The sequence below is a fragment of the Bufo gargarizans genome, chromosome 1 (genome assembly GCF_014858855.1).
Source record: "Bufo gargarizans isolate SCDJY-AF-19 chromosome 1, ASM1485885v1, whole genome shotgun sequence".
In the NCBI taxonomy this organism is placed as follows: domain Eukaryota; kingdom Metazoa; phylum Chordata; class Amphibia; order Anura; family Bufonidae; genus Bufo; species Bufo gargarizans.
In genome coordinates, this window is record NC_058080.1 from 456725542 (window position 1) to 456797630 (window position 72089).

The window sequence follows — 72089 nt, forward strand, 5'->3', positions numbered from 1 at the left end:
TGGCGCGTCTCTTCAGCATTGTAAAACATCACTGCTAAAGTAAATGGGATTATTGGATGGATGTTGTGGACTTGATAAATGCTGTGTTCCAAACTAACATAGAGGTTACACCACTAGGGTGTGTTTTAGGATGTGTTAAAGTTCAGCCAGGGATGGCAAAGAAGAAAACGGCCATTATGCGTGTTTTATATCAAGCCAGGAAAAGTATTGCACAACATTGGATAGATCCAAAATCACCTAGAATGAAAGAGCTAGTAGACAGGGTTCATACCTTGGTAAAGTTAGAAAGATATGTCTATCAGAAGAGAGGAACGGTTCTCGTGGTTGAGATATTACAACATTATTTAACAGTATATTGGGTGGAATGTGTCTAAAATATTGTATGCTGGATTATTTTATTTCCTGCCTGTTAGGAAGTATGGTGACCATTTATATGTTGGATGGATGAAAGATGAATATGTGGTCTGATGAGGATAGAGGATGGAATGGCGGTCACGGAAGACATATAAGAGAGAGTATGTTAATGGTGCATGGTATTACAAAGACTATCACAGAGATGATTCCGGACTTTAATTTGTCGCAGGACTGAAAAAGGGATGGGAGGGAAGAGGGGGGAGGGTGGGTGTAAGGGGTTGTTATTGTAATAATATATTGTTTTTATGAAACTCAAATAAAAATTATCTGATTTACAAAAAAAAGTAAATGGGATGCATAAAAAGCTATAACTAAATGCTGTATACATAATAGTGGCTGACCTACTTATATGTTATATTGAACGAGTCCCTCGCTTATAAAACATGTATTCTGCCTTCAAGTTGAGAGCATATGACTGCCATTCCCAACACAATTAAAATTTAACTCTTTCATCCCTCAAATACCGCCGAGTGCACAGAGAGAACATCAAATAAGTACACTTCTCAAAAAAGAATACTTACAGTGTAAATTACGTCACATTTGCTCATTCACACATTGGAGAACCTAGGACAGCTGCTGTAAAGTTGCATGCATGATAGCGCTCTGCATTATAGTTAGTCTGTATTATGTTCTATGTCCTTAAAGGGGTTAACCAACAAATGTAAAACTTTTTTTTACTCACTTCTTATCTGAAGGACTTTCTTCCCTTTCTATGGGTGAGCAGCAGCTCACATAAGACAATGTACCTGAAACTCCCAGGATACACTGCAGTTAGCTGTTCTTAACACCATCCTCCTCTCCATATTCATAAAAGTCCCTCACATGTAGCCCCAGAGATGCATATGGTATGTAATGCCCCCCCAATTTCCTTTTCCACTGTCCAGAGACAGTACATACTTCACTATGAGATTGCTACACCAGCCCTTAAGGAAAGGGAAAGGAGCAGGAATGCTACTGAGCTTTTCAGTCCAAATCTGAATGCAGAAGGTGGACCAGAAGGGTAGACAACATGGCCGCTACCAGAGAAGAAAATGTACATAAAAAAACGAAACATTTTTTATTGCACTTATACTGCAGTAACACAATACTTCATTTGAAGTGCCCTATTCATTGCGTGCTAATAGTTTTCGTGGGATACCCCCTTTAAGGCCCATTTACACTTAGCAATTGGCCAGGCTAAATGGTCAATTATAAAAGATACAACTACTGTTACTCATTAATCAAAAGGTAATCCCGTACTTCTTAACAGTACTGGTCTCGGCTGGATGCTGTGCCGCTACAATTCAAAGTGTGTTCAAAAATTTATGATGTTCATACTGATGGAAGCAGGTCTGGAAAATAAATAGCCAACAGCATACTACTGTGTGCATGTGGCCTTAGAATGGGTTTCTACTGTCAGGTTTTTGAAGCTAAAACCAGGACATGTGTGTGTAAAAAAAAAAAAAAAAAAAAAGACTAAGGCCTGGTTTACATCTGCGTTAAAACAGATCCGGCAGGCTCTTCTGGGAACCGCAGTGGTGACTCTAGGAACAATATATAGGGGGGGCACATAAGATACCACAGTCAAAAATGGGGGGGCACTAATAATTTTCTTCACTTAATCATACTACTGAAAAAACAAAATACAATAAGTATATATAAATAAGATTACAAAATACGAGAGTATTGCGGTATGCAGGGATACCTTTTTATTGTACTAACCTAATACTTAAAAGACAAGCTTTCAAGAGTTTTCCTTTCTTCCTCGGTATTGCTTCAGACCTGAGAAATAGAGAAACACTCTCTAAAGCGTTTTGGTGTCCACCTCCAAAGCGGAATGGAGACGGAACGTAGGCAAACTGATGCATTCTGAGCGGATTCTTTTCCATTCAGAATGCATTAGGGCAAAACTGATCCGTTTTGGACCGCTTGTGAGAGCCCTGAACGGATCTCAGAAACGGAAAGCCAAAACGCCAGTGTGAAAGTAGCCTAATCCCATACGTTAAACATGTCACTAAAGAAGACCAATGAACAGACGCTCACAGGCCTATTCACAGAAGGGTGAAGAGTTTGGAGAAGGGAACAATCTAGGACAACATAACTGAATAGGAACGTGAGCTGAATTGGAGAATTTTTTTCAAATCCGCTATGTTGTCCTATATTGTTCACTTCTCCCGGCTTCTCCAAACTCTTCACCCTTTTGTGAAATAACCCTGTGGGTGTTGTTGGTGTGTGCAAGTAATACTACTTATTCTGCTTGTAACACAGAGTGTGGCAGTCAGGGGTGATTGTAACTCAGGATGCACTGGTCAGGGGTGTGTGTAACGCAAGGTGCGCTGGTCAGGAGCCCATGTAACGCAGGGGGTGCTGGTCAGGGATCCATGTCACGCAGGGGGCGTATGTAACGCAGGGGGCTCTGGTCAGAGGTCCATGTAGAGCAGGGGGCGCGGGTCAGGGGTGCATGTACCGCAGGGGGCGCTGGTCAAGGGTCCATGTAACGCAGGGGGCGCTGGTCAAGGGTCCATGTAACGCAGGGGGCGCTGGTCAAGGGTCCATGTAACGCAGGGGGCGCTGGTCAAGGGTCCATGTAACGCAGGGGGCGCTGGTCAAGGGTCCATGTAACGCAGGGGGCGCTGGTCAAGGGTCCATGTAACGCAGGGGGCGCTGGTCAGGGGTCCATGTAACGCAGGGGGCGCTGGTCAGGGGTGCATGTACCGCAGGGGGCGCTGGTCAGGGGTGCATGTACCGCAGGGGGCGCTGGTCAGGGGTGCATGTAACGCAGGGGGCGCTGGTCAGGGGTGCATGTAACGCAGGGGGCGCTGGTCAGGGGTGCATGTAACGCAGGGGGCGCTGGTCAGGGGTGCATGTAACGCAGGGGGCGCTGGTCAGGGGTGCATGTAACGCAGGGGGCGCTGGTCAGGGGTGCATGTAACGCAGAGGGCGCTGGTCAGGGGTGCATGTAACACAGGGGGCGCTGGTCAGGGGTGCATGTAACGCTGGGGGCGCTGGTCAAGGCCCCTACACACATTAATTTGATCTGGTATATGAAAAAGCACCACATATGTTTTTTTTTTTTATACAGCAAGCCTTTTTATGGCATTTGTTTGTTCCTTTTTTTTTTTTTTTTTTACTATAGAAGAGATGGAAAACCGCCTGAAAAAAAAATCACCATTGCTTTAAAATATTGTTTAACCCCCCACACACACACAAAAAATGTATGCGTCCTGCATGGAAAAGAAACAGGGAGCCAGTGCTTTCCTTTACAGGTCTGGACAAAGGAGGGGTGGCTTTGCCAAAATCACCTCGCCTCTATACAACCTCTTTAAAAAAAAAAGATATACCATCATATACCTGCTTTGCACATGCCCTTACACTCATTTGACATCTATTGGATATATATGACTTAATGGACGCAACAAAACACCAGGAACATCCGCTGCCACACTTGCTGAATGTGCAAACGCATTGTGAACATATCCTAAAACTGTCGATACTTACATGTGCTACACATGACCACTGAGAGCAGTGATGGGCTGCAGTGTTCACATGAATGATGTATGTGACGCCATTGCTACAGCACCTGCAGAGCGGCGGGGAAGTGAATGGATGAATATTACTTTTCTGGGGGGTTTTCACCTTGCCGTCTCTTGATTACATGTTTGAAAATTCTAGACAACCCCTTTAAAAATGATCTACTAAACATTTAGTCAATGAGGATTAAGAAAATGTTTCTTTTCTTCACATGATTCCTGCTGCCAAACACTGAAGTAGGTTAAATCAAACACATTCAAGCATAATAAATATGTATGGTCTATGATATAAAATATATATGTAGCCCTATAAATAGTGCAGACATGTACTGCATGGTAGTAAAATCATGGTGTACCTCCAGGAATACTAATGGCTAAGGGCAGCCTGGTGTAATACAGTTAGTAGTAGCTCGAACTGGCACCAAAACATGGCTAGAACGGAATATTACAAGGGTTTATTACTAAGGATCTATCTTCAGGAGAGGTTGTCAGCATCAGATCAGTGAAGCCCCCAATTAGCTTTTGGAAATGAACGCTGTGGCATCTTCCTAGGCCAGTGAAGTCACGTTCATCGGTCACGTGGCCTAGGCGCAGCTCAGTGCTATTCAAGTGATCAGATACTGGTGACCTATTCTGAGGATAGGTCACCAGTATTAAACACTCAGAAATCTCCTTTAACCCGTACGGTGCTGGGAGGATATTTAAACATGACGCCTGCTCGCACGAGCAGTGGGCGCCATAGGCGGTGGTTCTCTGATGTTTCAGCATGATGTGAACAGCAGAAGCCCACGGCTCATGTCTGCAACCAACAATAATGTTGATCGCGCGACCGTGGCATTTAAATGGTGAAAATAAGCGTGCACTTCCAGGTTACGACCAGCTCCCCCATGTAGAGATTGGGGAAGCCGGTCCTTGGTTCTAACACACAGAGTCTCTCTGAAGAGACCCAGCGTATTACAGCTGCAGTTCCAACATAGCATAACAGCAAATTCAGCTTATACTGTAGTTCTATGGACATATAGTATAAGCTATAATACATCTAACTAGTGAATATTGTAGCCTCCTAGAGGAGATAAAAAAAGTAAAAAAAAAAAAAATATATAAAGTTTAACAATCTAAAAAATATATAAAAATTTTACTACAATAAAAAAAATAATACATAAACAATAAAAAATATAAACATTACGGGCATCGCTGTGTAAAAAAATGCCGTACTATTAAAAATATTTATCCCATATGTTGAATGGCGGAAAAAATATCAAAATGGCTGATTCACCATTTTTTCATCACTTCACTTACCAAAAAAAAAGTACCGTATTTATCGGCGTATAACACGCACTTTTTCCCCCTGAAAATAGGGGGCAAATGATGTATGCGTGTTATACGCCGATTAGGGCTGAAACGTGTCCTCCGGAGGCCAGAGAGGCAGGACTGAGCCGGCCGGCACAGCAGAGGGAGGAGGAGGGAGGAGGAAGGAGGAAGGAGGAGGGAGTCCCTCCCTCCCCACTGTGCGCGGCTGCCGCTGAAGACCAACGAGGACAGAGTAGGAGGAGGAGGGGAGGGACTGTGGCCACTGCGCCACCAATGAATGTGCCGGCCATATCCCACAGTTCCGATCGGAGTCCCAGCAGTGTAATGCTGGGGCTCCGATCGCTTACCATGGCAGCCAGGAGTCACGCTACTGAAGCCCTGGCTGCCATGGTATGTTAGTGAGCAGAGAGCAGCGCATTATACTCACGTGCGCTGTGGCCGCCGGTCGCTCCTTCTTCTGTCTGTGCGGCGGATTGCTAATGCTTACAGCATTAGCAATGCGCCGCACAGACCTATGAGAAGGAGCGACCGGCGGCCACAGCGCACGTGAGTATCATGCGCTGCTCTCTGCTCACTAACATACCATGGCAGCCAGGGCTTCAGTAGCGTGACTCCTGGCTGCCATGGTAAGCGATCGGAGCCCCAGCATTACACTGCTGGGGCTCCGATAGGAACTGACACTGCCACCAATGATGGGGGGGAGGAGGGGGACCCTGTGGCCACTGCCACCAATGATTAATACTGGGGAGGGAGGGGGGGGGTTTGCGTTACCAGAGGGGGCAGATCAGAGGCTTTATTTGAAATTTAATTTTTTTTCCTGAAATTTCCCTCTAAAATGAAGGTGCGTGTTATACGCCCGTGCGTGTTATACGCCGATAAATACGGTAATTAAAATGTGATAAAAAATCACGCACACTCCAAAATGGTATCAATAAAAACTACAGATCTTTCTGCAAAAAATGAGCCCCCATAAAGCTCAGTAGACAAAACTATAAAAAAAAAAAGTTATTACAATTTTAAAAAAAATATATATTTTTTTCAGTTTTAAAACACAAAAAAACCTGACCCAGAGGATGACGGGCACAGATCAGTTTTGCCACATAAGTAACGCCATAGGAACAAAACTCGTCAAACTATGGCAGAATTGCGTTTTTTCTTCCAGTTCCATCCCATTTAGAATTTTTTTCCCTGCTTCCCACTACATTGTATGCCATATTAAATGGTGGCATTAGAAAGTACAACTAGTCCCGCAAAACACGGCTATGTGAATGGAAAAATAAAAAAAGTTATGGCTCCCAGGAAGACAAGGAAGAAAAATGAAAACGCAAAAACTCTGGTATCCAAGGGGTTAACTACAAAATTCCTTTCCAGTCATAGTTATCAGTAGTTCTTAATCTCCAGGGCAATTTCCAGTATTTTTCTACAAACTATTGCGCTTTTTTTCTTTTTCTCACTGCTGTCTAATTATATCCTTCTTTGGCTCTGCTCCTGCTACTCTGTTCTTGATTTTTTTGTGTGAAGATGTCGCAATGGAAATCTGCCACAATTTACAGAACAATGCATGCGGATGGGATTTTAAGTACCGCAATCCACATATACAGGTCCTTCTCAAAAAATTAGCATATTGTGATAAAGTTCATTATTTTCTGTAATGTACTGATAAACATTAGACTTTCATATATTTTAGATTCATTACACACAACTGAAGTAGGTCAAGCCTTTTATTGTTTTAATATTGATGATTTTGGCATACAGCTCATGAAAACCCAAATTTCCTATCTCAAAAAATTAGCATATTTCATCCGACCAATAAAAGAAAAGTGTTTTTAATACAAAAAAAGTCAACCTTCAAATAATTATGTTCAGTTATGCACTCAATACTTGGTCGGGAATCCTTTTGCAGAAATGACTGCTTCAATGCGGCGTGGCATGGAGGCAATCAGCCTGTGGCACTGCTGAGGTGTTATGGAGGCCCAGGATGCTTCGATAGCGGCCTTAAGCTCATCCAGAGTGTTGGGTCTTGCGTCTCTCAACTTTCTCTTCCCAATATCCCACAGATTCTCTATGGGGTCCAGGTCAGGAGAGTTGGCAGGCCAATTGAGCACAGTAATACCATGGTCAGTAAACCATTTACCAATGGTTTTGGCACTGTGAGCAGGTGCCAGGTCGTGCTGAAAAATTAAATCTTCATCTCCATAAAGCTTTTCAGCAGATGGAAGCATGAAGTGCTCCAAAATCTCCTGATGGCTAGCTGCATTGACCCTGCCCTTGATAAAACACAGTGGACCAACACCAGCAGCTGACATGGCACCCCAGACCATCACTGACTGTGGGTACTTGACACTGGACTTCAGGCATTTTGGCATTTCCCTCTCCCCAGTCTTCCTCCAGACTCTGGCACCTTGATTTCCGAATGACATGCAACAGTCCAGTGCTGCTTCTCTGTAGCCCAGGTCAGGCGCTTCTGCCGCTGTTTCTGGTTCAAAAGTGGCTTGACCTGGGGAATGCAGCACCTGTAGCCCATTTCCTGCACACGCCTGTACACGGTGGCTCTGGATGTTTCTACTCCAGACTCAGTCCACTGCTTCCGCAGGTCCCCCAAGGTCTGGAATCGAGCCTTCTCCACAATCTTCCTCAGGGTCCGGTCACCTCTTCTCGTTGTGCAGCGTTTTCTGCCACACTTTTTCCTTCCCACAGACTTCCCATTGAGGTGCCTTGATACAGCACTCTGGGAACAGCCTATTCGTTCAGAAATTTCTTTCTGTGTCTTATCCTCTTGCTTGAGGGTGTCAATGATGGCCTTCTGGACAGCAGTCAGGTCGGCAGTCTTACCCATGATTGCGGTTTTGAGTAATGAACCAGGCTGGGAGTTTTTAAAAGCCTCAGGAATCTTTTGCAGGTGTTTAGAGTTAATTAGTTGATTCAGATAATTAGTTTATTAGCTCGTTTAGAGAACCTTTTCATGATATGCTAATTTTTTGAGATAGGAATTTGGGGTTTTCATGAGCTGTATGCCAAAATCATCAATATTAAAACAATAAAAGGCTTGAACTACTTCAGTTGGTGTGTAATGAATCTAAAATATATGAAGGTCTAATGTTTATCAGTACATTACAGAAAATAATAAACTTTATCACAATATGCTAATTTTTTGAGAAGGACCTGTAGTGGAGGACGCATGCTGGCTATGCTGCCGAGTTTGCTGGGAGATGTGGTGGAAAAAAGTCTTCAGTGCGTAATGCATTTTTCATCGGCATAAGGCCTCATGCACATTCACCCATTCACCTTAATCCGTTGCTCCGCAAAAATATATAACCTGTTCTATTCTTGTCCGTTTTGCAGACAAGAATAGGCAGTTATAATAATGGCTGTCCGTGCCGTTCCGCAAATTGCGTAACGCACACGGACGCCATTCGTGTTTTGCGGATCCGCAGTTTGCGGACCGCAAAACACACAATGGTTGTGTGCATGAGGCCTAAAATAACTATGCCGGGCCCCTGGGTTGTAAAGAAATAAAAAAAGAAACAAATATTCATTTAGCCTCTGTTCCCACGTATGTGGCCTTATCCAGTGGAGGCAGCATGAACGGCGCTATTGTCCCTGACAAGCACTGGTTCTAGGAAAGAAAGGCTGAATGTATAGCAGTTATGGCGCACTGCCATGGAATGGAGGCTTACAGAGGCAGAGGTACAGTAGCATGTCCAAAACATATCATTTGCTCTGATGACTGAACATGCGACGACCCCGATGATGTTATACAGTTACAGAAACGCGGAAGCTCTTTAGCTACTGTATGATGTAGACCCAACTTAGGGGGTTAAAGGGTCTTATACTTTGTTGCTGAATCAAGAGAAAATCCCCAGCAGACATGCGCAGACACTGTGCATTTGACGCATGTTTCACCCTCTGCATTGCAAATGGGGAAACTCACAGCAGATATCCTCAACATAAGCTGACATGTAACACGCAGATATCACTGCGGACATTACATAAACCTCATCCACTTTGCTGCTTACACAATACAGCGGAAAAAGGCCACTGAGGATTTGACTGCCAATCTGCAGCCAAAATTGCAGGAATTACATGTGTTTTTTTTTTTTTTTACAAAGGAAGTGACCTTGGATATCGCCCTCTCTACCGCAAAGAGTGAAATCCCCTCAAAGTAAAGCTGACAGTCTGCAGGTAAAGCACATCGTGTTCGTTTCATTTCAAATCCATTGTGGTGGTGTATAGAGCCAAAAATGGTAGAATTGTGTCCATGTCCCAATATTTATGGACCTGACTATCATCAAAAAAAAACAAACACTGAAATTATTTACATAACTGAACGGAAAATAGTTATGGCTTTTAAAGACGCATTTACTGAAATAAACGGAAAATGTGTCTGGTCAGGAGGCCGGGCTTTTAACAGGTTAAAGGGGTTATTCAAGTTCTATAATGCCCCCCCCCCCCCCCCCCATATGCATGGGCCCCTCACAGAGGATGTACTTACCTCGTTCCTCGGCACCTACGTCACTTCCCAAACAGACATGGCTGCCACTGCATCTCCCTATTGCGCGGGGCGGGGTGCAGCCAATAGGGTAATGAAGAGGAATGGTGAGCGATCCACCATACTGCAGCGTGCACAGGGCGCTCATTGCTACGATTAGTCACCATGTTTTTTTTCTTCTTTAGAAGCAAAGGGTACGAGCACGTGGTCTCATGGTGGGTATTATGTGTGTATTTCCTGCACAGGTTTTCGTACGGTTAATCCACAGTATCACACCCTGCAGATTTTGTTGCAGAATTTTCCACTCACCTGAACGAGGCTTGTAGAAATCCACGTGATTTCCACCCCATTCAAACGAACAGAAAATTCAGCATTAAAATCCGCAGCTTGTGAATGCACCTTAATACAGTAACTGCTAAGTAGATCTGCATAATTCTCCCCTATGTGTGCACCAACCTTAGGCCTCTCACACATCAGCGAATCAAGCACAGCGCGCATACCCATTGACTTTCATGTGCTTATTTACACCATTCATCAGTGGCTATGATGTGGACCACACACTCCCACTGAAGTCTGCGGGGCCATGAAAACCACTGAGAACACGGATGCCATCTGTGTTTGGTCCATGGTTTTCACAAACCATTGGTAGAAAAATCTCTGGAAATCCCTTCTTCAGCCCTCATGGCTTAGCATATGGTATACAGGCGACACATACTGGACACACCAACCAAAAATGGACCCTTCACAGATGAGCCCCGTCCATCTTATCACAGATGTCATCATAGACACAGATGTATATAAGAGGCCTAGGGCCACCAGCACACATTGCTGAACACGTGCGTTTTTTCTGCACTTATTACGAGGAAAAACCACAGCGTAGTACAGTCTGGTGTGTGTGCGGCTCACAGCTTTACCCTGGTTTCACACCTAAGCGTTTTGCAAACGCGCGTTTTTATGCGCGATTTTGTTGCGCGTATTTATGCGCGTTTTTTGTAATAGTAAACGCGCGTTTGGGTGATTGACAGCAGTGTTGTCCAAAGAGTCTATGGCCCAAACGCGCGTCAAACGCGCCAAAAAAAGCTCCTGTACTTGTTTGAGCGTCGGGCGTTTTACAGCGCGTTCAAACGCGCTGTAAAACGCGAAAATGTGAACCAGCCCCATAGGGAAGCATTGGTTTTCATGTGTTGCGCGTTTTACAGCGCGAAACGCGCAAGTGTGAACTTAGGGTTATCCTACCTCACAGTGCATTGGTGATACCACTATGGAGGCATGTGAGAGTCTGGCTGAGTTGCTTCAGACCCTGTTCACACACCACAGGCGGTTTAGTAGTAGGACCCCATGCGTGCTGAGACACCGTGACGTGGTGCATGAGGGGCTCCGATATGTTCCAGTCAGGAACATATTGACAAAGTTCTCCGCTTTTAACATCAGCTTGAGGAATTAGCTAGTACTGTCAGTTGCGTATCATTTTGGTGCATTTTTTGCAGTGATTTTTGTATTTATATATATTTTTTCATCCGCACAATGTATCATTTTGTGCAAGATGTTCTTGTGGTGCATGCGGTCCGCCCCGGCATCCTCCAATGTACGCATTTATTGCTGCGAATTGCTGTTATCTACGGACCGCATGCGGAGGAATATCTCCCCCGGTTATAGACACTCTACAGTGTTGCGTATCATTTTGGTGCATTTTTTGCAGTGATTAGCGTAGTACAGTACCTGCAAAGAGCATGAGACAACACAAATCTTACGTAAATCTACCTCAGCATTCTGCAGTTTTTTCTCCGGACAAAAATCCTGAACACTTGCCGGATCCGGCAATAATTTCCATTGAAATGCATTAATGCCGGATCCGGCCCAAAGTGTTCTGGCCAAACGGATCCATCTCACAAATGCATCCGTTTGCGTTCAGATTGCCGGATCCGGCAGGCATTTCCGAATCCTCTGCCGCAAGTGTGAAAGTACCTTTATCCAATACATTCCAAACCTGCGATTTGTTACGTGGGGCTTCCTAAATATGTCCTCTTTTAAAAAAAAAAAAGCAGTTACAAAAAAACTGGTGCAATTGCAGCTTTATCCACCCAATACCTCAGTGGATAAAGTGTTCTTATATAACAAGTATCCAGAAGGAAATGAGATTGTCAGCTCCAGTGGGGACAGTAGCAGTCGGTGTGAGGGGAAGAGCAGCGGCGGCGGAGCGCTCTCCTCAGAAGTAACTTGTGTCTGATGGCGGGAGGCGGAAACGTGCAGCCCCAGTGTGTGACCGGCAGAACACGCGCGTCCTCCGCCTCCTCCCCGGCTTGTTGTTGTTGCCTGTGTGAGTTTGACTCAGATCATATTACAGCGCTGAGGTGAGCACGTCAGACCTGGCCGGGCGCTGGGCAGGGCAGGTGGGTGGCAGCTCCTCTCAGGAGCACAGTCTATAGGGCAGCAGCAGCAGCGCCGAGCTTCCTTCCCTCCACACCCTGGGCAGTCCTCTCCCTGTACACACAGGTGCCGGACACGGGAGGAGCTGGATCTGATCCCCCGCCTGATTCCCTGCTTCTAAAATGGCTGTCAGAGCTCACTACCAGGTAAGGCGGAATCTGGGTCACCGGTGTGTGGCTCGGTTACTACCTGGCCAGATGGGAGGCTGGGGAACACGCACCTCTACCTCATGTAGTGGAGGGCTCACAGGTGACACGACCACCTCCGGGGGTCCAGCCTGAGCCACAATAGTGTGTTCAGTCTGTAAACTTTTGCTTTCTAGTCACAGCTTATAGACAAAGTATACAGGAAGAAAGGAACTCCGAGCCATAGGGGATCCGTGTACATGTTGCAGGGCTGTTCGGGCGTATTCACACGCTGCAGATTTGTTGCAGAAGTTTCTTAAACCCCATTCAGATGACTGGAACAGGCGCAAGCATTTCCGCTACCCGTCTGCGGCGTCTGAACGTGCCCTTGCGGAGGACGCGGGTTTCGTACCACCCGTGGCAATCTGTTTTTGGTCTTGTGTTTTAATGGAGTATCATGCACTACAAGTCTCAGCACACCCTAAGGGTAGGTCCGCACGGGGAGGTATGTTACAACTTACGACACATTGCAAAGGGTAAAATTTGCGACACCAGTTTACAAACTTGCAGCACAGGTCGCGTTATGTGAGGGCTTCGTTGACAAAATGTAGAGTTTTTTGTTTTTTCCAGATCTCATCCACCGTACGCACTGCGGGTTTTCTGGCCGCAGTTTGCCTTTAGAAAATCTGCCGTGTATCCGCCCTGTGTACCTTACAACAACCGAAGGCTGCATGCACTCAATAGTGAAAAACGGACGTGTGACGGAAGATTTTTTTAATGCCGTTACACGTCCGTTTTAAGAACAATGGTAGTCTATGGGGCTGTTTGCACGGCTGTTTTTTTTTTTTTGTCGACCAGTGAATGACGGACATAAAAAGATAGAACATGTTCTAGCTTCGCACTGACCGACTGTTCCCACACAATTGAAGGGGAACGTTTTTAACGTCCGTTTCTCAGAAAGGCATCAGTGAAAGCAGTCTGTTAGGGCTCATGCACACCATGTTGTTTTGTGGGCAGCAAATTGCGGATCTGCAAAGCACGGATACCGGCCACGTGCATTCCACATTTTGCGGAACGGAATGGCCAGCCTCTAATAGAACAGTCCTATCCTTGTCCGTAATACTATTTTTATGTGGAACGGACATACGGACACAGAATGCACATGGAGTCATTTCCATTTTTATGGTTCTGCATATGGGCTGCAAAAAAACAACAACCTGGAACGGACAGAAAATACGTTTGTGTGCATTAGCCCTTAAAAAGGACAAAACGGTCAGGTTTTTTTTCACGTTGTGGGAATGTAGCCTAATGGTGGCCATACACATGAAGTTGGCTGATGGTTGAACAATACCTCATCTGGTGACTGTTCGTTTCGCAGACACGGCCGTACACGACTATATTGGGATGTTGCAGTTAACGTACACGTTCAGTGACAGCGGATGAGCTTTCTGGGAACAGTCTTTAAAAAAAATATATAGATCTAATGGCCGAAAATTTCCAACATGGCTGACTTCTTTTCAGACGACTAAAATGATCATTCCTTGTTAAATTTTACTCTGCAAATACATTTTGATCAACTTTAGACTGTATATGGCCGTCTTAAGGCCTCATGCACATGACCGTATGAGGTTTGCAATCCGCAAAATATGTATACCGTCCTTGTTGCAGACCCATTGACTTGCGCATTCTGTGGACAAGTATAGGGAATGTTCTATCCCTTTGCGGAAAAAACATACGGCGGCGGAAAGCACAGGGGTCATCTGTGTGCTTTCCACCTCCGTGAATCTGTTCCACAAAAAGACAGATGGGGTCATTTATCAAACTGGTGTAAAGTAGAACTGGCTTAGTTGCCCATAGCAACCAATAAGATTTTACCTTTCCAAAGGAGCTGTGAAAAAAAAAGGTGAGATCTGATTGGTTGCTATGGCCAGTTCTGCTTTACACCAGTTTGATAAAGGACCTCAAGAGTGTGTATGCAAAATGCAGACCATGGACCAATGGAAGTCAGTGAGTTCACAGAACAAATACAGACAACATCAGTATTTTGCATGGTTTGTGTACCGCAGAACGGAAACGCTTGTGTGCATGGGGTCTAAGGCTGTACAGAAATGCACACAGCCGTAGGCACTCCGAACGCCATCATATTATATGGGTATTTTCCCTTAGAAGAGGGAATCTTTGATATGACGTCCAGTGGACCATTCCACAATTATTATTTTTTTTTCTTGATTGCATATTAAGGCCTCTTTCACACTACCGTATGGCTATTTCAGTGTTTTGCAGTCCGTTTTTCACGGATCAGTTGTCCCATTTTTTTCTGTTTCCGTTGTTTTTCTGTTCCGTTTTTTCGTATGGCATGTACAGTATAGAGTAATTACCTAGAAAAAATTGGGCTGGGCATAACATTTTCAATAGATGGTTCCGCAAAAATGGAACGGATACGGAAGACATACGAATGCATTTCCGTATGTGTTCCGTGTTTTTTTTTTTTGCGGACCTATTGACTTGAATGGAGCCACGGAACGTGATTTGCGGGCAATAATAGGACATGTTCTATCTTTCATCGGAACGGAAATACGGAAACAGAATGCATACGGCGTACATTCCGTTTTTTGTGGAACCATTGAAATGAATGGTTCCGTATACGGAACGCAAAAACGTTAGTGTGAAAGAGGCCTTAATCAAATGCTTTAGGCCCATGTGCTTGCGTGGCCGCGCCGTAAGATATAGGACATTTCCTAATTCCTATACTAAGCTGCAACATGCGGACCACGGCTGCATTGAAGTCAGTGTGTCCGCACTGTGATGCGGCGTGCCCACGGCCGGTATCCGTGTTTTGCAGACCCGCAGTTTGTGTGAATGCCCCCTACTCCTGTATATCCCGAATATCCCCCTGTAGAGCATTCCTGACATGCGGAGGGGGGTGGTTGTCCTGCCTCCCCCATCTTTGCTGGTGTCAGCTTTATCTCAGTTGCTGGTGATATCTTCAACCTGGGCACTGACATGAGGTCCTCCTCCAGTTGGAATATATAACCGCAGAGAATGCAGCACCTGTCATCTTCAAAGGGGTCTCTGGGGCTTTATCTAAATTCTGTTTCAGCTTAGCACGGGTTCACGTTTCATGATCCGTCAGAAGAAAAAAACTGATCCTGTATTTTAAGTGTCCATTAAGGCTCATGCACACAACCGTATGCCCTCCAAGACATACGATCCGTGAGCGGGACATATGTCCCAGAGCGGCATACATCTTGCGCACTGGAGCGCATAGCATCATAGGTGCTTGTACTGTAATATTCTGTGATTTGTTTCCGGCCGTGGTCCCATGATGGAAAATGCGCTGCGTATCTGCCAGTAGGTTTCATACTGTAGCTTGACTAGATAATGAGGTTATCGACAAGCTTCAGACTGTCAGGTGTTCTGAGTAACCTTAGGGCACGTTCACACATAACGTTAGTAGTACATTACAAGGTCACACTGCTATGGAACACAGAAAAGTGTGTGACTACAACACATTCAGTAAGGTATAAATAAAAGAAAATCTGTGCGGCTAGCTAAAGGGAAGAGGAACAGCGGAAATTGTAAGTACTCTTCCCTGATATCTGTCCTGTTAGCGTATATTCACACAGTGCTTTTTCTTGCAGTGGAATTTACGCCATAGTTCGAATGGTGTGATTTTAGAATCCATGTTGCAAAATGAAAATTTGTGGCAGACATTTTGCGCCAAAGTTGCTACTAATTCTGATTTAAAAAAAAGTAAGATAAAATACTGGTAAAATAAGTCAAACAATAGTTGGTGTAGAGTTGGGCTCCATTCACACGTCAGCAAATGGGTCCGCATCCGTTCCGCAATTTTGCAAAATGGGTGCGTAACCATTCATTCTTTATGGGGAGAGAAAAGATGGGCCGCAGCTCTGCAAGAAATAGAACATGTCCTATTCTTGTCCGCAATTGCGGACAAGAATAGGCGGTTCTATGGAGGGTGCCTCCCGGGTGTATTGCGTATCCGCAATACACTACGAGCTTGTGAATGGACCCTTAGGCAAAGAGGTCTAGCCCTGCACCACATTTATCATCCAGCCTAAGACACTGAGAAATGTGGTACAGGTCCTGATGGCTAAGCTTACGCCATCTATAAGATTAGTACGTGTGACCCACAGTCACACAAAGCTGCATGTGGTTTTATGGTGATCTGTGTGTGTTAGAGCCCTAAAGGAGTTTTCCCATGAGCAGCCCTTTTCCCTTACAAGATGGGCTCCATTCACCAGTGTGGGACTGGCGAACATAGTTCCAGCTGTGTCTCACAGCAGAGGTAAGGGGCTGTGGTGTGGCTGCTACAAAGGTGAGGGCCACAGCCTCAGGCCAGCCCTACCTTTCCCATGCTTCCTGGACTTCCCCTAGTTATGTGACTAGGTGAGGGGGGAACCATGTGCTGGCTAGTTTCTTAGTGTGACTTATTCGGGAATGGCAGAAAGGTGCATGGTGTCTTCCTGAAATATGTCTAAGGGCTTATACACACGATTGTCCTATTCTTGTCCATAATACGGACAAAGATATTACAGTTCTATAGAGGGCCGGATAATCCGTTCTGCAAAATGCCAAACGCATACGCCCGGTATCCGTGTTTTGCGGTTCTGCAATTTACAGACCACAAAAACATTGCGGAACGGATGCATGTCTTAATCAGTTATGTGCATCTCACACTAGCATGTACAAGGTTTAGACCAGCATATAAAATTTCTAGCTTTACAGGGGTTGTACAACCTCTAACCTCAGCAACCCCCCACCCAAAAAAAAATGTACTGATGGCCAGGAAAGGGCTTAAAATAAAGATACAAGGGCACTTACATATTCAATGCCACTCTGTTCCAGCAGCAAGGTTCCTGTTGTCTCCAGGAAGACCAGAAGCGTGGCACGTGAATCTCGTCGTGAATGCACATGACTATAGATGATGCATCACTTCTTGTCCAATAGTGACTAGAAGGAGCAGGGTTGGCAGGCTTGCCACTGAAATGGATGGCTTGGACCATCATTTCAGGTGCCCTGTTCTGGAAAAAGGAGCCCCATAGAAATAAACAGTGTGGTCCACTCTTTTTCACTTCGTTCTAGAGATCGGCCAAACATTAATGGCATATCCTAGAGACATGCCATAAGTGTACCAGATGGGTATACCCTTTTAAGTCACTTGCAATGCACCTGCGGTTTGGGGGTCTGTATTATGTCTGCATCGCCCCGACCCCTTGTGGCTCTATGACCAGACGTCTGATCACATTCATGTGAAACTAGGCCAAGGCCTCAGGCACTCAACTGTTGTGGCTCTGTACAACCTTTCAGTTCTACAGCCATAATGTGGTGCTCCACTAACTTTCATACGAGGGCCTACAGAGGTTTCTTTCTGATTCCATAGTGTGCATAGTGCTAAACAGTGTACATCTAGAAGTGATGAGAGACCTGTATAGAGAGAAGCTTCCCAGCAAGTTACTTCTTCCTGAGTCTGGACCTTAAGGCTGGGTTCACACCTGAGCGTTTTACGGCGCGTTCCTACACACTGTAAAACGCTCAACAAGCAAAAACCAATGCTTCCCTATCGGCATGGTTCTCACCTGAGCGTTTTACAGCGCGTACGATCGTGCTGTAAAACGCCCGACGCCCCAAGAAGTACAGGAGCTTCTTTGGGGCATATTGTCGTGCGTTCCCGCACATAGACTTCCTGGAACGCGCGACAATGGGCGTTCACTTGTTTCCCGAGCCACGAATGTAAACGCCCGATAAAATCGCGGTACGCTCAGGTGTGAACCCAGCATAAAGGGGTTATCCAACCCCTATAATGTCCCCCCAATGCTGGGGTCCCTCTTACAGACCCTGGCACCAGCGGCGCTCCTGATGCATGGCCGCCACTGCATCTCTCCGTCACACAGATCAAAACATCCGGCGGCAGGGGTGGTCATAGCCAATAGCAGGCCACGACTGTAACAAGCCTCCCTAGCATCACCCACAGTTTACTTGTTTATATTATTATACTGCTAGACGGAGGCTTCCGCCTAGCAGTGTTCCTGGTGACGTCACCGGCACTGATGGGCGGCTTTTGTGCTGCCCTAGCTGTTTTACAGGTGCCGGTGCCGGTGACATCACCGTGCTCACTGCTAGGCGGAAGCCTCCACCTAGCTTTCCTCATAGGGAGCCTGGTACATAACCGGATCTCCGAAAAATGCCTTTGCCCTGCGCGATTCAGCACAGGGCAAAGGAGAGCATTGGAGCATGAAATGCTCCGATGCTGATGCTGGAGGGGTGAAGATGGTGATGTGTCCGGGTTCAGTCAGTTCTAAACTCAGAAAACCCTTTTCAACTAGATGTGATAACTCAGCAAGTGTGACTGTAAATAAAACACTCCCTTTCTGTGGTGATCCCAGTACCTGTGGCACCTCTCCATCCCAGCGCTTCCAGATACTAAATCCAAATGTTTGTTTAAAAAAAAAAAAATTTGATTGTGTCGCCATATTCTGCTGATGGAGCCGTGCAAGGACTAATTTTTGGCAAGGAGATGTGTAGATCTTTGATACCGTTTTAGGATGCATGCCACATTTTGATCATTTTTATATTCAATTTTTGTTGGGAGGCAAGGTGAGCAAAAACTATTTTGGCATTGGGTATTTTTTTTTCTATTTAATAGATAAAAGATTATGGACACGGTGATATCAATTTTCCTTTTTAATAAATAAATAAAAAAAACACATTTAAATGTTGGTTTATTTTAGGCCTCTTTCACACTTGCGTTGTCCGGATCCGGCGTGTACTCCACTTGCCGGAATTACACGCCGGATCCGGAAAAACGCAAGTGTACTGAAAGCATTTGAAGACGGATCCGTCTTCAAAATGCTTTCAGTGTTACTATGGAAGCCAGGACGCTATTAAAGTCCTGGTTGCCATAGTAGGAGCGGGGAGCGCTATACTTACAGTTCGTGCGGCTCCCGGGGCGCTCCAGAGTGACGTCAGAGCGCCCCATGCGCATGGATGACGTGCCATGCGATCACGTGATCCATGCGCTTGGGGCGCCCCGGGAGCCGCATGGACGGTAAGTATGCTGCTCCCCCGCTACACTTTACCATGGCTGCCAGGACTTTAGCGTCCCGGCAGCCATGGTAACCATTCAGAAAAAGCTAAACGTCGGATCCGGCAATGCGCCGAAACGACGTTTAGCTTAAGGCCGGATCCGGATCAATGCCTTTCAATGGGCATTAATTCCGGATCCGGCCTTGCGGAAAGTGTTCAGGATTTTTGGCTGGAGCAAAAAGCGCAGCATGCTGCGGTATTTTCTCCGGCCAAAAAACGTTCCGTTCCGGAACTGAAGACATCCTGATGCATCCTGAACGGATTTCACTCCATTCAGAATGCATTAGGATAAAACTGATCAGGATTCTTCCGGCATAGAGCCCTGACGACGGAACTCTATCCCGGAAGAAAAGAACGCAGGTGTGAAAGAGCCCTTATTATTTTTTTTTAAAGTTCCTTTAGGGAACTTGAAACTATGACCGCTTGTATACTTTGTACAGCCGTATTACAGCCTGTAGGGCTATTACATCCAGCCAGACGCAAGGTGTAACAGAGGCAGGAACATGGCAGGCCTGGGGGCCTCAGGGTTGCCAACCGTCCAAAAATTGCTGGATAGTCTGTAAAAATAAGGCAATTTTGTGTCTGTGACTTATTTTTTATTTGAGGCTGGGGGTACTTGAGCAGATGTCAGTATACTGAGCTGTAGACATGTATTACTTATAATCTTTATCATTCAGTGTTTTTTTCCAATTTGTCTGAAAAAAAAATGTCGGCTGAAACATTCAGGTTGGTACTTGTCACCCCACGATTGCATTTGTAGGGTGCCGGATTGGAGGACAGAGGGAGCACCCTTCCTCTGTCTAACGGTGGCATCTGAATTGCCAGGATCGGAGTTATCGCTAATCCTGGCAATGAAATGAATTGCTCTGTCATACAGTTGGCGCCTGTAGGTAATGGCGCAGGCCCACCTCCTCCTCCATCATTGTGCTGTACTACTACGGCACTGAGCATTACATGCACTCAATGATGTAGTAGTGTACAAGGGGTGAAATCGGGCTGCAGCAGGCTCTCTAAAGCAGGGATGCTCAACCTGCGGCCAGCTGTTGTAAAGCTACAACTCCCAGCGTGCCCTAATAGCTGTAGGCTGTCCAGGTAGTAGTTTTGCAACAGCTGGAGAGCTGCAGGTTGGGCAACCCGGCAAGGGAGCATGTCACCATGAAATGAAGTGCAATCTGCAGAGAGCAGAAGGAACTGAGCAGATTCATGTCTAGCTGTATGGGAAATTGTAATTTTTTTTAAAATCTCTGCTCTTTTCTGAGCTTAGTAGTAAGGGGAAGGCTGTCGGTCACTTATAAGACCGCCCAGTTGACTAAGCTCAGAATGAGCAGAGCTTTAAATGAATAAATTACAATTTCCCATAAGACTACATATCAATCTGCTCAGCTCCTCCTGCTCTATAACATGCTGCCTGCAGACTGCACTGCCTTTTCATGGTGAGAGGTCTTTAAAGAATGGTCAGCACTATTCTCCAGGCATAGGAGTATTAATTATACCGCAGAAATCGGCCACTGCTTCACTTCATCTTTGTCACCACAGCTGCTTTGTTTGAACACAGAAGGCCTGGGAGTTTTACTGAGCAAGAGGGCATGCATCCCAGGAATTTGGAAATGATTAGCATTTTACATTACTCCAGAGAATTGTGGGGTTTTTTTTTTTTGTTTTTTTTCTCAGCAGCTAAGACTTATCTGCGCTTTTTCTGTACTTATCTTGTTTTCCCTGACCTTTGTAGCCTAAACATAAAGAATTTGATCTAAAAGTAAAAATGAAGAATTCATAGTGTAAATTGTGGCTAGTACAAATATATTCAGTGGAGAAGTGTGCAGAGTCTTGGTCAAGTCTAGTGCTTGCGTAAACCTTTATCAGGGGAAGATGTGCTTTCCTTGAAATCAGAAAGCCTGTCAGGGGATATTTCCTGACTTAGGCCTCATGCCCACGACCGTAGCAGGTCTGTGCCCGTATTGCGGCCTGCAAAGATCAAGTCAGCAACGGCCGTGTGTGCACCGTATCACTGATGTTGACCCGTTCACTTGAATGGGTCCGGAGTGCATCAGTGGGTTTTCTGTCCGTGCGTGCACTATTTTGCGGTGTGGCTTGTGAGATGTGGATCGCGGACCCCAGTCAAGTGAATCGGTCCGTAACCAGACAGCGGGCACTTGGTAGACTGCAATTTGCAGTCCACCGCATGTGCATGAGTGGCACACGTGTGTATGAGGCCTTAAAGGGGTTGCCCGATTAAAAAAATAAAATTAAAAATTAAAAAATTCCCCCCTTTACCATATCCTTTTCTCAGATAGGGCAGCATAAATCACCTGAGCAGTCCATTTTAAAGTGGAAAGTGTGGTAATGGTAGATTCCAATTACATTGTGGTGTCTGGATGTCTTATCAAAGTTGCATCAATGGGAATCATGAGTTAGGAAAATAGCTATCCTCCCCTTAGGGCTGTCTTACATTGGCAGATGAGGCTGACGATTGTCGGGAGGGAAGCATTGCTGGCTATCGGAGGAGACGCGGTATGGGGAGGAGTGATCGCTAAGGCCATCGCTCGTCCCCACACAATCATTGTTTCTGGGCAGCAGAGCATGATTAGACGGCACGATCTGCCACCGGCAAACAATTATTTTGAGATAACCCAATAAATGAGCATTTGCCCATTCATCAGGTAATCGGTGGCACCTTTACATCGGCAGATAATCGCTAACTAGCCCTTCCTACGAACGTTTGTTAGCTATGATCTGGCCGACCCTCAGCCAGTGTAATACAGCCCTTAGGTTAAAGGGACACTGACAGGGCCAATAAGCATATTGAGGTATATATATGGCAGTACAGGTCTTATAATGGGTATTACAATCATATAAGTATCCCCCCTGTCCACATTATACATACAGTAAACTTTAAGTTTTATAACCTGCTCCAACGGTCTTCAATCTGCCCAAGGGGCGGCGTTTCACCTCTCTTGCGCCCAGCCAGCCTCCCCCAACTGCCGCTTTGAAGCGCCGCCCAGCTCATGAATATTCAGTTTGCTGGGCGGCTTCTGCGGTCCCCGCTCTGAAGCGCTGCGCTGAACAGTGCCCTGCGCATGCGCCGGATCTTGTGAAGTCGGGGACAGTAAGCGCCGCCCAGCGAAGTGAATATTGATGAGCTGGGCGGCGCTTACTGTACCGGACTTCACAAGATCCAGCGCATGCGCCGGGCACTGTTAAGCGAAGCGCTTCAGAGCGGGGACCGCAGAAGCCGCCCAGCAAACTGAATATTCATGAGCTGGGCGGCGCTTCAAAGCGGCAGTTGGGGAGGCTGGCTGGGCGCAAGAGAGGTGAAACGCCGCCCCTTGGGCAGATTGAAGACCGTTGGAGCAGGTTATAAAACTTAAAGTTTACTGTATGTATAATGTGGACAGGGGGGATACTTATATGATTGTAATACCCATTATAAGACCTGTACTGCCATATATATACCTCAATATGCTTATTGGCCCTGTCAGTGTCCCTTTAAGTTCACATCTCCGGCGCATAATCCAGCAGTCTCTTCTGGCAAAGGAACAGCCTACCTGAGTACACTGTATTCGGCATAGTCTCTGCATATTTTAGCAGCAAATAATACAGTCCTCACAAGGACCATGTGGATGCAGTCTTCCTTGAGTGTAGCGTTAGTGCATTGATCCACGTGTCGGCAATAATGGAAGTAAAGAAACGTGTAATTATGTGCATGTGAAGCTCTGATCTCATCTTGGGTGTATAACATGAATGAGTTAAAGGGAACCTGTCACCAGTTTTATGGTGTCCTAACTAAGGGCAACATAAATAAGTGACTGATTCGCTTAGCAAAATGCTGGGTCACTTTCTTTAATTGACCCAGTCAATCTGCCAACATCTTGTATTGAAAAGCTCCAGCTGATAATGATGAGTCATAAATATTCATGAGCTCCTGACTCTCCCCGCCCACCTGCTGCTGAATGACAGTTTGTTTCCATATGAATCAGCAGCAGGTGGGCAGGGGAGTGGCTATAGCTCTGAATTAAATATACGCTGGACTCAATGACATCACGCTGGACTCGAATCAGCTCATTAGCATGCGGCATCTTTGTGTGTATATTATGAGGTAACAATCTGTCACACCAGTAAGTGAATATATCTAAAGTACTTATTAGTAGTTAATGATTATATATAATTAGCTAGATTATAATCAAATATCTGCATGACAGGTTCCCTTTAACCACTTCAGCCCCGCTAGGTGAAACCCCCTTCATGACCAGGCCACTTTTTACACTTCGGCACTACACTCCTTTCACCGTTTATCGCTCGGTCATGCAACTTACCACCCAAATGAATTTTACCTCCTTTTCTTCTCACTAATGGAGCTTTCATTTGGTGGTATTTTATTGCTGCTGACATTTTTACTTTTTTTGTTATTAATCAAAATATAACGATTTTTTTGCAAAAAAATGACATTTTTCACTTTCAGCTGTGAAATTTTGCAAAAAAAACGACATCCATATATAAATTTTTCGCTAAATTTATAGTTCTACATGTCTTTGATAAAAAAAAAATGTTTGGGCAAAAAAAAAAAATGGTTTGGGTAAAAGTTATAGCATTTACAAACTATGGTACAAAAATGTGAATTTCCGCTTTTTGAAACGGCTCTGATTTTCTGAGCACCTGTCATGTTTCCTGAGGTTCTACAATGCCCAGACAGTAGAAAACCCCCACAAATGACCCCATTTCGGAAAGTAGACACCCTAAGGTATTCGCTGATGGGCATAGTGAGTTCATAGAACTTTTTATTTTTTGTCACAAGTTAGCGGAAAATGATGGTTTGTTTTTTTTTTTTTTTTCTTACAAAGTCTCATTTTCCACTAACTTGCGACAAAAAATAAAAAATTCTAGGAACTCGCCATGCCCCTCACAGAATACCTTGGGGTGTCTTCTTTCCAAAATGGGGTCACTTGTGGGGTAGTTATACTGCCCTGGCAATTTAGGGGCCCAAATGTGTGAGAAGAACTTTGCAATCAAAATGTGTAAAAAATGACCGGTGAAATCCGAAAGGTGCACTTTGGAATATGCGCCCCTTTGCCCACCTTGGCATCAAAAAAGTGTCACACATCTGGTATCGCCGTACTCAGGAGAAGTTGGGGAATGTGTTTTGGGGTGTCATTTTACATATACCCATGCTGGGTGAGAGAAATATCTTGGCAAACGACAACTTTTCCCATTTTTTTATACAAAGTTGGCATTTGACCAAGATATTTTTCTCACCCAGCATGGGTATATGTAAAATGACACCCCAAAACACATTCCCCAACTTCTCCTGAGTACGGCGATACCAGATGTGTCACACTTTTTTGCTGCCAAGGTGGGCAAAGGGGCACATATTCCAAAGTGCACCTTTCGGATTTTGCAGGGCATTTTTTACACATTTTGATTGCAAGGTACTTCTCACACATTTGGGCCCCTAAATTGCCAGGGCAGTATAACTACGCCACAAGTGACCCCATTTTGGAAAGAAGACACCCCAAGGTATTCCGTGAGGGGCATGGCGAGTTCCTAGAATTTTTTATTTTTTGCCGCAAGTTAGTGGAATATGAGACTTTGTAATGAAAAAAGAGAAGAAAAAAAAAATCATCATTTTCCGCTAACTTGTGACAAAAAATAAAAAATTCTAGGAACTCGCCGTGCCCCTCACGGAATACCTTGGGGTGTCTTCTTTCCAAAATGGGGTCACTTGTGGCGTAGTTATACTGCCCTGGCAATTTAGGGGCCCAAATGTGTGAGAAGTACCTTGCAATCAAAATGTGTAAAAAATGCCCTGCAAAATCCGAAAGGTGCACTTTGGAATATGTGCCCCTTTGCCCACCTTGGCAGCAAAAAAGTGTGACACATCTGGTATCGCCGTACTCAGGAGAAGTTGGGGAATGTGTTTTGGGGTGTCATTTTACATATACCCATGCTGGGTGAGAAAAATATCTTGGCAAACGACAACTTTTCCCATTTTTTTATACAAAGTTGGCATTTGACCAAGATATTTTTCTCACCCAGCATGGGTATATGTAAAATGACACCCCAAAACACATTCCCCAACTTCTCCTGAGTACGGCGATACCAGATGTGTCACACTTTTTTGCTGCCTAGATGCGCAAAGGGGCCCAAATTCCTTTTAGGAGGGCATTTTTAGACATTTGGATCCCAGACTTCTTCTCACGCTTTAGGGCCCCTAAAAAGCCAGGGCAGTATAAATACCCCACATGTGACCCCACTTTGGAAAGAAGACACCCCAAGGTATCCAATGAGGGGCCTGGCAAGTTCATAGAATTTTTTTTTTTCGCATAAGTTAGCGGAAATTGATTTTTTTTTGTTTTTTCTCACAAAGTGTCACTTTCCGCTAACTTAGGACAAAAATTTCAATCTTTCATGGACTCAATATGCCCCTCAGCAAATACCTTGGGGTGTCTTCTTTCCAAAATGGGGTCAGTTGTGGGGTGTTTGTACTGCCCTGGCATTTGAGGGTCTCCGCAATCATTACATGTATGGCCAGCATTAGGAGTTTCTGCTATTCTCCTTATATTGAGCATACAGGTAATGAGATTTTTTTTTCCGTTCAGCCTCTGGGCTGAAAGAAAAAAATGAACGGCACAGATTTCTTCATTCGCATTGATCAATGTGGATGAAAAAATCTCTGCCAAAAAAAAAAAATGGAGGGGAAAGGCGTCTGCCAGGACATAGGAGCTCCGCCCTACATCCATACCCACTTAGCTCGTATGCCCTGGCAAACCAGATTTCTCCATTCGCATCAATCGATGTGGATGAATAAATCATTGCCGGGATTTTTTTTTATATATATATATATATATATATATATATATATATATATATATATATATATATATATATATATATATATATAATATATATATATACAAAGTGCTTGCCAAAGCATAGGAACGCCGCCTCCTCCTCAGCTCGTATGCTTCGGCAAACGTATCTGTCACTGCAGAGGAGAAAATCCCGTCTTGCAGCGCCGCATACACCGACTTGCGTGTAATCTGACAGCAGCGCAATGCTTCTGTCAGAATGCACATCGGTGCTGCAGCTAGTTCATCGGTTGGTCCACCTGGAAGGTAAAAAGACAAAAAAAAAAAAAAAGAAAAAACCAGGCCACAACGCAATAATTTTATTAACTTTGGAACAGAACATTTAACTTTAACTTTTGGAACTAAACATTAACCTGTTTGCTTACCTGTTTTTTTTTTTTTGTTTTTTTTTTGTTTTTTTACCTTTATAGAACAAACCTCTCCTCCCCCATGGGTCAATGTGCAAAGCGCAAATCGCCCAAAGATGTGGCGAAGTGCGTTATGCACTTTGTCCCATGTGAAAGGAGACGTTTGCAGCAGCTGTGTGAGTGAATGGGCCCTAATAGCCCTGTGTGCCTATCCTGGTGAGATGATCCCTATGCTAGGTGTACCTGTGTGTGGTACTTTCGGAAACAATCCCCTAAGCATAGGGCAGGGTGGTCGGGACAGTCAGGACAGAAATACCGGGTGTCACGCCTTATTCCACTCCTGCTACAGACACGACATCTTTTTCGGGGTGACGGTTGGGTTGAGGTACCAGCAACGACATTGGGGAAATGTCGCTCGTGTAGACGGCTAACTACACTGGTGGATGGGGGCACGGAACCTTCTGGATACAGGAGGTTCTCAATGATCTCTTCCTGAAATTTGAGGAAGGATCCAGTTCTCCCAGCCTTACTGTAGAGAACAAAACTATTATACAGCGCCAATTGAATCAAATATACAGACACCTTCTTATACCAGCGTCTGGTTCTGCGGGAAACTAAATACGGAGACAACATCTGGTCATTGAAGTCGACCCCTCCCATGTGGAGGTTATAGTCGTGGACTGAGAGGGGCTTTTCAATGACACGGGTTGCTCGCTCAATTTGTATTGTCGTGTCTGCGTGAATGGAGGAGAGCATGTAAACGTCACGCTTGTCTCTCCATTTCACCGCGAGCAGTTCTTCGTTACACAGTGCGGCCCTCTGCCCCCTTGCAAGACGGGTGCTAACGAGCCGTTGGGGGAAGCCCGCGCGACTAGTTCGCGCGGTACCACAGGCGCCAATCCGTTCTAGAAACAAATGCCTAAAGAGGGCCACACTTGTGTAAAAATTGTCCACATAAAGATGGTACCCCTTGCCGAATAAGGGTGACACCAAGTCCCAAACTATCTTCCCACTGCTCCCCAGGTAGTCAGGGCAACCGACCGGCTCCAGGGTCTGATCTTTTCCCTCATAGACACGAAATTTGTGGGTATAGCCTGTGGCCCTTTCACAGAGCTTATACAATTTGACCCCATACCGGGCGCGCTTGCTTGGGATGTATTGCTTGAAGCCAAGGCGCCCGGTAAAATGTATTAGGGACTCGTCTACGCAGATGTTTTGCTCAGGGGTATACAAATCTGCAAATTTCTGGTTGAAATGGTCTATGAGGGGCCGAATTTTGTGGAGCCGGTCAAAAGCAGGGTGGCCTCTGGGACGGGAGGCGGTGTTGTCACTAAAGTGCAAGAAACGCAGGATGGTCTCAAATCGTGTCCTGGACATTGCACCAGAGAACATGGGCATGTGATGAATTGGGTTCGTGGACCAATATGACCGCAATTCATGTTTTTTTGTCAGGCCCATGTTGAGGAGGAGGCCCAGAAAAGTTTTAAATTCGGAAACTTGGACTGGTTTCCACCGGAAAGGCTGGGCATAAAAGCTTCCCGGGTTAGCGGTTATAAATTGTGTGGCATACCGGTTTGTCTCTGCCACGACTAAGTCTAAAAGCTCCGCAGTCAAGAACAGCTCAAAAAATCCCAGGGCCGAACCGATCTGAGCCGTCTCAACCCGAACTCCAGACTGGGCGGTGAAAGGGGGAACTACAGGTGCGGCTGAAGTTGGGGGCTGCCAATCAGGGTTTGCCAGCACCTCTGGGATTCTAGGGGCTCTACGGGCACGTCTTTGCGGTGGCTGCGACGGGGTCACTACTGCTCGTGCCACCGTACCAGCTTCAACTGCCCTTCTGGTGCTCGCTACTTCACCAGGTTGTACGGCAGTGCTGGTACTAGGTCCAGGATGGGCTGGGCTGCTGGTGTATGCCTCACCACGTAATCCGGCAGCACCAGCCCCACTCTGATGCTCTTGAAGCGGATCCTGCGCAACCTGCGGTCTAGCAACACGGGGCCGGGTACGCCTGGTTCTATCAGGGACCTCAGCCTCCTCGTCCGAACTTTGGGTCAGAGAGCCGCTGCTTTCTACAGGTTCGTATTCTGACCCGCTGGATTCATCAGATGAGGGTTCCCACTCCTCATCCGACTGGGTCAGAAGCCTGTAGGCCTCTTCAGAGGAATACCCCCTGTTTGACATGTGGGCAACTAAATTTAGGGGTATTCCCTGAGACTACCCAGGTAAAAAAAGCAAGCCTGTCTTACAAAGGGGAGGCTAGCGAAGTACCGGAGGCCGCTGCGGTTGATAAAAAATATCAAAAGTGATTTTTTTATCGCCGCAGTGCGTGTAAAGTGGATGTGCAGCGATCAAAAAAAAAATTTTTTTTGTCACTGCGGTGGGGCGGGTGTGGGCGAACGCACGTGTGGGCGACCGATCAGGCCTGATCGGGCAAACACTGCGTTTTGGGTGGAGGGCGAACCTAAAGTGACACTAATACAGTTATAGATCTGACCGTGATCAGTTTTGATCACTTCCAGATACTATAAAAGTACAAATGCTGATTAGCGATACGCTAATCAGCGAATAACGGACTGCGGTGCGGTGGGCTGGGCGCTAACTGATCCCTAACTACCTAACCAAGGGACCTAAACTATACCTAAAACCTAACGGTCAATACCAGTGAAAAAAAAAAGTGACAGTTTGCACTGATCACTTTTTTTCCTTTCACTAGTGATTGACAGGGGCTAGAAGGGGTGATCAAAGGGTTAATAGGGGTTCAGGGGGGTGATCTGGGGCTAAGTATGTACTGTTGGTGTACTCACTGTGAAGCCTGCTCCTCTGCTGGATCCAACCGACGAAAAGAACCAGCAGAGGAGCAGGCAGCCATATAACAGATCATATTTACTAATATGATCTGCTATACTGCTCTGTGATTGGCTTTTTTGAAAATCAGCAACCTGCCAGCCAATGATCGCTGGCTGGCAGGTCCTGACGAAATGCTTCTCGAAGAAATGCCGGCCCGCGATGCGCATGTGCGGGCCGGCTGCGGCGAAATCTCGCGTCTCGCGAGATGACGCGCCGATGCGTCCAGGAGGAGAAAAGCAACCACCTTCCGGACGCATCGGCGCGTTAGGCGGTCCGGAGGTGGTTAAAGGGAACCTGTCACCTGGATTTTGGGTATAGAGCTGAGGACATAAGCTGCTAGATTACCGCTAGCACATCTCCAATATCCGGTCCCCATAGCTCTGTGTGGTTTTATTGTGTCAAAAAACGATTTTATATTATATATATATATATATATATATATATATATATATATATATATATATATATATATATATATATATATATATATATATGTAAATGAGGCTACTAATGTTTCCGGAGCCCAGCCACACCCACTGTGAAGGAGCCCAGCACCGCCCCGCATACTCCGAATCTCCTCCTTGCTTCCCGACGTCACAAAGCTAGAGCTCCGTAATCTCGCGATGCGCGAGTTGGCGCATGCACAGTTTGGGCATAGTGTTCCTTCCCTGTGCTGGCGTCAGCCTCAGGGAACGAACTGCGCTAGCTTGCGCATTGCGAGATTACGGCACTCTTGCTTTGTGATGTCGGGGAGCAAGGAGGAGATCCCGACCGATGAGGGAGGAGATGAACGGCCATGTCATGCTCTACTCACTGCTGAGGACGGAATCAAGTCGGTCCCAAAGATTTCTATGGAGCCCATCTCTGCAGCGAGGAAAGAAAGCGCTGTATGCAGGCTGTTCTCCCTTTGTTTTGGGGATCTCGGTGCTTAGACCCAATCTAAACTTTTGACATGTCTCTATGACATATCAAATGTTTTGTGACCCTTTAAAATGTGGTGACTTTGCTCATCGTGTCCTAATCTATACAGCAAAGCTGACAAGTGAACTATAGAAAACAGGAAGCTTAATGCCGTTGCAGTTGCTCTGGTAGACGGTGTAAAAACAGGAATATTTTAAGATTTGTGTGGCTAGTTAAATGTTTATCATAAAAGCCTGATGGAAATAATCTGACATGTCTAGAGGCACAGGACTGTAGTGTCCCTTTTGGCACATTTCTCATCGATTTGCTGTTAACTTAGGCTACTTTCACACTGCCGTTTCTGGGTCCGGTTGTGAGATCCGTTTCAGGGCTCTCACAAGCGGCCCAAAACGGATCAGTTCAGCCTCAATGCATTCTGAATGGATAAGGATCCGCTCAGAATGCATCAGTTTGCCCCCTGTTCAGCCTCCATTCTGCTCTGGACGATGCAGAGCCAAACGGATCCGTCCTGACTTACAATGTAAGTCAATGGGGACGGATCCGTTTTCACCGACACAATATGGTGCAATTGAAAACTGATCCGCCTCCCATTGACTTTCAATGTAAGTCAAAAGGGACCCATTTGCATTATCATAAATTTTTTTTTTTTTTTTGTTCATGGTAATGCAAACGGATCCGTTCTGAACGGATACAAGCATTTGCATTATAGGTGCAAATCAATCTGTGCAGATACCAGACGGATCCGCAGCTAACGCAGGTGTGAAAGTAGCCTCATGTACATGCAGTGTGTCAGTGATTGCTGGGGGCCCCATCATCTCGATCCCATAACACTATCTTCTAATTTGTCTCTTGGAGTGTTCCCAGAGTCTGGCCCACCTATTGAACGTGGCCTTCCGTCACGTAGATTAGAGAGTGATTGGCTTGCTGTAGACATTCCTGATAATGTGTCAGTAGTACAGATGCTCTCCTTCACCAGTGTTACTACAGATACTGTATCCTGCTGAAATGAAAATGAATTAAAGCGACACACCCTAGTGTTAAGAAAGTCTAGTGTGTGGAAATAGAGATCTAGTGGTCTCAGGTCAAGGTACTTTCACACTTGCAGCAGAGGATTCCGGCAGGCAGTTCCGTCGCCGGTACTGCCTGTCGGTTCCGTCCAAACGCATGCAAACTGATGACATTTTGTCAGCCTGAGGCCCCATGCACACTGCCGTGTTTCACGGCCGTGTGCGGACCGTGGAACCGCGGCCTGGATCTCTCCTGAGAGCAGGAGTGCACGGCGTCACTAGTTGCTATGACGCCGTGCGCTCCCTGCTGCCGGCACAGTACAGTAATACACTGGTATAGATCCGTCTGACAAATGCATTGAAATGCCAGATCCGTCTCTCCAGTGTCATCCGGAAAACGGATCCGGCATTTATTTTTTTTCACATTTTTTGCGGTCTGAGCATGCGCAGACCGCAATGTTGGATTTGTTTAGCCGGAACACCCAGCATTAATGCATTTCAATGGGAAGAAATGCAGGATCCGGCATTCCGGCAAGTGTTCCGGAATTTTGAACGGAGATAAAACCGTAGCATGCTGCGGTATTATCTCCACACTGAAAAGGCAAAAAGACTGAACTGAAGACCTGATGCATCCTGAACGGATTGCTCTCCATTCAGATTGCATGGGGATAAAACTGATCAGTTCTTTTCCGGTATTGAGCCCCTAGGACGGAACTCGATGCCGGAAAAGAATAACGCTAGTGTTAAAGTACCCTTAATTATCACAGTGGGTACGTGTTCATGAGGAGGATGTGTGACGTATCTTCTGAACTCTGAATGGTATCCTGCCTTTACCGATATCCAAAAGAATGATCAAAAACATATTGGCAAAATAAACCTGTGGGTGAGATAACCTTTAATACTGTACATGTACTCACGCGGAATTATGTGTTCTAGGGGTATGGAATGGAAGACGCAAATTGGGAACAATACACCGTGACAATACAAAAGGTGAGTCCCCCATATACTGTATTTTACTATCTCTGAACAACGACCTTAATGTGGCGAAGATTCCTGCAAGGATGAGGTTTTAAACTGATGGATGATGAAGGTGCTGGTCTGAGAAGAAAAGTCTGGTTTTAGCCAAGAATGCAGATTACTTTATTATATGCAGTGTAGCAGTATACAAGGCCGCATTGCTGCACTGGAGTGCTTTTATGGAATTTTTCTACATTCACTTTTGGTGGTGTTTTCTTTGTGTGGATCCAGCCAAAGGGATATAATAGGAAAGACAACAAAGGGGCACAAATAAAAATCTCTTGTACGTCACACTAATCTATTTCATGCCTCTGTCTAAAATTGGCCTTGCGTGTAGTAACTGTAACAACTTCCACAAAAAAGTGAAGTACGCTTTGCGTAAATTTGTGACTGCTGCCATTACTTTAAAATCTGCTCCTTTTTTTTATTGTATGTACCTTAGGATCCAAAGAAAGGATTTGGCATTGCTGTTTCAGGAGGAAGAGACAATCCACATTTTAACAATGGTGACAACTCCATCGTGATTTCTGATGTCCTTCAAGGAGGACCTGCAGATGGTCGCTTGCAGTATGTGCATTTATTTTTTTCTTATGAATACATATAGACTATAAGAATTTTTAGCGTGAAGGACCCTTTACACGGCGAGATGGAGCAGGGAATTGTTGGGAAGGTGATCGTTCATTTTATTAATTTGCAGTAATTGTGCTGAACATGAGCCAGCATAAAGAGAACCTTACATTGGTATTTTTATATATATATTTAGTATGGTATGCTTCCTATTTTATTTTATGGATTACACTGCTGGTTTAATCTAGTTTCAGACTGGAGACTGAGTTATTTGTTCATAAATGCTTCCTGTTTATCAGTGTTCAAAGTTATACATTTAAGGCTACGTTCACATGTGTGCAGAAGCTCCATTCAGGTCCTCTGTTATAGGTGTCTTCAAAAATTGCAGAAAGAAAAGTCTTGCGTGCAAAAAACAAACAAACATTCTCCCGAACAGAACTATTATAGTCAATGGGATCTATTAGGCTCTGTTTCTGTGAGTTAAAGTATGTGCCAAATCCGGCACGTATGTTATTTTCGTTCTTCTGCTCCTATGACGGAGCAGAAGAACAGAAATAAATAGCGCTCGTGTGAAAGCGCCCTTTAGTTCTCCAAGAGTCACTTCCCAGAAAACGCCTGACTTGTTCATTTTGTCAAGTCATTAATTTTGTATCTGGAAAGACAAGGCTGCCCCCACACAATCAGGTTTTTAGATGCAGTTTTTGAAGCCAAAATCAGAAATGGATCATAGGAGAAAGTTATATGGACAGATATTCCATCTCCTCCTCTTCTCAGCAGCACACTGGGGTACCGGGGGGGTTCGCCTGTATAGATTCACATCTGATTATTCCTTACAGCTGAATGGTAAGCAGTGTTTTTTGTTTTGTTTTTAAAGAGATTTCCTGTCTCTATATTGTTGATGAAAATAATTTCTAGCAATGGGAGTGAGAAAAATGCAGATTGCACATGGAACTTATCTGCAATACTGACACGGCCGCATGCATGAGCCCTAATGCGAAAATGGAGTGTTTTATTGATTATGGTTTTCTTATGTTTTCTTTAAAGCGAGAATGATCGTGTGGTTATGGTTAATGGAACCCTCCTGGAAAATGTGCCACATTCATTTGCAGTTCAGCAGTTAAGAAAATGTGGGAAAACTGCAGTTCTGGTAAATAGAGCAATTATTTTTCATTTTAAGCCTAATCCTATCCTTGCTAATTTTCAGCCTCATGGATATCAAAATGTTTTTGTCTCATACAGCAGAACCCTTTCCATATGTACTGGAGATCATAACAGTAGAAGGGTCCCCTTTTGTGGACCACCATCACTTAGCAGAGAGGGGCTAGCCCATCCATTTCCCCCATTATGATTAATCATTTAAAGGTCTTCGAAGTGAGAGCAATGGTAACCAGTAATCGTCAGACCGCTTCAAATTAAACCCTTCCTGACCTTTGACATACATTTACATCATATGTGGCGGGTATCTGACACCCGCTCACAGTCATTTAACACCTCAAATTCCCCTGTCCTCTGATCGCCTATCCCCGCAGCAAAATCACGGGGTGTCAATTGGTTGTTGTGGCAGCCACCTACAATAGACTGTAGTGGAACATAATTAGTTTTGCTGCTTCTGAAACTGTCAGAACTATTAAAACAAAAGTATTTACCCTGCACAATGAAAAGAAATTCCAAAATCGCTGTTTTTTGGTCACCTTGCTCCCTGAAAAAAATTGAGTAAAGACATGAGACCTGTGCAGAGATCATTCTGCAGGGTGGGGGAGCTGTGACAGTACTAACAGTATAATCGGGGCCAGACTGGCCATAGACCCTACAGGGAAATTTCCCGGTGGGTCGATGCCCAGAGGGCCACCTAAACCCTCCTCTTGGCCAAAAGCCATGTACAAAAAGATCTGATGCTTCTGTGTTAATTAATTTAGGCAGTATTTTGTGCTGCACTGTGGTATCCGGTTCTGCTTGGGCAGTATTTTGTGCTGCACTGTGGTATCTGGTTTTGCTTGGGCAGTATTTTGTGCTGCACTGTGGTACCTGCGGATTTGCCGCCACTGATCTTAGTGTGGCAGATTTGCAGTGTTGTGTAATACCAAAGTGGATGAAATTTTAAGAACCCCTCTACAAGCTGCATAAGAAAATTGTGTGATAAATTAACCCGCGGGGCAGGTTTGAAATCACAGCATGACAATTTACACTGCGGATTTCGCCCTTTTATTACAATAGATCTATTACATTTATTTTTGCAGTCTTTGTAGTGGAACCTTCAAAAAAAAAAAAAAAAAAGCTGCATCTTTTTCCACTGTGTGGATGTACCCTTAGGCTGGGTTCAAACATTGTGGACAAAACTGCGCCGTTCTACTTGTCGCAGTTCTGAAATTCGTTGCAGTTAAATGCAGATTCATTGTTAGGGGGTTATCCGACCTCTGAAATGCCCCCCACATGCCCGGGCCTCTCACAGACACATTGTACTTACCTCGCTCCCCAAATGTTTCATCCGTGCACGGGGAGAAGCAGCAGCGGTTGTGCAGGCTGAAGAAGCGACGCGGGTGCCCGGTAGCAAGGGAAGTACATTGTGTGTGAGGGGTCTGGGCATATGGGGGGGGGGTGGAGTATCCCTTTAATGGCTATATGGTTATGCAGCTAAATTACATTTTACCGTAAGCCATTAACTGTGATACTGCTCTACAAGTCAGCATGGTTCTGGCCAATTCAGGGGCGCCCCTTGGCCTTGTGTTTGGCACCTATCGTTGGTAATTGCACAAGGTCAATAAATTTATAATTTGCTACACATGGCATTAGGTGTTACGTTTCCTAAGTGAAAACATACTGAAGAATTTTAATTTAGAAATCCTTCTAAATAAAAATACTACCAGGAGACAACCGTTTCCCCAGTATCAAAGTCCAGAATTATTTGCACTTGTTAAACAGTGATTATAAAGGTGTATTCACAAGATGCTGTTAGAGCATGGACTTCAAGAAAGCAGGAAATAAATGTCCATATGATGTATTACATAATGTGGTCATTGTTCCAGTGGCTTTAACATTTCTTTGGACTGAAGCAACACTTAACATACAAACCAGAAGCAGAGAGCTGGTGCAAATGCCGGATACAATAGGATATTTTTGGCTATATATATATATATCTATATCTATATCTATATCTATCTATCCCTTCTAAATGATAAGGAAGCCTTTGCCGGAAACAAGTATTTTATGTTCATATCCGAACTGTTTTAAAGGAGGAAAAAATGCAACAAATAAATCAAATATTAGTTTAATTTAAAGGGAGTCTTTCACCTAAAATGACCATTATACACCACAAACATGATGATATCCATTACATTCCCCATATTATAATCTTACCTTTCATATTGCTGTCCGTCGCCTATTCTCTCTTAAAAACGCTTTTAATCCATATGCTAAATAGGTTCTGAAGGTGCCCAGGGGCGGCGTTTATGCGGCCGGTGCCCAGGCTCCACGGCGCTGTTCAAATCAAACCCCTCCCCTTTCACCCCTCTGGCCCGCCCTCGGTTCTTGAGATAGCATCCTTCAGTCAATGACAAATCCGGCGCCTGCGCCTGCGCACTCCATTACCCACTAGGGCAGAGGCAGCAGAGCGTTTAATCCGCATGCGCCGGCCCGTACATCCCGATATTTTGGCAGTTTACTTCCGCCGGCTAGATCGGGCCGGCGCATGCGGATTAAACGCTCTGCTGCCTCTGCCCTAGTGGGTAATGGAGTGCGCAGGCGCCGGATTTGTCATTGACTGAAGGATGCTATCTCAAGAACCGAGGGCGGGCCAGAGGGGTGAAAGGGGAGGGGTTTGATTTGAACAGCGCCGTGGAGCCTGGGCACCGGCCGCATAAACGCCGCCCCTGGGCACCTTCAGAACCTATTTAGCATATGGATTAAAAGCGTTTTTAAGAGAGAATAGGCGACGGACAGCAATATGAAAGGTAAGATTATAATATGGGGAATGTAATGGATATCATCATGTTTGTGGTGTATAATGGTCATTTTAGGTGAAAGACTCCCTTTAAAATAACACATGAAGTAAAGTGTTAAGCTGCTTTTAAATATTGCAGGTAGTAAGAAGGCCACGAAGGGTACTGATTGGTCTTCCAAGCAAATCAGAACCTTCCCTGGATGTAATGGATGAAGATTATGAGCGCCGAACTGCCTACAGTGCATACAGCGATAGGAGTGGATATGGGGGATCTCGAAGCAGAGATCCCAGTCCAGATAGAGGCTTCCGAAGAGACCAAGACAAGGGCCCATATTATGAACGAGATCAAAGGGGCTATGGAACCAGAGCAAAAAGTGTTGACCAAGATCTTAATGTGGGTTATGGACTTAGGCAAGATTATAGCCGTGGCAGAAGTATAGATCGTGGGCTTGATGATGAGCAGATGTATAGAAGAGATCATAGTCGTGGCAGAAGTATAGAACGTGGTCTGGATGAGGATAGTGGATACCGAAGAGAGCGAAGCCGTGGCAGGAGCCTTGATCGTGACTTAGATGATCCTCGAAGTTACGGAAGAGATGGCAGTCGCGGAAGGACCTTGGATAGAAATGCACAGTATAGTCCAGATCCTCAGTATAGAAGATCTTCAGCAGAGATTGGATACGACCAAAACATTCAGAAAAGCCGCAGTCGAGATAGGCTTCAGTCCCGCAGCCCAACCCCTCAAGGGTATGGGGATTCAAACACTAATAGTGTCCTGTTAACTAAGAAGAAATCAAATGAGGGTAAGAATTACTTTAGATAGAGAAAGATATATATATATCTCTCTAATATATTTGGATTTAGTTCATACTTATGCATCTTCTCATTTATTTTTCAGAATATGGTCTTCGCCTTGGCAGTCAGATCTATATTAAAGGATTGACCAACACCGGTTTAGCAGCAAAAGATGGCAATTTGCATGAAGGAGATATAGTGCTAAAGGTAGACTTGATGGTTTTGGCATATCTCTACTTTAATTTTCTTTAACGGGTCTTATCAGTCTATTTATTATGTCTAAAGTGACCAGACTGCATGATATAAATATTACTGCGCTTCTCCACTTAGGCTGGGATTTTCACATTAATGCACTTGGTGACTAAGACTACCATATGGAATATGTAGAAAAATTCCACCGTCGGTGGCCCAGAGCAGTGGCCCTTATGTCTCCTTCATGTCTCATGTGTTTTCACCAGAAGTGCTTTGGAAAGTCCTCCAGTGTTAATCATTTACTAGATCTTCTCAGAGGCTGCAATTTGCAGAAAGCACAACTGATCTGTGCAACCATGTGAAAACTGTCAGGTCAATATGCACATACTTCTGTATCTCTGACTGCTGATTTTTTTTAAATTTTATTCCAGTATTGTCCAGTGTATTTGGGGGTCAAATTGTATGTTTTTTGATCGCCGCAGAGATGCACTCAAATAGTTTTAGAGAAAACATAAGTACAACCTTCTGTCTATTAGAGTACATTAAGACTAAGGTCCCTTTTACACAGACCGACACAGGGGGCAGTGACCAGGACCAAGTTCATTCAAAATTATTACCCACTTATTAACTGCATTTACATGGAGCAATGATCGGTGATGTATAGTGATGAACGATTGTAATTACCTTGAATTTTTTTTACTGTGATCAAAAGCTTCCTTGTTTGCGAGCTTTACAAAGGGTGGTGTGCTCCCATAAATGAGAATTTATGGTGCCACGTGAAAGATGTGATCACCTGACAAATGGGCATTTGGTGAATGGTGGCACCTTTACACAGGCCAGTTATCAGGAATGAGCATTCGAGGGAATGTTCATTTCCAGTAATTGTCCCAATCCACAGCCCGCGTAAAAGGGCTTAAAGCTATACCCATTAGTTAAAAACTTTGAATGAAGTCAGTTGGTCACCCATCCATACCGTAGTTCGAGTCACGTAGTGGTCTCTGCCTAGCTGAACAGCAACCAGAACCTCTGTTACCATGCACAATTTCTAACTGTAAAATCTGCATGGACATTAGCAATCCTTAAAAAATCTTGCCATTTTTTTGGCTGTGTATTTGTACCTGTTGTATATTACATAAGGGTTTATTTTTATTTTTTTATTAAACCCCTTAGAGACATAGCTATTTTTGGGCCTTACAAGTTAGAGAACATATCATGTTTTAAATACTTAAAAGGGTTTTCTGAGATCTTTTTACTGCTGACCTATCCCATGGTGGAGCAACCTCTGGCACTCAAGCTGTTGGGAAACTACAAATCCCAGCTTCACCACAGCTGGAGTTCCAGAGTTGGCTGACCTATGCTATCCTATCCTAAGAAGCACAAAAATCGTAAAAATGGCATTTCATACCCATCTTCAAGTAGACTGCCCTTAAATAAGCCAACAAATGATCTTGTCTTTGATACAAAATGGGCAGGATTTTACTGATTTATTCATAAATAATGCATGTTTTAGCTCACAACATCCTGTTTATTTTCAGATAAATGGCATTTTGACAGAGAACATGTCTTTAACTGAAGCCCAGGCATTGATCGAAAAATCAAGAGGGAAGCTGCAGCTAGTTGTCCTAAGGGACAAACGACAGACTCTGATAAACTTGCCATATGTGGAAGACAGTGATTCCGAAATGGAAGGTGAGATGAGGTTTCATACTTATTTCCTAATATTTCATTTATACAAATGTCTCTTTCCTTTCCTGGTTTATTCGCCAATAGCATTTGTCTCTTACGATTTGGCCGGATTTGCATTGTATGTTATGACCGTTTTTCATGTTTTTTTCCCCCAGTATTTCAAAGTTTAAACCTGAGACAAAATATGCACTATATCAAAAAGAAAGGATGGGCACTCTAATATCCGGAACCAAAAAGTTTAATATAATCACAATATTAGTACATATATAAAATAAAGATATGTAAGATTGTTCCAATCAGAAATGTATACGTGGACAATCTGTTAAATATCTTCAATAAGTATATAGGAAACAGGCCTGTCACCATAAAATAGACTACACAATAAAATCTTACAAATGATAAATTAAAATACTGATAGTAGCCGCTGGAAATCCGTAATAAGCTAGTGCAGGTTAAATGGAAATGGAACCGCTGGTGGTTGCCCAGTCAGATCCACTCAATCTGCAGACAAGTAGAGACTCCTAAGGTAGTGGAGTGTTGACCGAGCAATTATATTCAGTATACCTATTGTCTGTAGAATAAATAAATGTGAACAATCACAAAATCCCAATGTGCTAATAATAAAGAAACAATCCTAATAGTAATGTGAATAATAGAAAAAATTTGAGAAAGGAATCCAAGAAAAATCCAAGAAAAATCCGAAGTGCAATCTCATGTGCTTAATCCAAATCCATCTGTATAAATGAATATTCAGCATGCATAAAAATGTTGAAGCATTAAATCTGGTGTGTTGAATTACTGTGCTTGAAATGATAAGTGAATGTTCAATTGCTACAGTCTTTCTTAAATTGCCCACAAATCGCAGAGGTTCAACAGTTTTAGCGATACAATACTGTAATATCTGTGGCCGCTTGCATATGGATGTAACTTTGTGTTCCAATGTTACAGTCTCGGTGGTTTCAGTTTGCCACTGTAGGCACAATTACCTAGCAGAGGACTATAATGCCGGATGTTCGGTGATATTCGCTACTATCTAAGGTGTCATGCGATGCAATGGTACTCACGCTTGGTCGTGTCCGGTCTGTGGCATGAGTGCAAGGCACGCTTACCTTGCAGGCGCAGATTACGAGATTGCCTTACTAGTATATCCCGGATCTGTATAGTCCACTTTGGCTGTTTATAGAGGTCCGGTAGCAGGTCACAAGTCTCTCTCTGTTTTCGCCGTAGTTGGTTCCCAGTTTGCACTTTTTCTTTGCAATGGGCGTTTCTCCTATCCTTCACATCGCCCGAGCAGCTAGTTTGATAGCACCGGCTGTGTTATATTAACCGTAGGTTACCAGACTATGGCCAATAGATCTGGAGTTAGTTTTTTCCGGTGAAAGCGCTTTCTCTAGATAACAGTTCTATTGTTCATCTAGTTTTGCCGGTATATTGCCAGGGTCCAATACTTTATCTTTCCACGCCAGACGCGTTTCGAAGGTTAGGCTACCTTCTTCCTCAGTGGCTTTAGTAAGAACTGTCTGGCTTTCCGGCTTTTATTCCTCTGGCTATCAGAAGGGCTCTCTGTTAACCCTGAAATGGATCTTGTGGATCTGGAACCTTTTTTATCATGTTGCATTTTCATTATATTTCCTTTGCGGTATTTAAGGGTTCATGCGTTTTTTGCTCCACATTTATTTCAGCTTATCTCCAATAATTTTGATAGGTTACTTTTGTGAAAGCTAATTATATTCTCACATTTGTTGGGTTCTTATTTCCAATATATATTGGAGAGTCATGCATCCCAGCAGCAAATATATATTTGTTATTATATCAATAGTCATGTACAGAATGATCACATAACCATGTTCTAACATATCATTTAAGGTGACCAAGGGAGTATAAGGTCGCTGATAGCACTTGCTTATGTGGTATATATAAGTAATCATAGTATACATCACTCGATAATTTTTATACAAAAAGTCAAAAATAACTACATATTATGTAAGATAAAAACCAATAAAATTTATTCAATTTTTATAAAATATAAAATATTAAATCTTATTAAAAGACATATATAGGTATTCATGTGAATGAATTAGGGAGATATATGAAGGACTGAACGGATGGTGCCCTTAGTGTAAAATCTGGGATACAATCACTAACCCCATATATTTCATTAGTCCTGAGGAGTGCAGTTTCTAATAGGTCGCTGACCTTTCATGATGTAATTGGGCTGGGAGCCCATCGGCCAGGAGGGGTCACAGTGCTGATAATCAGCCAGACTGGTACCCCCCATGATCCAAGGGCACCCAACCCATTAAAGGAATCCGAAGATTTCGAGTTCGGCGTTGAGTCCGGCTGGTGCCAGGCTGCCGAACTCGAAAATTCTCCTTGATTCCGCCCTGGACATTCGGGCGATATGGTTCCCTCCCCTCCAGTGCCGATCTAACTGTTCGAAGGCTGCAAATTTCATGGTTTTTGGGTCCTGGTTGTGGACCAGTTTAAAGTGTCTGGACAATACGTGCTTATCATATCCCTTTTTAATATTATTTATATGTTCCGCTATTCTTACTTTTAGTGGTCTTTTAGTTCTTCCTATGTATTGTTTGCCACACGTGCATTCAATTACATATATAACGTTTGAGCTATTACATGTCAAGAGTTTTTTAATTTCAACGGAGAAGGTGTTTTGAGTTGAGTTCACTCGTGTAGTTTTCCTCGCAAAAGATGTAATTTTGCAGTTCGCACAGCATCCACATCTGTGGAATCCGCTTCTTTTGAGCCAGTTGTTAATAGATCCGTTGGCTCCTATTTTCTGTTTAATAGATGGCGCTATTTTTAAGCCCAGATTGGGTGCTTTAGTATATACTATCTCCGGTACTAGCGGAACTAAAGGGCCTATGATTTTGTCCTTCTGGATCAGATGCCAGTGGTTTTTAATGATCCGCTCGATTTTTTTATGTTGTATGTTATAAGGTAATATTATACGGAACTTTTCTTCACTGGTTTTTGTCTCAATATCAATCTGATTGGGCACAAAGAACTGGTTTCTGTCCATTTCCCTGACTTTTTGTAAAGCTTTATCCACCACTGTATCTGGATAATTTTTAGCCAGGAATTGTTCCCTCATGTTGGTAGCTTCCTCTTCAAATTTATCCTCATTAGTGCAGTTCCTCTTAATCCTCCGAAATTGTCCTTTAGGTATGTTCATCAACCATGAAGGCAGATGACAACTGGAATAGAGGATAAAGCTGTTTTTTGCCACTTTTTTCTGGTAAGTGGTACACACATAGTGATCCACTTGAGTGGTAATCAATAGATCAAGGAACTCTGTATGCTCTTGGTTGATATTTGAAGTAAATTTGAGGTTATAATCATTATTATTGATCTCTTCTAAGAAGGAAGATAAGTCCCCTTCATCGCCCTGCCAGATAAAGATGACATCATCGATAAAGCGCTGCCAGAGCACCAGATCCGACCCCAGCTTGGGTGATATGGTCTCTAGTTCCCACTGTGCCATCAATAATAATGATTATAACCTCAAATTTACTTCAAATATCAACCAAGAGCATACAGAGTTCCTTGATCTATTGATTACCACTCAAGTGGATCACTATGTGTGTACCACTTACCAGAAAAAAGTGGCAAAAAACAGCTTTATCCTCTATTCCAGTTGTCATCTGCCTTCATGGTTGATGAACATACCTAAAGGACAATTTCGGAGGATTAAGAGGAACTGCACTAATGAGGATACATTTGAAGAGGAAGCTACCAACATGAGGGAACAATTCCTGGCTAAAAATTATCCAGATACAGTGGTGGATAAAGCTTTACAAAAAGTCAGGGAAATGGACAGAAACCAGTTCTTTGTGCCCAATCAGATTGATATTGAGACAAAAACCAGTGAAGAAAAGTTCCGTATAATATTACCTTATAACATACAACATAAAAAAATCGAGCGGATCATTAAAAACCACTGGCATCTGATCCAGAAGGACAAAATCATAGGCCCTTTAGTTCCGCTAGTACCGGAGATAGTATATACTAAAGCACCCAATCTGGGCTTAAAAATAGCGCCATCTATTAAACAGAAAATAGGAGCCAACGGATCTATTAACAACTGGCTCAAAAGAAGCGGATTCCACAGATGTGGATGCTGTGCGAACTGCAAAATTACATCTTTTGCGAGGAAAACTACACGAGTGAACTCAACTCAAAACACCTTCTCCGTTGAAATTAAAAAACTCTTGACATGTAATAGCTCAAACGTTATATATGTAATTGAATGCACGTGTGGCAAACAATACATAGGAAGAACTAAAAGACCACTAAAAGTAAGAATAGCGGAACATATAAATAATATTAAAAAGGGATATGATAAGCACGTATTGTCCAGACACTTTAAACTGGTCCACAACCAGGACCCAAAAACCATGAAATTTGCAGCCTTCGAACAGTTAGATCGGCACTGGAGGGGAGGGAACCATATCGCCCGAATGTCCAGGGCGGAATCAAGGAGAATTTTCGAGTTCGGCAGCCTGGCACCAGCCGGACTCAACGCCGAACTCGAAATCTTCGGATTCCTTTAATGGGTTGGGTGCCCTTGGATCATGGGGGGTACCAGTCTGGCTGATTATCAGCACTGTGACCCCTCCTGGCCGATGGGCTCCCAGCCCAATTACATCATGAAAGGTCAGCGACCTATTAGAAACTGCACTCCTCAGGACTAATGAAATATATGGGGTTAGTGATTGTATCCCAGATTTTACACTAAGGGCACCATCCGTTCAGTCCTTCATATATCTCCCTAATTCATTCACATGAATACCTATATATGTCTTTTAATAAGATTTTATATTTTATAAAAATTGAATAAATTTTATTGGTTTTTATCTTACATAATATGTAGTTATTTTTGACTTTTTGTATAAAAATTATCGAGTGATGTATACTATGATTACTTATATATACCACATAAGCAAGTGCTATCAGCGACCTTATACTCCCTTGGTCACCTTAAATGATATGTTAGAACATGGTTATGTGATCATTCTGTACATGACTATTGATATAATAACAAATATATATTTGCTGCTGGGATGCATGACTCTCCAATATATATTGGAAATAAGAACCCAACAAATGTGAGAATATAATTAGCTTTCACAAAAGTAACCTATCAAAATTATTGGAGATAAGCTGAAATAAATGTGGAGCAAAAAACGCATGAACCCTTAAATACCGCAAAGGAAATATAATGAAAATGCAACATGATAAAAAAGGTTCCAGATCCACAAGATCCATTTCAGGGTTAACAGAGAGCCCTTCTGATAGCCAGAGGAATAAAAGCCGGAAAGCCAGACAGTTCTTACTAAAGCCACTGAGGAAGAAGGTAGCCTAACCTTCGAAACGCGTCTGGCGTGGAAAGATAAAGTATTGGACCCTGGCAATATACCGGCAAAACTAGATGAACAATAGAACTGTTATCTAGAGAAAGCGCTTTCACCGGAAAAAACTAACTCCAGATCTATTGGCCATAGTCTGGTAACCTACGGTTAATATAACACAGCCGGTGCTATCAAACTAGCTGCTCGGGCGATGTGAAGGATAGGAGAAACGCCCATTGCAAAGAAAAGTGCAAACTGGGAACCAACTACGGCGAAAACAGAGAGAGACTTCTACCGGACCTCTATAAACAGCCAAAGTGGACTATACAGATCCGGGATATACTAGTAAGGCAATCTCGTAATCTGCGCCTGCAAGGTAAGCGTGCCTTGCACTCATGCCACAGACCGGACACGACCAAGCGTGAGTACCATTGCATCGCATGACACCTTAGATAGTAGCGAATATCACCGAACATCCGGCATTATAGTCCTCTGCTAGGTAATTGTGCCTACAGTGGCAAACTGAAACCACCGAGACTGTAACATTGGAACACAAAGTTACATCCATATGCAAGCGGCCACAGATATTACAGTATTGTATCGCTAAAACTGTTGAACCTCTGCGATTTGTGGGCAATTTAAGAAAGACTGTAGCAATTGAACATTCACTTATCATTTCAAGCACAGTAATTCAACACACCAGATTTAATGCTTCAACATTTTTATGCATGCTGAATATTCATTTATACAGATGGATTTGGATTAAGCACATGAGATTGCACTTCGGATTTTTCTTGGATTTTTCTTGGATTCCTTTCTCAAATTTTTTCTATTATTCACATTACTATTAGGATTGTTTCTTTATTATTAGCACATTGGGATTTTGTGATTGTTCACATTTATTTATTGTACAGACAATAGGTATACTGAATATAATTGCTCGGTCAACACTCCACTACCTTAGGAGTCTCTACTTGTCTGCAGATTGAGTGGATCTGACTGGGCAACCACCAGCGGTTCCATTTCCATTTAACCTGCACTAGCTTATTACGGATTTCCAGCGGCTACTATCAGTATTTTAATTTATCATTTGTAAGATTTTATTGTGTAGTCTATTTTATGGTGACAGGCCTGTTTCCTATATACTTATTGAAGATATTTAACAGATTGTCCACGTATACATTTCTGATTGGAACAATCTTACATATCTTTATTTTATATATGTACTAATATTGTGATTATATTAAACTTTTTGGTTCCGGATATTAGAGTGCCCATCCTTTCTTTTTGATTTACTACTTAGGTGCCTTGAGTGCGACATCAGATAGGTGCACCTGGCCATCCCAAACCAGGAGGTAGAGCCGTCCTATACTTGATATAAAATATGCACTATACCTACCCTCCAGGTTGTCTTTCAACCAGTTTTGACCTCACTTATACAGAGATTCCTGTTAAAACTATGAGGAACAGTGTGGTTGGTTTGTCTTTGTATCTGATTGCAATTTACAGTGCCTTTTGTAAAGCGCTTTAGATCTCCTCCTTATGCTATTATTTTTTGGCATTTTTAAACACTTGAAAAAAATTCATAAATTTCAAACCATTGTGGTGCCGTTTTTTTATTTTCTTTTTACATTTTAAACACACTTTTTTCTGTTCCTCTGAAGGAACCTATGGGAAAGAAACACCCTGAAGTATCCCATATCTACTGCATGCTGCTTTATGAAAAACATCAATACTTTTGATAATTTGTTGATGTTACAGTAACACCTGGATATAGTGTACTGTATGAAGCTTTGCTATTGGTCACAGCGTGCCCTGCACTGATGAATGAGGTGGAAAAGTCTAAGGCGTATTGGTACACCATAGACTTTTTCCTGGGAGTAATATGGCAAGGCGTCAATGACTCTTGTACAGGCGTTATTGCGACCTCTGACTCCCACAAAAATGTTTATTCTCTGATGTATTAGAAGTGCGCATGATGTAAACTGTAGTGAAGGTAATTTTACTAGTGACTGTATTTGTGAGTTATTCACTCTCTTCTGATCCTCAGCTGTGTCATGTAACCAACATTGACTCTTCAACAGGATATTATGTATGGACAGGAAGTCAGTTTCTCTATGTATTCCTTTGGAAGCCTCCTTGTCAGTCCCATAGGAATAAATAGAGAAGTAACTGACTTCCTGTCCTGTGTCAGTTGGAGAGGCAGAGTGTTGGTCACATGACACATCTGAGGATCAGAAGGGAGGAGCTAGCAAATACAGTCACTGGTAAGAAAATTGCCTTCACTACAGATTACATCATGTACCTTTCCAACAGGTCAGAGAATAATTTTTTGGGGGGGAGTGCATATTTAAGAAATAAGCCAACAAATCTTGTCTTTGATACACAGTTGGCAGGATTTTACTGATTTATTCATAAATGATGTACGTTTTACCTCACGACATCCTGTTTCTTTTCAGTTTGCTTGCTTTTAATTTGACATCTCTGTATTAACATTCACATATTTACTTTTAGATGATCCACCATATACAAACAAAAGAAGAAATCCAAGATCTAAGGAGCAATGAACAAAAAAAGGTTTGCTTTCTCATGGATTTAGAATGTATTTGCGATGCATAGTTTACAGAGTAAGGTGGGCTGGGAAATCTTGCCTCCTGGTTCCTGTACTTCTAACTGAGAGGACGCTTAGTGATTGTAAGCAAGTGAACCAGTCATTGTTGTATTTTCATACAAGCAAAAAAAAAAAAAAAAAAAGTATTGACCATGTCTAACAAGGCCCTATGCAAACTTGCACTACAAGATTGATGCTAGGCCTGGGCCGATAACTGAAAAAACACAAAAAAAAACATCAGCCTGATTAACCAACGGCACTTTGTTTATGTCAGTTTATTCGGTTCGGTTTCATGACGTTTATAGTCTATCTCTGAATGGACCTTCTGGAACGTCCATTCAGAGATTGCAGCTGCTGAGCGGGGAGCCCAGTGCTGAATATACAGATAGGAAGCGCAATGCCTCTTCCTACTCCAGCCCCGCAGTCATGTGACCACCGGGAGATTGGAGGAGCTGCCGGGTCTTCTTGAGACCTCGGTCAGCCCTGCAGTGAGGCTGTACAGCATAGTTTACTGCTGTACAGCGTCTTTGAGGGCAGAGTTCTTGCTGTAACTAAGGCTACTATGTCATCCCCAGTTACAGGAAGAATCAATAGTAAAGAGAAAAATAAATACATTTTTAAATGTCCCCCAAAGTTAAATAGGTCTTTTTTATTCTATTATTAATATTTTTTCGATGACTTAATTGTGGAAAAAGGATTTTTTTTATATATATATATATATATATATATATATATATATATATATATATATATATATATATATATATATATATATATATATATATATATATATAAACACTGTGTCCACCACAAGGTCATACAAGACGTATGACCTTGTGGTGGACACAGTGTAAAATAAAAAAAAACTCCTTTTTTCCACAATTAAGTCATTGAAAAATTATTAATAATAGAATAAAAAATAATATTTGGTATCGCCACATCCGTAACGACCAGCTCTATAAAAAGATCACATGATCTACCCCAGGGATGCTCAATCTGCGGCCCTCCGGCTGTTGTAGAACTAAAACTCCCATCATGTCCTGCTGTAGACTGTCACATCAGGTTAACAGTAAATAAAATTATGCTAAAACAGCTATTTTTTTATTTTTTTGGTCACCTCACCTCCCAAAAACATATTAACCGATCAAAAAATCATATGTACCTCAAAACGGTACCAATAAAAACTTCACCGCATTCCACAAAAAACAAGCCCTCACACAAGACCATAAGCAAAACTTAACAAAAAATAAAATGGCAACACAAAAACATTATTTTTTTTCTAAAAATGCTCTTATTGTGTAGAACTTTAAAAAAAATTGACATATTTGGTATCGCCACATCTTTAATGACCTGCTCTACAAAAATATCATATGATCTATCCCATCAAGTGAACGCCGTATAAAAAATAAATTAAAGTTTTATGCCAAAACAGCTTTTTTGTAACCTCACTGCTGTGCTTTTGATTTCCCGTTAGAATGACCACCTAATGTGCAAATGGTCAGTACACACACACACACACACACACACACACACACACGCTCAGTAGCTCTGTCACACAATTCAGATTTGTTTGCTCAGATTGAGTTTTTCCTTGAAGCAGCTTCTCGCTAGTACTGAAAAAATTATATATCGCTGAATAATTTTCCTACTAAAACTTAACTTTTATATTGATACAAATTTAAAATAAGTCCCACAATGAGATTACAATTATGGACTATATAGTCACCACTCACGGTTTGATGAAAGTTAAAGGAGATGTATCCGGCCAAGGTAAATAAACGAATTGTACTGAAAAAATTAGGTCAATGTAATGAGAGGGAATAAAAAGAACTTAAAGGGGGCCATACCAAGTATACGGTATACTTATATAATTAGTATAGAGCAGCAACTTCTAGAGCAAAAATGTTATTTTCCCATATCATCACCATGACGGCCACAAGGAGATTGACCCATGACCTCTGTGGGGGCAGGAAACAGAGAAGAGGTTAAATTGCCCCCTCCCACCACCGCACCTCAGTGTTCCTGTCCCCACTGTGGCCAGGGTCAGAGAAGAGTCTCCCTGCGGCGGCAGGGAGATGAAGATAGGATTTTGTTTATTATTTTTTCGTCGTCTCCAGGGGCCTCCTGGTTACCTGAGGCTCATCGGAGCTCCCCCAGTCCGCCGGCGGCCGCGTGCTCATGCTGGGCTGGGGGGTATCGGGAGGACTCGCTCCGGCTGGTCTGGAGCCTGCTCCCGGGCCGCAATTCTCCTCCTCCTCCTCCTCCTCCCCTGTGGGTCGGGCTGGTAGCGGCCGGCGTGTGCGCACGCCGACGTCGGTGACGTCACTTCCGGGTTCGGCCGCAACCCGGAAGTAAAGCGCAGGAGCAGAGCAGTTTGAATAAAAGGCGGGAGCTGCCATAAGGACGCTGATCTGAGGTCTGTGAGTACTGCAGCTGCATTTTACCCTACAGAATGTCAGGTCCTGAGGTACAAACTGTTATGGAGCTGGATGCTCCCCCTCTGCCTCCTGTAAGTATCCCTCGGGGGATCCGCTTGTCTTATGGCACGATATTCTTTCTTTGCCAAGGCCTTATTTTCTGATACTGCTATTTCCATATCTGTTTCAGGCTAAAGAGGCGCAAAAAAAGCTTAAAAAACCTCCTCGCTGCATCTCTTGTGCAAGGAAACTGCCTGACGATTATGGAAAGAAGCTTTGTAAAGCATGTATTTCTGATGTAATCCAGGAGGAACAGTCGTCCCTTATGGAAAATATCAGATCGGTGGTTCAGGAAGAAATTCGGGCCGCTAGAGTTGCTCAGTCTGATCCCCAGGACGAGCCTTCTCGCAAGCGTCCGCGTTCCAGGATTTTTTCTTCCGGATCCGAGGACGCAGGCGATAAAGCTTCTACCTCCACGCAGTGGGAGGATGATCCATCTCTCTCTGAGGGGGAGGTATACGAAAATAATAAGAAGTTTTATTTTTCCTCGGAGGAGATGAATGACTTGTTAAAGGCAGTCAGAGCAACAATGGGGATTGAAGAGACCCCTAGGTCCGTTTCTATTCAGGATGAAATGTTTGGGGGACTCAAGGTGAAAAAATCCAGGGTCTTCCCCATAAACGAGCACATTAGACAGATGATTCTGGAGGAATGGTCAGAACCTGAGAAACGATTGGGGATTTCCAAAGAGTTTAAAAATCGATTATTATTCGACCCCTCTCAGTCTAAGCTGTTTGACGGGACCCCTAAAGTTGACGTGCATGTGGCAAAGGTTAACAAAAAAACTGCCCTGCCGTTTGAGGATGCTGCCCAATTGAAGGACACCATGGAGCGAAAGGCAGATGCCCTTTTAAGGAAAGCTTGGGAGGCCTCCATGTTTAACATCAAGACCAACATTGCGGCAACATCGGTAGCCAGGTCTATGTACCTGTGGTTAGGGGAACTTGAGAACCACCTAAGCAGAAAGACCTCCAGGGAAGAGATCCTGCAGTCCATACCGCTACTCAAATCAGCTACAGGGTTCCTGGCAGATGCATCTGCTGAGTCTATCAGATTCTGTGCTAGGGAGGCAGGGTTGTCCAATGCGGCTCGTCGGACTTTGTGGATGAAGTCCTGGTCGGGCGATAGAATCTCTAAGCTAAAACTGATATCCATCCCCTTTTCAGGAGAATATGTATTCGGGCCGGTCCTAGACGAGATACTTGAGAAGGCGGCCGACAAGAAAAAGGGATTCCCAGAGGAAAGGTCCTTTAGGAAGAATCAGTCCTTTCGGTCCTACGGCGGACAGAATAAGTCTGTTAGAGGGAAGGGCAAGTCAGGCCGCTGGTCTTATCCCAAAGGGGGTAGAGGAAGGGGCTTCCTTCTCAAGCCCCAGTCCAAATCTGAGGACAAACAATGACGCCGTTGTAGGGGGGAGACTGAAGGATTTCCTGGGTCCATGGTCATTAACATCAAGAAATCCCTGGGCCCTGGACATCATTCAGCAAGGTTACAGGATCGAGTTCACCTCTCTCCCCCCTGCAAGATTCGTCATCACGAGGTTGCCTACCAGACTCTCCAACCTAAACATCTTTCAAGGAGTCCAGGACTTGGTGAAGAAGGGTGCTGTAATCCCGGTCCCCGCATCTCAGAGGGGTCAGGGGTACTATTCAACCCTATTCTTAGTAAGGAAAAAGGAAGGAGACTTCCGGACCATCATAAACTTAAAACAACTGAACAAGTTTATTCTTTACAGGAAGTTCAAGATGGAGTCTCTCAGATCCTTAGTGCCGTTGATAAAGCTAGGGGCATTTATGTGCTCGATCGACCTGAAAGATGCCTATCTGCACGTCCCCATTCACCCAGATCACCAGAGGTTTCTAAGGTTTGCTGTCCTAGACCCTTCCAATCGGATTCGTCATTTCCAGTTTATAGCACTGCCCTTCGGGATTTCAGCCGCTCCAAGGCTCTTCACCAAACTTGTGGTAGAGATGATAGCCCCTCTCAGACAGGAGGGATTAAATATAGTGCCATATCTGGACGATTTCCTAGTCATAGCGGACTCAAAAGATCTCCTGCTGTCGGACCTGGAAGTATTTCTATCCCGCCTATCTCAACTAGGTTGGATAGTGAACGAACCCAAGTCAATGTTGGTTCAATCCCAGAAGGTGAGATTTCTGGGAGTTACTCTAGACTCCGTAACTCAGTCAACCTTTCTTCCACAGAGCAAAATCCAGTCCCTGATAAACAAGGTGAGGCGCTTCCAACGGGGGAAAAAATGCTCAGTGAGGGAAGCAATGAGCCTAATCGGCCTCCTAACCTCCTGTATACCCTCGGTCGAGTGGGCACAGGCTCACTGCCGTGTGATTCAGACCTGGCTATTGTCCCACTGGAACAAGAAGAAGGGTTCTCTGGACTCCAAGCTCCCAATCCCAGGATTAGTAAGGAAGTCCCTCTCATGGTGGACGAAGGAGAGAAATCTGTCCCAGGGAGTCCCATGGATCAGATCACCGTCGATTACCGTCTTCACGGACGCCAGCCAATCCGGTTGGGGAGCAAAAATCGACAGAGCCTATTTCCAAGGAACGTGGAGGCGTCTGATATCTGCTCAGTCTTCAAATTTCAGGGAGCTGTATGCAGTAAGAGAAGCCCTTCTCGCCGCCAAGCAAGTGATACGAAATCAGCACGTGAAGGTCCTATCGGACAACGTGACTGTGGTCTCCTACCTAAAACACCAGGGGGGTACTCGATCAAGGAGACTCCAGAGTATCTCAGAGGAGATCTTCTCCTTTGCAGAAAAGGAACTAAAGTCCATCTCAGCAATGCACCTGAAGGGATCCCTGAATCTAGAAGCGGACTTTTTGAGCAGACAGGTAATAGATCATACAGAGTGGGCACTGAACCCAGAGGTCTTCAATATGCTAACCCGAAGATGGGGGCTTCCTACAATAGACCTGTTTGCATCAAGGAGAAATACGAAGGTGCAAATATTCTGCTCCCTAAATGCTGGGGACCATCCCTGGAGAGTAGACGCCTTCTCCCTAAAATGGTGCTGGGATCTAGGGTATGCATTCCCTCCATTGCCGCTCATCCCGAGGGTCATTCAGAAGATTCAGGAGGGGAGAACCACGGTAATACTGATCGCTCCGTTCTGGCCCAAGAGGAGTTGGTTCGCCCCTCTATTAAAGCTAGCAATAGACGAACCAGTGAGACTCCCACTCAGGGGGGACATCCTATACCAGGGTCCTTTGCTACATCCTCATCCGGAGTTCCTGAAGCTCACGGCTTGGATCCTGAGGTCTCCCTCTTAAGGTCTCAGGGCCTGTCAGACCAGGTTATAGCCACCCTGAGATGTTCTAGGAAAAAGGTCACTTCAGCGATATACCTGAAGATCTGGAAGAGATTCTGCTCATGGTCGGGCGAGGAAAATCCAAATTCCGTGGGGCCCAGTATCCAGAAAATTCTGGAATTTCTACAAAAGGGCCTGGACATGGGCCTTTCTCCATCCACTTTAAAGGTTCAAGTTTCGGCATTGAGCGCCTTCTTTGATTCCGACCTGGCAGACCATAGATGGATCAAACGATTCATTAGAGCTGCACGTAGACTGAGACCCACACTTAGGTCCCGCAGCCCAACCTGGGACTTAAATTTAGTTCTCAACAATCTTATGTGTTCCCCATTTGAGCCGTTGGAGGATTGTTCAATCAAATTGCTTTCATTTAAGACTGCCTTTCTTATAGCAATTACCTCTGCCAAGAGACTGGGAGAGATTCAGGCTCTCTCCATTAGGGAACCATACCTTACCATCACTGAGGATAAGATTGTGCTTAAACTAGACCCAGGTTTCCTGCCAAAGGTGGCCTCAGACCGCAACAGAGGCCAGGAGATCCTACTTCCATCCTTCTTCAACAATCCCAAGGACCAGGAAGAAGAGCAATTTCATTTCCTTGACGTTAGGCGTACAGTTATTAGATACTTGGAAGCCACTAGGGACTTCAGGAAGTCTGACAGTCTGCTTGTCCAATTTGCTGGAAGGAATAAGGGATCCAGGGCCTCAAAATCCTCCATTGCAAGATGGATTAAGGACACTATTACCTTATGTTATAAGAACCAGAATCTGGATCCTCCTTCCAATATTAGAGCCCACTCTACCAGAGCTGTATCTACTACCTTCGCTGAAAGAGCAGGGGCCTCCCTGGATGATATATGCAGGGCCGCCTCCTGGTCTAGTATTCACACATTTGTGAAACATTACCGTTTGGACTTGTCTGGAACCTCTGGCCTCTCTTTTGGTCAGAAGGTTCTCCAGGCGGTTGCCCCCACCCATAAAAAATAATTTTATAACTCTCCTTGTGGCCGTCATGGTGATGATATGGGAAAACCGGAATTAGACTTACCGGTAATTCAGTTTCCATGAAATCACCATGACGGCCCATACATTCCCTCCCTTCTTTTGTTGAAATTTTGTTTTTCACCCGTATTTTTCTGGTATGGTGTAATACTGGGAAATACTAGGACACTTCTGGCACTTGATATCTTTGGAACACTGAGGTGCGGTGGTGGGAGGGGGCAATTTAACCTCTTCTCTGTTTCCTGCCCCCACAGAGGTCATGGGTCAATCTCCTTGTGGCCGTCATGGTGATTTCATGGAAACTGAATTACCGGTAAGTCTAATTCCGGTTTTTGTGCAATTGAACAATGCGTGTGTGTATTTATATTTTTATTTGTGGGGATTCGCTCTGGTAGTTAGGACTAGCGGATGCAGTATGGAGGCAAAGTACACCGTTCTTGAATCAAACAGCAGTGTTTATTTACACATTGGTGTATAACAAAATACAGGTGGCTTGGTGTTTGTTCACACACAAGGAAAGTCCATAAACAATAAGTCACCTTTTCTCCTGGGTGTTAATTGACACCCTGTCAGCGGTTCAGCCTCATCAAGTCCATAGGCGGCCTGTTCGCCATTAGAAGGGCCTGAGTGCTCCAGCCCAAACCTCAAATCCCAGCACAGCCCTCAGTTCACAGCACACTGACAGCGGAGCTCAGGAGTCTGAGGCAAGTAAATCCACACACCTTGCAGTGCTGGCTGGTTTTTATGCCTGGCAAAACCCGGCCTGGAACATGGGGAGTAGTCACCCACCCAGCACTTTGACTACTCCCAGTATGAGCTGTCCCGGATCAGCTATGACAGCCATGCTAAATCTCAAGGTGTCAATTAGCAGTAGCTGCTGCTGACACATAAAATACCGTCTCTTACTTCAGAGGCCAGGAACCTCGGTGACATATACCTTCCATCCACGATGATTCCAGGTACCTTCTTACATCCCCCCTCCCCTTTGTTCAACCCTGAGGGGGTGAATACCTGCCATCCGTGTTTCCCTGCAACCAGCCTTCCCTGTGTTCCACAGAGAACTTAAAATTCTGTAAGGACAGGAACCACCTGGTGATTCTGGCGTTTCTCTCAGGGCCGACTTCAAAGTGGAAAAAGCCTCTTCCGCCCACTCATCCCAGCGAACCATCACTGATTTTCGTTCTCTCAAGAGCTCTGTCAAGGGCTCAGCTATAGTGGCAAAGTGGGAAACAAATCTCATGTAGTAGCCTATCCTTCCTAGGAACGACTTTACTTGTTTAGTGGTGACAGGTCGGGGACAATTTCTTATAGTCTCTATTTTGTTTACTTGGGGTTTGATCTCTCCGCGCCCAATGACATACCCCAGGTATTTTGTCTCCTCTAACCCTATTGCGCATTTTTTGGGGGTTAGCGGTTAGTCCAGCTTTTTGAAGGGAGTCTACTACAGCCTGCACTTTGGGCAGGTGACTTTCCCAGTCGGTACTGTGGATGACAATATCGTCCAGGTAAGCCGAAGCATACCGACGAAGTGGTAGCAGCACAATGTCCATTAGCCTTTGGAAAGTGGCGGGGGCGCCATGCAGATCAAAGGGTAACATAGTGGTACAGCCCCTTCGGTGTGATTAAGGCGCTTTTCTCTTTGGCAGCCTCCATTAAGGGTACCTGCCAGTACCCTTTGGTGAGGTCAGAAACAGAAAAATACCGGGCTTGTCCTAACCTCTCAATCAGCTCATCTATGATTTATGCGTCAAACTTAGATACCTCGTTTAATTTTCGAAAATAGCCAAACAGGACTTTGCGACTTTGTAACTATCAGTACTATAGGGCTGGCCCACTCACTTCTAGACTCCTCGATGACGTCTAGTTGCAGCATTAGTTGTACTTCAGAGATGGCCTGAAGTACCCAGTATGGTTTCAACCGGATTTTGGCCTGAGGCTCAGTGACAATGTAATGCTGGATTATGGAAGTGCGTCCAGGGAGGTCTGAGAACACACCTGCTGACTAACTCCCTGGCCTCCTGAGTCTGTTTAGAGGAGAGGCTATCGGCAATCTTCACTGTGGCAACCGCTTCCCTTACATCAGACATGGGGGCCAGAACCTCTCCCCCCCCCCTAGAAAACTCATAGAAACATAGAATGTGTCGGCAGATAAGAAGATAAGAACCATTTGGCCCATCTAGTCTGCCCAATATATCTGAATCCTATGAATAGTCCCTGGCCCTATCTTATATGAAGGATAGCCTTATGCCTATCCCATGCATGCTTAAACTCCTTCACTGTATTTGCAGCTACCACTTCTGCAGGAAGGCTATTCCATGCATCCACTACTCTCTCAGTAAAGTAATACTTCCTTTATATTACTTTTAAACCTTTGCCCCTCTAACTTAAAACTGTGTCCTCTTGTGGTAGTTTTTCTTCTTTTAAATATGCTCTCCTCCTTTTACCGAGTTGATTCCCTTTATGTATTTAAAAGTTTCTATCATATCCCCTCTGTCTCTTCTTTCTTCCAAGCTATACATATTAAGGTCCTTTAACCTTTCCTGGTAAGTTTTATCCTGCAATCCCTGTACTAGTTTAGTAGCTCTTCTCTGAACTCTCTCTAGAGTATCTATATCCTTCTGGAGATATGGCCTCCAGTACTGCGCACAATACTCCAAGTGAGGTCTCACCAGTGTTCTGTACAGCGGCATAAGCACTTCACTCTTTCTACTGCTTATACCTCTCCCTATACATCCAAGCATTCTGCTGGCATTTCGTGCTGCTCTATTACATTGTCTTCCCACCTTAAAGTCTTCTGAAACTCGGCCGCGGTCTCCCTATCCTTCCACGGTTTGAGTAAATTCACATGGTACACCTGCTCCAGTTTCTGCCAACCTGACTGGTGTACCTTTTGTAGTTTACTTATCCAACCTTTTCGAGTACCTCGTAAGGTCCCTGCACCCTAGCCAGTAACTTACTGTACACTGTCGGTACCAAAATCAATACCCAATCTGCCGGGCTAAAGATCTAGACCCGAGCCTGCTGATTAAACACCCGACTTTCAGCTCGCTGAGCTGCCTCCATATGTTCCTTTACCAGCGGCATTACGGTTTCCATACGTTCCTGGATCTGGGTGAAGTATTCAACAACACTTTTATATGGTGTGGGTTGTTGCGCCTCTTTGGCTATATCCAACAGACCACCTGGATGTCTGCCATATAGTAGTTCAAAGGGCGAGAACCCAGTAGAGGACTGGGGCACTTCTCGCACTGCGAACGTAAGATAGGGCAGAAGGACGTCCCAGTCCTTTGCATACTTAGCTGCTAATCATTTTAACATAGGTTTAATCAAACGCTAAAAACTTTCTACTAGGCCGTCAGTTTGCGGGTGACAGACAGACGGATGTCTGTATCTTTTTGATATTCATCAACTTACAGAGCACCCGCATGACCTTGGACATAAAAGAAGTCCCCATGTAAGTCAGAACCTCTTTGGGTATCCAAAACATCTCTAACTCTTTTCCTATGAGTTTGGCCATTGTATGTCGCAGTGGCACTGCCTCCAGGGACCGAGTGGCGTAGTCCAGGATGACAAAGATGCGTTGGTTCCCCCTAGCAGACTTCGGTACTGGGCCTACGAGATCCATAGCGATTCTCTCATGGTACCTCGATAATCGGGAGGGGCACTAAGGGACTGCGAAACAGGTGGTTGGGGTTAGTGGTTTGGCAGGTCGGGCAAGACTTACAAAAGTCATCCACCTCTCTAAAGACACTGGGCCAGTAAAACCGTTGTAGTATCCGGTCCTGTGTCTTCTGCAGTCCCAGATGACCTCCGAGAACATGTGTTTTCAATAGGCCCCGAGCACCACCAACTGTTTAACAGGTTCACCCCGCAGCTGGTTTACCCGATATAGTTGGGCTGTACCAAAATTCTCCCCGGAGATGTTGAGGTATGCCAACCCAGGACCCAGTGGCAACTCCTCCACGTCTCCCACCATTACCCTACGCGGGGCTGTCTTCCCCCCTCCACCAAAGTGGCGGTCACCCCTACTGCTGGCCCTTCGGCCTCAGGTTCCCGTCCCCCTGAACAAGGCCAATCTCCTAGGCTTATTCCTGTCTCAGGGGTATCCTTAACTCTCTCACAACTGGCTATAGGGCAGGGAAACCCGGAAAGTCTCTCTCTATTATGAGTTCATAGTGGAGATTTGTGGCGACTGCCACTTCTTGGGTCCACCTGCCGGCCACCGTGGTTAGAGACACCAGCACGGTGGGTTAGTCTTTCAAGTCTCCATGAATGCACATGACCCCGACTTTCCGGCCAGTATACTCCGCTGACCATACCAGGGAAGCCCTTACTAGGGACACCAGACTCCAAGTCCAGCAGCGCCTCCGCTTGAGTGTCTCCCACTTCCACCTGGCACAAGTGGTCTAGAGCCTCCGGGGTACCTGTGGCACACAGTTTCCTAGCATATAGCTACTTTCACATAGGTATATTTGTAGAGGTGCTTAAGGCTAGGTCTACACGACAACATTTGTCGTGCGACAATTTTTATAATGGCAGTCTATGGTGTTGAATTGTGACATACTGCGATGCAACAGTCGCAGAAAATCCATTCAAGATGGATTCTTCTGCGAGCGTTGCAGTCGCAGCATGTCGCGTGTTGCAGTGCGACACCATAGACTGCAATTATAAAAATTGTCGCGCGACATTGGTGCAACAAAATGTTGCGCGACAAATGTTGCAGTGTAGTTGTGCCCTATCTGTCGTGCGACTTATTGTCGCACGACAAATGTCGTCGTGTAGACCTAGCCTAATACGGATCTGCAGTACAGATCTGTAGTTCTAAGGGGCTATCTTCTAGGGAGAAAACTAAATTGTATTAGACAACCCCTTTGTAAAATAAATAAAATACTGATAACATATGGGGACTGTATTTTAAAGGATATGTACACCTTTTGGAGTAAATTGAACTTGCATTTAACTTATTTTTGGCTAAATCGTATTTTCAATTGGCCTTTTATTAAAAATATTGAGCTGTTCAGTCACAAAGGGTTAACTGTTTTTCTAACTATGTGACTGGTACTTTGGCTTTGTGTGAGAGAGCAGAGCTAAGAAGTCTGCTCCCCAGATGACGGAAAAGACAAAAAATCCACAGGCAGCTAGTAGAGCATGTCGGAAAAAGGGTTCCATATTAAGTTAAAAAAAATAATAATAATTTTTAGCTCAAAAAAAGTATAAGGCAATAATAAAAATAAAAAAATTGCCCCCAAAGGTCTACATAGCCTTTAAACACTTTCCCTAGATTTCAGTAGGCACTTCTCTTCAGCAAATGCTGATAAAAGTAGTGCATGCTACATTAATGTGTGCATGTTATACACTCATGTGAAACACCGTATTGATTTACATTAGCTCCGTGTTGTGGACCAAAGTTATACAGATGTAACACTGATTAAAAATATGCTCATGTGACCCTGTCAGAAGCTTGGTATCTAACAAAGTATGGAGCTGTGATAAATGAGTGCTTGATGGCTCTAGTGCAGGCATGCTCAACCTGCGGCCCTCCAGCTGTTGCAAAACTACAACTCCCATCATTCCCTGACAGCCTGCAGCTATCATCCTACAGAAGGACATTGTGGGAGTTATAGTTTTATAACAGCTGGAGGGCCGCAGGTTGAGCGTCCCTGCTCTACTGTATTGGAGTGAAAATGTTGAATAATCTGACAATGTTCCTTTTCGTTTTGTTGTAGGTCCATGCGATGATTCTACAAATGCCAGAACAATTTAATCTTCCTGTAACCAAAGATATAAATATACATGTAAAAGCCAACAAATTTCTATTTTGTACTGTATTAAAGGCAAATTCGTTACAAAATATATGCAAATCGGTGCTCTGTTCTCAATCATTACTTGAATTGCAGTTTTAAATGTTTTGGGTTTTTTTAGGATTTTTTTTTTACTTATTTTGTAATTGGCTCAAGACATATCAATTCTATATTCCCTTCTATATGCAAATTCATGGGAAAATGATTAAAAATTATTTTGATTTTTTTCTCTGTAAAATATGTTTAAAGAGTAGAAATAATTTACTTTACAGATCACAATTGGCCTCTTGTATCAGAAGTGACCTATTTGCCCATAGCTGCCCTGGAGAAATAAAACTGACATATATACAAAAATAGACTATGTTTTATGCATAAGGTGCATTGTTTTTATATTTTTAGAGTTAGAGGGAAAATGCTAAAAATCCTGAAGTCTGACAATACATAACCCTCAATCCTTCAATTTGCTGAACTGAAAGAGGCTTGTCTCCTCACATACAACCCCTTTAATATGTGAGCTGCAGTGGCAATCAGCCGATCACGGAAGGTCTGGCTCCTGACTTGCTGAAAAAAAAAATCTAATTTTGCCTTGGGAAGTTGATGTCAGGCGCTGACTTCCCCTACAACGGCCCACATCGGACATTTAGAATTACATGTGGTCCTTCAAATGGTCCACCAGCAATATGCACTGCTTGGCAGCTTTCTACAATGTCTCATGGAGAAGGCCCTCATGTGGAGGACCATCTTTGACTACCATGTGCCTATAATGGGCTATATGGAAAAAGATTGTCTTGACACATATATTTTAAAAAGAAACCATAATTATCTATTTTTCATTTTAATACTTTTACTGCTTGAGCTATTTCCACACAGCCTAACAAATAAATTATACCCCTATACCTATATATAGTATTTTGTGAAACTAGACACACGGCATATTGTGAACATGACACCTATAACCCAATATGTGTGCCTTCATGCAACTCTGCATCAAAGCTCAAAGTTTTGTATAAAAAAATGCATACAAATTACCAGGTATGTTTTTAGATAACTCTTAACTGTTTAAAAGCTTAGACGCACAACCTCCTGAAAATCAAAGCTCAAAACGTGCAGCGTTCATACATGTCACATAAAGGGCTTCTCAGGGAATTAAGAAAATGAGAATACTTAAATATTACTTTAGTATAAATATATTCCCAAATACATATCATTAGCTATAATGGTTCATTTTGTCTAGGGAGAAATCATTAGGAGAAATAAAATTGCCGCCGTCCTATTAACACACGCAAAACCTGTCCTAATCGCACAGCAGGACAAGTTACTTTGCATCACTGAGGTAAAGAGCTGCCTCATCCTCCTCTCTGCTCTGCTTTTTCAGGGATTATGATCCTGAATACAGCTGATAAGATCTTCAGCTGAATCTCTGTAGGAATCGAGTTCATGAAGAGACATGAAGTACAGAGAAAACAGACAGGAAAGGTAATGTGGGGCTGTGGTAATGGAGACTGCATACAAGTGCTGCTGCTCATTATCTACACCCCAACCTCCTCTCTGTACTGTACATGTCTCCTCATGAACTCCACCCCCACAGAGATTCATCTGAAGATCATATTAAACTGTATTCAGGATCATAATCCCTGACAAGTAAGAGCAAGATGGCGCAGCTCTTTAATTTGTCCTTCTGTGTAATTAGGACTGGTTTTCTGTGGACTAGTAGGATGGCGGCAATTTTATTTTTCCTAATGATTGCTCCCCGAACAAAACAAGCCATTATAACTAATGAAAGGTATTTGGTAATAGATTTATAATGAAGTAATATTTAAGTTTTTTAATTTTCTTAATTCCCAGAGAACCCCTTTTAAGGCTAGTTTCACACTAGCGGCAAGGACCTCTGGCAGGCTGTTCCGGCGGGTGAACAGCCTGTCGGATCTGTCCTGCCTCTAGTGCACGCCTGCCCCCGGACTACCGCTCCGGCCCCAATGACTATAATGGGAGCTGGGCGAAGTTCCAGTGGCAGCACGACAGTGCATGCCGAGAGGCGGCTGGACTAAAGGTACTACATGTCGTACTTTTAGTCCAGCCGCCTCTCGGCATGAGTTCCTTGACACTAGTGTGAAAGTACCCTAACCCTGCTTTCACACCTGAGCGTTTCTCAAACGCGCGTTTTTATGCACGTTTTTTGTAATAGTAAACGCGCGTTTGTGTGATTGACTGCAGTGTCCTATGGCCACAAACGCGCGTCAAAACGCACCAAAGAAGCTCAAGAACTTGATTATGCGTCGGTCGTTTTACAGCGCGATCGTACGCGCTGTAAAACGCCCAGGTGAGAACCATTCCCATAGGGAAGCATTGGTTTTCATGTGTTGAGTGTTTTACAGTGCGTTTGAACGCGCTGTAAAACGCTCAGGTGTGAACTTAGGGTAAGTCTATCCCGGCATGCACATATCTTCACATAATAGCCAGAACTTAATATACCAAAAATCGCTATTATTTAGATGCCAGTCACTGAATCCATAAACGCCATGATTAGGTGGAGAGCGTAATAAGGATATGTAACTGCTCATATTCGTATCCTTCCATTAGTACAAAGAAAAAGGCACCCTTTACCTAACACAAGGAGGTGGGGCCAGTGATACTATAGTGCAGCACAAACTTTTATCCCAGCAGAGCCAAATACCACAGTGCAGCACAAAATGCTTCCCCTCTGCTGCCATGTTCTGTCCTCAATTTGCCTCTTATTTGGAGGGGCTAAACACCCATAAAGTTAGGACCCATAGATAACAATGCAGATGCATATACCAAACAACACCGATAAAGAATGCACACTACATACATTATGATTTAAAAAAAACATTATTGTATTGCACAATTTAAAAAAAAAAAAATATATTAGTATTGACATACACCACAGATGAGGCACCAAAGACTTGGTCATAAATGATGCAATAATAGCAGCAAGGTATAACCAAATAAAGCAGGACATCCAAATTAATATCCAAAACCGCACAAATATGTAATACAGACCCAATATGGCGCCTCAAACTAACCCCAACATTTGTTTCCCTTCCTCAGGGGAAGGCTTTCTGGCATAAATGCCAACTTTTGGCTGGACAAATACTGCTTTGTGCAGCAGTATTTGTCCAGCTGAAAGCCAGTCTTTCTGCTAGAAAGCCACTGGATCCCCTTAGTCAGTGGGGATCAGGCATGATGGTATCCAGCTATGGTAACTGGTAGTCTGTTGCTCTGCCGGAGCAGGGTAGTGGATTACCTTTAGCAGAGATGTGAACCTAACCTTATAATAGGCATCACTTTACTGCCGTTATCTGCTCATCGTTAGAGGCAGAATAACAAATCACATACAACATTTAAAAATTTTTTATTTCTCAGTTATATAGCGCTGACATATTCCGCAGCGCTTTACAGACATTAGCATCACTTGCTGTCCCCAATGGAGTTAACAATCTAAGTTCCCTATCAGTATGTCTTTGGAGTGTGGGAGAAAACCCACACAAACAAGCAGAGAACATACAAACTCCATGCAGATGTTGTCCTTGGTCAACATGGATGCGAGGCGTCAGTGCGAACCACTGTGCTTATATACCCTCTCCTGATTTTTACACAGGGTACAGAGCATGCCTAGAAAACTCTCCCATAGAAATCTGAGGTCCCCTCCTGTCCATTGTGTCTATGGCGCATGGTAGCTCTCTATGGGCTTGTTGTTTTTTTGCCGTCTACAAATTGCAGATCCACAAAAAAACGGATGCCGCCCGTGTGCCTTCCGCAATTTGCGGAACGGAACAGGAGGCCCATTATAGAAATGCCTATTCTTGTCTGCAAAACGGGGGGCCACGGAACAGAGCAACGGAGGAGGACAGAACACAGAGTGCTGTCTGCATCTTTTGCGGACCCATTGAAATGAATGGTACCGCATGCGGAACGTAGAGAACTGCTCTTATACGGAACGCAAAATACATTCGTGTGAACTAACCCTAAATTCTGTTAAGAACAGCTCAGGTATGATGGCAGCCCCCATAATCATGTTCATAAAAATTTTACAGTCAGAAAATAAAAACAATAGAAAAATGTGTCAGTGTCTGGTTTTAACTGGCAGAAAAAAAACTATTGGGTGACATTCCCTTCACAGGGAACTTTTCTGGACCCTTATTGTTTGGCGACAGATATTCTGATATCAGTCGAATGTGATGTGGTTATTTTTTTTTTATTTTTTTTATTTTTTGAAGAACCAGCCCTGCAGTGAGGAGTCAGATGATGGTTCCCCACACTGACTGACACAATATTTGTATTACTGTGCTTACATGAATTTTATTGAACTCCTTGCTGGCAGAGTAAGTTCCAAAAAACCACACAACACATCCACATAAGTGACAAACCCCTAAAATCATAAGGGACCACACCACCAGCATGTCTTTTTTGAGCCATACAGTCCATGGTTCTCTGTAATTTTGCTCAATTTTCCATTTTTTTCAGGATTATCTTACATTAGAAGGCTTTGTTGATTACAGTTTCCCATACATTTGAATAAAAAAAGTATGCCAACCCATGCTGTCAGGATGCACAGCTGAAAAGACATTCTTAAAGGGGTTGTCTCACTTCAGTAAATGGCATTTATCGTGTAGGGAAAGTTAATACAAGGCACTTACTAATATATTGTTATTATCCATATTGCTTCCTTTACTGGCTGGATTCAGTTTTCCATCACATTATACACTGCCCATTTCCATGGTTACACACCACCCTGCAATCCATCAGTGGTGGTCATGCTTGCACACTATAGGAAAAAGCACTCTCTTATGTGCACTCCTATGGTCCCGGCCACTAGAGAGGCTGATGCTTTTTCCTATAGTGTGCAAGCACGACCACCAATGATGTATTGCAGGGTGGCCTGTAACCATGGAAACGAGCAGTGTATAATGTGATGGAAAAATAAATCCTGCCAGCAAAGGAAGCAATATGGACAATCACAATACATTAGTAAGTGGCTTGTATTAACTTTTTCCTCTACATGATAAATGCAACTTACTGAAGTGAGACGACCCCTTTAAGGCAGGTCTGATCCATAGAATATTATTCTCTTTATTATCCTTTTAATTCAAGTATTTTTTTTCCTGTGACATCCAAGGGTGAAAGACTAGACTTTATCTTAACACTACTGCTTTGGTTGTGAGCATGGCCACTTTCACATGGCAGTACTCAGGTCAGTATAAGGCCTCATGCACACGCCCGTGGCCGTATTGCGGGTCCGCAATATGTGGGCACCGGCCCTGTGCTCCCTATATCACGGATGCATTCAATTGACGAGTGCTTCCGTGGTGTTCTGTCCGTGCCTCTGCACCGCAAAAAAATAGAATGTGTTCTATTTTTTTGCGGTGCGCACGGATCCATTCAAGTTGAATGGGTCTCGATCCGTCCCGGCCGCCGCACATGGCCGTTGCTCGTCATTCTGTGCATTGGGGACTGCAATTTGCGGTCCCCAATACACTGGCAACATCCGTGCAGATTCCGCAGACATATCCAAATCCATTCAGCTTGAATAGGTCCGTGATCTGTCCACACATCAAAAAATAGAACACCACAATACGGGCAACGGCTGTGTGCATGAGGCCTAAGGCCTCATTCACATTTTCGTTTCCGTTTGACATCTATGAAAAAAATCAGTCTGTCTTTCATCCACGAAGATGTCCATGAAGAATTGATGTTCAGTCCATGTGTCCGTTCTTTGCCCTCCGTGTGTCATCCGTATTCCACAGACACTGCTCAACTGAAAATTAATTTTCCCCAGCGCCTCCCCTAACGGCACTGACAGGAGGGTGCTCCCCGCCCTCAGGACAGGAAACAACACGGAAGCTCGAACTTTAAAAGGGGGCCTCCTCACCTACCTAATCAGTGTTGTTTCCTGTCCCGGAAAGCGTAGAAGCTCGTCCTGTGTGGATTCGCAGCAATACTAAGCGCACAGCCTGATCTCTACCCCCTACTTGGGGAGGGCTGTTGCAGTGGTCAGGGACGCGTGGCCTCCCTTCCCTGTACCTTAGCGTAAGTCCTATTGTAAGGCAGCCCCGGGCTCTATCCTGCATTCTCTGCTTTGGAGCGCAGGATATTCTTGCGGCATTTCGGTGGGCAGAGCAGAGACTCCCAAGGAGTCTCATTCTGGTTGGGGGCGTTGCATGCGTCGTGACGTCACTGTGTAGCAGTGTCACGCTCACGCGGACATCCCGCAGAAGGCCGGGAAATTTGAATGGAGGCCGGATCCAGGGAACATCGACACGCGCTGTTCCCTTGCCTACAATGTCGGCTGCAAGTCTCTGGATGTTGCCGCAAGCACCATCAGCCTGGTAAGCTTCCTCTCCTGACTTGGGCAGATATTGTCAGCTGAACATAACTATATTAGTGCCATCTCACCGCCTGATGCCTTTATTGAGAAAAATGAACTTTTATAATATGCTAATTAGCCTCTAGGAGCAGGAGAGGGCGTTGCACCTGCTCCTAGAGGCTCCGTTTACCCACATCTTTTCACGCCCTACTTCACTTGATTGACAGGGCCAGGGCAGCGCTGCTCTCCTCCCGCCGGCCGTATCTACTAAGAAAATCTTGCGCCTAAGCCGTCCTGTTCAGTATTCGGCGCAGGCACAGTGAGGGAAGGACGCTCGGCGGCTTCTGGCTTCCTCACTGCACCTGCGCAGAATACGTCATAGTGAGGAAGCCGGCTGTTGGACTCTGACTCAAATCTTTGGGATAAAACTCCAAAGATTGATGCTCCAGTGGCACGGATATCCAAAAAATCCTCTCTCCCGTCTGAGGACATGGGGTTACTCTGTGATCCAATGGATAAGAAGTGTGGGAACTTACTAAAAAAGGCTTGGGAAGTTAATACAGCCATGTTCAGACCAAGCATTGCATCAACCTGTACCACCAGATCCCTATAGGTATGGCTTAATCAGCTAGAGCAGTACTTTTGTAAAGGTCCACATACCCGAGTCTACCGTAGGATGAAGGTCCGAGCTGCAAAACAAAAAATTATATAAGAAGGGACAACACCATTGGCGTGTAGCGCTACATTATTATTATTATTATTTTACAATAATCCACACCTCCAAACCCACCTAATCTCCTTTCTGACGACCAAACAGTAAGAATGTCCTTTCAGTGCTCCCTAACAATAATGATGTCCCTTTAATTCCCCTTAGACAGTATGATATCCCTTTAGTGCTCCACAGAGTGTTATACCCCTAAGAGCACCCTCACAGCAGGGTGATCCCTTGGTGCCCCCACACATTATGATGCTCCTTAGTGCCCCTGACACATTGCGATGCCTCCTCAGTTCCTCCCCACAGAGTATGAATACCCTAAGTGCCCCATCATAGTAGTAATGCTCTATTTGCCCCTTTCACAGTAGTAATGCCCTATCTGTGCTCCTTCACAGTTGTAATGCCCTCTTCATAGTAATAATACCCATTGTGCCTCCTTCACAGTAATAATGCCCCTTAGTAGTAATGCCCATTATACCCCCTTCAAAGTACAAACCGGATTCCAAAAAAGTTGGGACACTAAACAAATTGTAAATAAAAACAGAATGCAATGATGTGGAGATGGCAAATGTCAATATTTTATTTGTAATAGAACGTAGATGACAGATCAAATGTTTAATCCGAGTAAATGTATCATTTTAAAGGAAAAATACGTTGATTCAAATTTTCACGGTGTCAACAAATCCCCAAAAAGTTGGGACAAGTAGCAATAAGAGGCTGGAAAAAGTAAATTTGAGCATAACGAAGAGCTGGGAGACCAATTAACACTAATTAGGTCAATTGGCAGCATGATTGGGTATAAAAGAGCTTCTCAGAGTGGCAGTGTCTCTCAGAAGCCAAGATGGGTAGAGGATCACCAATTCCCACAATGTTGCGCAGAAAGATAGTGGAGCAATATCAGAAAGGTGTTACCCAGCGAAAAATTGCAAAGACTTTGCATCTATCATCATCAACTGTGCATAACATCATCCGAAGATTCAGAGAATCTGGAACAATCTCTGTGCGTAAGGGTCAAGGCCGTAAAACCATACTGGATGCCCGTGATCTCCGGGCCCTTAAACGACACTGCACCACAAACAGGAATGCTACTGTAAAGGAAATCACAGAATGGGCTGAGGAATACTTCCAGAAACCATTGTCAGTGAACACAATCCACGGTGCCATCCGCCGTTGCCAGCTGAAACTCTACAGTGCAATGAAGAAGCCATTTCTAAGCAACATCCACAAGCTCAGGCATTTTCACTGGGCCAGGGATCATTTAAAATGGAGTGTGGCAAAATGGAAGACTGTTCTGTGGTCAGACGAGTCACCATTCAAAGTTCTTTTTGGAAATCTGGGACGCCATGTCATCCGGACCAAAGAGGACAAGGACAACCCAAGTTGTTATCAATGCTCAGTTCAGAAGCCTGCATCTCTGATGGTATGGGGTTGCATGAGTGCGTGTGGCATGGGCAGCTTGCATGTCTGGAAAGGCACCATCAATGCAGAAAAATATATTCAGGTTCTAGAACAACATATGCTCCCATCCAGACGTCATCTCTTTCAGGGAAGACCCTGCATTTTTCAACAAGATAATGCCAGACCACATTCTGCATCAATCACAACATCATGGCTGCGTAGGAGAAGGATCCGGGTACTGAAATGGCCAGTCTGCAGTCCAGATCTTTCACCTATAGAGAACATTTGGCGCATCATAAAGAGGAAGGTGCAACAAAGAAGGCCCAAGACGATTGAACAGTTAGAGGCCTGTATTAGACAAGAATGGGAGAGCATTCCTATTTCTAAACTTGAGAAACTGGTCTCCTCGGTCCCCAGACGTCTGTTGAGTGTTGTAAGAAGAAGGGGAGATGTCACACAGTGGTGAAAATGGCCTTGTCCCAACTTTTGGGGGATTTGTTGACACCATGAAATTCTGATTCAACATATTTTTCCCTTAAAATGGTACATTTTCTCAGTTTAAACTTTTGTTCTCTGATTTATGTTCTATTCTAAATAAAATATTAGAAGTTGGCACCTCCACATCATTGCATTCAGTTTTCTATTCACGATTTGTATAGTGTCCCAACTTTTTTGGAATCCGGTTTGTAATAATGCCCATTGTGCCCCTTCACAGTAATAATGCACATTGTGCCCCTTCACAGTAATAATGCCCTCTGTGCACCCTCCATAGTAGAAATCCCCATTGTGCCCCCTTAATAGTAGTAATGCCCTCGGTGCTAGTAATGCCCATTGTGCCCCCTTCACAGTAATAATACCCTCTGTGCCCCCGTAGAAATCCCCATTGTGCCCCCTTAATAGTAGTAATCCCCTCGGTGCTAGTAATGCCCATTGTGCCCCCTTCACAGTAATAATAACCTCTGTGCCCCCTTTATAGTAGTAATGCCCTCTGTGTACTGTTCCCCCTCCATAGTAGAAATGCCCATTGTGCCCCCTTCACTTTAGCAATGTCCATTGTGCCCCTCCAGAGTAGAAATGCCAATTTTCCCCCCTCCAGAGTAGAAATGTCCATTGTGCCCCTTCACATTTGCAATGCCCATTGTGCCCCTTCCAGAGTAGAAATGCCCATTGTGCCCAATCCAGAGTAGAAATATCCATTGAGCCCCTTCCAGAGTAGAAATGCCCATTGTGCCCCCTCCAGAGTAGAAATGCCCATTGTGCCCTCTTCACATTTGCAATGACCATTGTGCCCCCTCCAGAGTAGAAATACCCATTGTGCCCTCTTCACATTAGCAATGCCCATTGTGCCCCCTACAGAGTAGAAATGCCCATTGTGCCCCTTCACATTCGCAATGCCCATTGTGCCCTCTTCATATTACAAATGCCCATTGTGCCCCCTCCAGAGTAGAAATGCCCATTTTGCCCCCTCTGTGTTAAAAAAAAAAAACACAGTACCTACTTCCTGAAGCTCACAGTCCTCTCTCCCCTGTAGACACTCTACAGGGGAGAGAGAACGCTCTGAAGCACTGTGTGGGCGGAGCTTATGCAGAATTTCTGACTGCAGGCTCCACCCACACAAGCCGGCCACGCAATCTGTGCCTGCAGGCTGAATGGGGGAGCAGGAAGAAGTCTTCCTGCTTCACCATTCAGAGAGCCGCCGGTCTGAAGGAGGGGAGGAGCGCGGGGAGCAGTGCGGTGAGTGACAGGACCGCAGCTCCCTGCGCTCCAGCAATGAGCGCTTCCATCTGTATTGATGGAAGCGCTCATTGCTTCTGGACTGTGGCACCCCCTGAGAGCTGGCACCCGGGAGCATGCCGGGGTCCGGACAGCTGGCAACCACGGTCCACCAGTTGAGTACCCCTGAGCTAGAGGAACATCTTGCTGCAGAAACCCCAATGGAAGAAATTTTGGCTTCACTGCCCATGCTTAACAAGCCTCAAATTTTCTGGCTAACTCCTCGGCGGATTTAGTCAGGTTGTCAGCAAGATCAGCTGCTATTTCTAACACCACCAGCAGAGCCGTATGGCTCCGCTCTTGGTCGGAAGATGCTGGTTCAAAGAACCAGTTATGTTCCATCCCTTGTGAAGGGGATAGGCTTTTTGGGTCAGTATTGGAGGACGTTTTAGAACAGGCCTCTGATAAGAAAAAAAGGTTTCCCACTGACTCGAAATATTTTCATCAGAGACGCTCCTTTCATAGTCAAAGGAAGCCTAAACCCGATCAGAAGAAGAGAGAGTACTCAGGAAGGTGGCAATCGTCAAGAGGAAGAAGCAAGGGATTCCTCTTCAATCCTGATAACGCATCAAAAACCACTCAATGACGCCAGAGGCCAAGTTGGAGCAAGATTAAAAAATCTTTGCTCCACAATGGAGAGAAATAGGAGCCTCCCCTTGGATACTAGCTGCTATTCAAGGGGGTGTCAAGCTATCAAGGGGTGTCAGACAAGAATTCAGTACCTATCCATAAGACCACTTTGTCATCAACAAACCCTTGACAAAAAAGGAGGAACAGTCATCCCTGGGGACAGAGATAACTAGCTTAATTCAGAAAAAAGTCCTGCTACCAGTTCCAGAAAGCCAGCAAAAGTGGGGGTTTTATTCTCCAATCTTCCTCATAAAAAAGCCAGGGGGATCGTTCAGGCTTATAAATCTAAGGAGTCTGAACAAGTGCCTATCTTACAAAAAGTTCAAGATAGAGACTATCAAATCAACAATAAATCTGCTTCCTCAACATTGTTACATGGCGACAATAGATTTGCAGGATGCATACTACCATGTACCCATTCTGAAAGATCATCAAAGATTTCTCAGGCAGTATGTAAGGGATGTCACCTCAAGTGCTCCCCTCCCGCCTCATTCCAGCTCAGCAAAAAGTCTTTTAAGGGGTTCTTCTCAACTCTTTCTTACTGATGTCCTTCCTTCCAGAAGAGAAACAGTTGTCCGTTCAACTAAAGGTAAATCAGTTTTGCAGTCCAATATCCACTACCATCAGAAACATCATGACAATCGTGGGGATTCTGACAACCTCTATCCCTGCTGTCAGATGGGCACAAAGCCACACCAGAATTCTGCAAGCCTTTCTTCTAGTATATTGGGATGGCAGCAGAATCTCTCTGGACAAGAAAGTTTTAATTCCCCTGTCCCCAAAACGTTCCCTGGCTTTGGTGGAGAATAAGAAAGAATCTGCAGAGGTGTCTTCTGGCATCAAGAGAATCTTCTAGTGGTGTCTACAGATGCCAGCAGTCGAGGCTGGGGAGGCCATGCAGGGGACCTTCTGGTTCAAGAAGTCTAGGACGACTCCATGTTAAAGGCATCATCAAACCTAAGAGAGCTCAGAGCAGTCTACAAAGTTCTTCTAGCCCTTCATTTAAGAACTGCTCTCGATCATATAAAAAAAATCCTGTTGGACAATACGACAACAGTTGCTTATTTAAACCGGCAAGTAGGTACCCGGAGCAGATCTC

At 44.2% G+C, this 72089-nt stretch overlaps 2 protein-coding genes across 4 annotated transcripts; both read left to right on the top strand.

Annotated features, from left to right (window-relative positions):
• The first annotated feature begins 11937 nt into the window (after window positions 1-11937).
• Window positions 11938-60209, top strand: LOC122922229 (tight junction protein ZO-2-like). 2 transcript variants are annotated; one of them, XM_044272788.1, is made up of 9 exons: window positions 11938-12074; window positions 32304-32357; window positions 32827-32951; window positions 33996-34098; window positions 37028-37691; window positions 37787-37890; window positions 39411-39564; window positions 47445-47507; window positions 60075-60209. In XM_044272788.1, exons 2-8 carry the CDS (start codon window positions 32313-32315, stop codon window positions 47495-47497), a joined length of 1248 nt encoding a protein of 415 aa, XP_044128723.1. In that variant the 5' UTR covers window positions 11938-12074; window positions 32304-32312; the 3' UTR covers window positions 47498-47507; window positions 60075-60209. The 2 variants fall into 2 exon arrangements, with proteins under 2 accessions (XP_044128723.1, XP_044128714.1); XM_044272779.1 differs by lacking the exon at window positions 11938-12074 and adding an exon at window positions 12081-12296.
• Window positions 49532-54810, top strand: LOC122922220 (lamina-associated polypeptide 2-like). Of its 2 annotated transcripts, none has more exons than XM_044272758.1 (2): window positions 49532-50050; window positions 50149-54810. In XM_044272758.1, the coding sequence occupies exon 2, from the start codon at window positions 51457-51459 to the stop codon at window positions 54331-54333; it is 2877 nt and encodes a 958-aa protein (XP_044128693.1). In that variant the 5' UTR covers window positions 49532-50050; window positions 50149-51456; the 3' UTR covers window positions 54334-54810. The 2 variants fall into 2 exon arrangements, with proteins under 2 accessions (XP_044128693.1, XP_044128702.1); XM_044272767.1 differs by having other exon boundaries at window positions 50149-51452.
• Window positions 60210-72089: the final 11880 nt, after the last annotated feature.

What these genes read in the sequence shown, in the direction of transcription:
- LOC122922229 (XM_044272779.1), top strand. Translation starts at nt 12,273, where the DNA reads ATGGCTGTCAGAGCTCACTACCAG. An exon ending in ACACCGTGACAATACAAAAG is followed by an intron (nt 32,358 to 32,826) that starts GTGAGTCCCCCA and finishes TATGTACCTTAG; the next exon opens with GATCCAAAGAAAGGATTTGG. An exon ending in CAGTGATTCCGAAATGGAAG is followed by an intron (nt 39,565 to 47,444) that starts GTGAGATGAGGT and finishes ATTTACTTTTAG; the next exon opens with ATGATCCACCATATACAAAC.
- LOC122922220 (XM_044272758.1), top strand. Translation starts at nt 51,457, where the DNA reads ATGGTCATTAACATCAAGAAATCCCTGGGCCCTGGACATCATTCAGCA.